A 72,089-nucleotide genomic window follows, 5' to 3' on the forward strand; every position below is an offset into this window, starting at 1 on the left:
GTGGGATGGGGCCAGTTCCTGACACAGTTGGGTATGGGGTCTGGGGTGTCCTGAAGCTTGCATCAGAGTGCTAGTGGGTAGAGCAAGGGCCCAGGTGGTCCTAGGGTAGAGTACGGCCCGCTGAGGGTAGGCTGGATCTGCAGGCCGTGGGATCATAGTTGCCTTGCCTCTAGTGTTTGCGCCCTGGTCTGGAGGTCAGTGCAGCTTCCTGGAGGGATGGGCTGGTGCCTGCCCACTGCTGGGTGCGGCTGGGTCTTGGCCCTCTGGTGGGCACAGCCATGTCTAGGGGCATGTCTAGAGGTGACTATGGGCTCAGGAAGTCTTTAGGCAGCCTGTCTGTTTATGGGTGGGGCTGCACCCCTGCCCAGTTAGCTGTTTGGCCTGAGGCATCCCAGCACTGTTGCCTGCAGGCTGTTGTTGGGGTAATGAGCTAAGATGGCAGCCACCAGCAGCAGTGTTCAAGTGACTGAATGTTCCCAAACGTGTCTGCCACCAGTGTCTATGTCCCCAGGGTGAAGTGCAGCCACCCCCACCCCCTAGCCTCTCCAGGATACTCTCCAAGGCCAGCAGATAGGTCTGACCCAGGCGTCTCTCAAATTACTGCTTTTGTCTTTGGTCCCAGGGCACAGGAGATTTTGTATGCACCATTTAAGAGTGAAGTCTCTATTTCCCCCAGTCCTGTGGCACTCCTGAAATTAAGCTCCACTGGCCTTAAGCCAAGTGCTCTGGGGGCTCGTCTTCCCAGTTTCAGACCCCAGGGTGGGGAGCATGACGTGGGGCTCAGAACTCTCATTCCTGTGGGAGAAACTCCGCAATGTAATTTTTCTCCAGTGTGTGGGCCACCCACCTGGGGGGTGTGGGATCTGATTATGTCTTGAGTGTGCTCCCTCCTACCTGTCTCATGGTGGTTCCTTCTTTATGTCTTTAATTGTAGCTGGTCTTTTCTGGTAAATTGGTCTTTTCCACGGATGATTGTTGTATAGATAGTTGTGATTTTGTTGTGCTCATGAGAGGAGTTGAGCTCAAGGTTGTTTACTCCACCATCTTGGTCCGAGACCCCAGGTTGGGAATTTTGAAGAGAAGTTGGAGGAAGTGGACAGAATAGGGAAGGAGGACATGGAAGCACGATGACTGGGACTCAAAGGTGGCAACAGGTGTGGGGCATTAGAGGCATTGAAGATGTTAAGAGTGACAAGGGACAGGACCCAGGACACACCAAGCAGGTGGGTCTAAGAACAAAGGCAGTGTCCCACGGAGAGGCTGCAGGAAAACTGTTTTCAGGGAACACTGGGAGATGAGAGGGACTTCGGTGAGGATGGGGTCTGGGGGATTCGCTGCTAACTGTCTAGGCTGCATATGACAGTGCTCAGAGGAGAGAAAGACATGACTGGCTCATGGGCAGATGCCTTCCACGCCTCCCACATGTCATCTTCCTAACTATGAGCATTCCCAGTTTGCAGGTGTGGAAACTGAATCCGAAGATAAGCAATCCTTATGCAGGGAATGCAGGGCCAGGACTCAAGCCCAGGTCTGTTGGCAGCTTGCCCCTCTGTGTCCTGCTCCTGGCCAATCAGAGCCCTAACCGTTACCCTGCCTGCCCCAACCCCAAGCTGTTTCCAAGGAAGTGCGGAAGATAGTTTGTGCTCAGCCTGTGTGTGAAACAGGGCTGTTGCCATCATTGGCTGGTTGGGTCTGGAGAGGAGGAGGGGGCTGTGAGCAGTGGCAGGGTGCGGGGCAGGCTGCAGGCACCTGGAAAGGAGCAAGCGCTCTGAGGTTTCACTGCCACCTGGGAGGATAGACTGTCCTGATCACCACCTCCCAGATGAGGAGCCAGCATCACCAAAAGACAACATGACTTGCAGGCAGGGTCAGTGCCAGGACTGGGCTCAGCAAGCAGGCTCCAGAATCCATGATGATGACCACTGTCCCACGTAGCCTCTCTCTACAGCCTCCGCTGGGGTGGCCGCCTGCAAAGGGCTGGGATAGGACCGCCCCGTTTAAGAAACTGAAGTGTCGTTGATTTACAATGTTATGTTAGTTTCCGGTGTGCAACAGAGTGATTTGATATTTTACTGGTTACATTTCATTTACAGTTATTATAAAATATTGGTTTTATTTCCCGTGTTCTACAATACAGCATTGCATCTTATTTATTTTATACCTAGTAGTTTGTACGTCTTAACTCCCTTCCCCTATTTTGCCCCTCCCATCCCTCTTCCCACTGATAACCACTAGTTTGTTCTCTGATCTGTGATTCTTGTTTTTGTTTTATTATATGCATTGATTTGTTTTAATTTTTAGATTCCATGTACAACTGAAAACACATGGTATTTGTCTGATTTGCTTCAAAAGCATAATAACTTCCAGGTCCATCACATTGTTTTTTAATGGCTAAGTGGTATTCCATTGTGTGTATATATGTATGTGTGTGTGTGTGTGTGTGTGTGTGTGTGTATACTTTTTATCCATTCATCTGTAGATGTACACTTAGGCTATTTCCATATTTTGGCTAGTGTAAGTAACACTGCTAAGAACATTGGGGGTACACTGTTGGGTATATACTCAGGAGTGAAACTGTTGGATCATGTGGTAGTTCTATTTTTAACTTTTTGTGCTTTTTGCTTGGAGCATTAATTCATTGGCATTTAAAGTGACTGTTGATAGGTATGTGCCTCATGCCGTTTTGTTATGTGTTTCCAGGTGCTTTTTGTAGTTCTCCTCTGCTCTTTTCTTCTCCTTTTAGTCTCTTCCCTTGTGGTCTGATGATTTTCTTTAGTGTTATGTTTGTGTTCCTTTCTCTCCAGTTTCTGTGTATCTATGGAAGGGTTTTGATTTGTGGTGACCATGCAGCTCGTATATGTCAACCTGTAACTACTTCTGCTTGTTTTAAACTGACAGTCAAATTCAAACACATTCTAAAAGCTCTACCTTTTTTATTGTCTCCCCCCCAAATTTTGTGTGTTTGATGTCGTATTTTACATTGCCATTCTAGCCCTTAAATGTTGATTGTAGCTAGAGTTGATTTTTTTTTTTTTTTACAATTTTTGTCTTTTAACTTCAGTACTAGCTTATTTTAAAGGATGACCCATAGTGTTCACTATATATATTTGTTTTTTCTAGTGGGGTTTTTCCCTTCCTATAATTTCTTATTTCTTGTGGTAGCCTTTTTTTTTTTCACTTAAAAATACCTTTTAATACTTCTTATAGAGTCAGCTTAATATTGATGAGCTCTTTCAGATTTTGCTTGTCTGAGAAGCTCTTTATTGCTCCTTCAAATCTGACTGATAACTTTGCTGGGTAGAAGTATGCTAGGTTGTAGATTTTTCCCTTTCAGCCCTTCAGCCATGTCATGCCACTCCCTCGTGGCCTGCAAAATTTCTGCAGAAAAGTCTGCTGGTAGCCTTATGGGGGTTCCCTTTTATGTGACTCTGTTTTTCTCTTGGTGCCTTTAGAATTCTCTCTTTATTTTTAACTTTTGCTTTTTATGATACATATTCATGTGGGTCTCTTTGGGTTCATCTTATCTGGGGCTCTCTGTGCTTCCTGTACCTGGATATCTGTTTCCTTGTTCAGGTTCAGTAAGTTTTCAGCCATAATTTCATCAAATACATTTTCTGCCCCTTTCTCTCACTCTTTTCCTTCTGGGACCCCCATAATGCAAATGTTAGTATGTTTGATGCTGTTCCAGAGGTCCCTTAAACTATCCTCAATTTTTCAAATGTTATTCTTTTTGCTGTTCTGAATGGGTGATTTCCACTATTCTGTCTTCCAGATTGCTTCTGCATTCCTCTGTGTCACCTAGTCTGCTGCTAATTCCTTCTAGTGTATTTTTCATTTTACCTATTGTATTCTTCAGCTCTGACACTTTTAAAAAAAATATATTCTCTAGTGCTATATTAAAATTCTCACTGTGTTCATCTAACCTTTCCCCAGCTCAGTTAGCATGTCTGTTATTAATTGCTTTGAATTCTCTAACAGGTTAATTTTTCATCTGTTTCATTAGGATTTTTTTTCAGGATTTTTTTCTTGTTCTTTTGTTTGAAACATATTCCCCTGTCTTCTTATTTTGTTTAACTTTCTGTGTCTCTATGAAATTAGGTGAAGCAGTTACCTTCCTGGTTTTGATGGCATGTCCCTGCACGTGCCCTGTGGCTTTGGTGGGGGAGCTGGATCTGAAGTGAGCTTTGGCTGCCTCTTCCCCTGGGCTGGGCTTGGCTGGCAGCTGCCACCTTGGAGGGAGGTAGCACTGGAGTTGCAGGGGCTAGAGCCAGGCCAGGGGGGAGCCAGGGCATCTCCCGTGCTCAGTGGCTGTCGCTGCCCTCTCAGGGGTGGGGTCAGCGGTTGAGAAGCTGGAGTAGGAGCCCTGAGGAAGCTGAGCTTCCCCTGATGGCAGTTTCCACCTTGGTTTGTGATGTGGCTGGGGCCTGAGGGCTTGGGCCTGCACTTCTTTGTTGGTTTCGTACCTCTGCCCTGGTCAGAGGCAGCAGCAGGGTCAGAGCCAGATATGATCCCTCCAAACGTGCACAGTCTTGTTGGCAATAGCAGCCTCTGCCCTAGTTGGGGGGCAATGCTGGAACAAGAGGGGCTGGAGCAGTACCCCAGAGCCAGCTAGAGGCTGCCCTAGGGTGGGCAGAGCCCCAGGCAATTTTCAATCTGCTGCTTTTGCACTGTGACTGGGAGTAAGCAAGTCTGTGTGTGCTCTCTTGAAAAGCAGAGTCTTGTCTTCTTACAGCCTCCGGTGCGCCCCACGGGCTCTCAAGCCAGCTAACACCTTCCAGGTGTTGCAGCCCACGCTGAGGTGCCTAATGTGGGCTCGAGCTTCTCACTCCTCAGGTAGGGTCCCTGAGCCTGTGACATCCCCTTCCTGGTCTGTGCTGTGTCCACCACCAGGGGAGCAGGTCCTGACCAGATCACATCTTCCTTCCTACCAGACTCCACGCGGCTCTTCGTTTACAGCCTTGGTTGGAGAAGAGCTGTCCCATTATCCCCAGTTCCTTTTCAGTTAGGGTGGTTCTGTAGGTAGTTGCCATTCTGATGTGTTTTTGAGGGGAGGTGAGCCCAGTGTCCTTTCACTCTGCCATCTTGATGGCCTCTCTCCTCCCTTTTTGCATTTTTGTGCCAGGTTGGGTTTTTCTTTTTTCTTTCTTCCAGGAATGTGTTACTCTCTGCCTTGCCATGAGGTGGCAGCATTAAACTGTTTGACATTGCCTTAACCAGCTTGTGTGCCCAGACCTAGGACCTAAAATCGTGGTGTTCATACTCTTGGGTACCTGGTACCTACTCTTTCCACCATAGCTAGCCATGGCCCCCCAGCTCCCTTCCATCTGCCCTATGCCAGACCTCCTAATGCCCCCTCCTTTATCTTCCCTTATCAAGTGGAAGCCTGCTTTCACATCTTTTCCCTTTGTCTAAATCCACTGGCCTTAAGGACAAGCCATTTTAACCCTCAGTCTGCGCTTATGTGACCTCTCTGCACGACAGGCGCTGCAGGTGCATCAGCGAGCAGGACTCAACTCTTGCCTCCGTGGAGCTGCTTCTGATAGCACAGTTAGATCTGAATCACGCAAGGAAACACTAAGGCAGTTGTGGTAAATCGTACAAAAGAAATAAGGAACAACACACGAGTATAAAGCCGAGAGCTGTGTTCCATTCTAGGCTTCAGGAGATGTATGTCAGGGGACCTCTTCCAACTTGGATACATTTTATATCTTTTTCCTGTCTGATTGCTGCGGCTAGGGCTTTGAATATATCATACATGGATGTTGAATTTTGTCAAATGCTTTTTCTGCACCTATTGAGATGATCATACAGTTTTTGTCTTTCCTTTTGTTACTGTGGTACATCACGCTGATCGATCTTCGAATGCTGAACTATCCTTGTGACCCTGGAAGGGATCCAACTTGATCATGATATATGGGCCTTTTTAGGTGTCGCTGGAGTCATTGCTAATATTTTGTTGAGGAGTTTTGGATCCATATTTATCAAAGACAGTCACGTGTAATTTTCCTTTTTTGTAGTGTCCTTGACTGGTTTTGGTACCAGGGTAATGGTGGCCTTGTAGAATGAATTTGGGAGTGTTCCCACCTCTTCAACTTTTGGAGGACAATTTGCGAAGAATAGGTATGAGCTCTTCTTTATATGTTTGGTAGAATTCCTCTGTGAAGTGTCCGGTCCTGGACTCTCGTTTGCTGGAAGTAGATTTTAGTGTCTTTTTAAAATTGAAGTATAGTTGATTTACAATGCTGTATCAGTTTCTGGTGCACAGCAAAGTGTTCTGGTATATAGACATATGTATTTATGTATTCATGTTCTTTTCCATTATAGTTTATTACAAGATACTGAATATAGTTTCCTATGCTATACAGTAGGACTTTGTTGTTTATCTATTTTATATATAGTGGTTTGTATCTACTAATCCCAAACTCTTGATTTAACCCTCCCCACTTCCCCCTTTGGTAACCATAAGTTTGTTTTTCTTTGTCTGTGAGTCTGTTTCTGTTTTGTAAATAAGTTCATTTGTATCATATTTTAGATTCCATATATAAGTGATATTGTATGATATTTCTCTATCTCTGTCTTATTTCACTTAGTATGATAATCTCTAGATCCATCCATGTTGCTGCAAATGGCATTATTTCATTCTTTTTTATGGCCAAACAATATTCCATTGTATATTTACACCACATCTTCTTTATCCAGTCATCTGTCGATGGACATTAATGGTGCTCCCGTGTCTTGACTACTGTAAATAGTGCTGCTACGAACATTGGGATGCATGTACTTTTGAATTAGAGTTCCCTGCAGATATATGCCCAGGAATGGGATTACTGGATCATATAGTAATTCTATTTTTAGTTTTTTAAGGAGCCTTCATATTGTTTTCTATAGTGGCTGCACCAAATTACATTCCCACCAACAGTGTAGGAGGGTTCCCTTTTCTCTACATCCTCTACTTGCAGGCAGTATTTTTAATTACAGATTCAATTTCATTCTAGTGATCAGTCTGTTCAAATTGTCTGTTTCTTTTGAACTCCGCCTTGGCAGGCTGTATGTTTCTAGAAATTTGTGCATTTTCCCTAGGTTATCAAACTTGTTGCCACGTAACTGTTCACAGTATTCTCTTATGAGTTTTTGTATCTCTGTAGTATCAGTGTTATTATTTCCCCTCTTTCATTTCTCATTTTATTTGGGTCCTCTCTCTTTTCTTTTTGGTGAGCCTCAATAAAGGTTTATCAATTTTGTTTATCTTTTCAAAAAACCAGCTCTTGGCTTCATCAATCTTTTCTGTTGTTTTATAAATCTCTAAATTCTTTACTTCCTCTCTGATCTTTATTATTTCCTTCCTTCTGCTGACTTTGGGCTTTGTTTGTTCTTCTCTTTCTAATTCTTCTAAGTGGTAGGTTTGGTTGTTTATTTGAGACTTTTCTTGTATTGTGAGGAAGTCCTGTGTCACTAAGAACTTCCTCTGCTTTTACTGCATCCCATAAATTTTGGAAAGTTTTGTTCTCAGTTTTATTTGTCTTCAAGATTTTCTGAATTCCACTTTGATTTCATCACTGACCCACTGGTTTTTTCAGTAGTATGCTATTTAGTCTTCACCTATTTTGTTCTTGTCCTGGTTTTCTTTCCATGGTTGATTTCTAGTTTTATATCATTGTGGAACAAATGCTTGATATAATTTCTATTATCTTAAACTTGTTGAGATTTATTTTTTGACCTGTTGTGTGATCTATCCTGATGCACATTCTAAGTGCACTTAAAAAGAATGTATATTCTACTTTTTTGGGGTATAATGTTCTGTAGATATCAATTAGGTCCAAGTTTTCTGTTGCATCATTTAAGACCTCTGTTGCCTTATTGATTTTCTGTCTGGATGATCTGTCCATTGATGTCACTGGGGTGTTAAGGTCTCCTACTATTATTGTATTACTGTCAGTTCCTCCCTTTATGTCTGTTAGTACTGCTTTATATTATCTAGGTGATCCTGTATTGGGTGTATATGTTGCTAACAAGTGTCATATACTCTTCTTTTATTTTTACAAATTTTACTTTATCATTTTACAATGTTCTTCTTTGTCTTTCATTTCAGCCTTTGTTTTAAAGTCTGTCTTGTCTGATACAAGTATTGCTACTCCAGCTTTCTTGTTTCCTTCTTGCATGAAATATTTTCCTCCATCTCCTCACTTTCAGTCTGTGTGTGTCTTTTTTCCTTAAGTTAGTCTCTTCTAGGCAGCATGTTGAAGGACCTTGTTTTTTTTTTTTTTTAATCCAATCAACCAAATTATATCTTTTGATTGAAATACTTACTTCATTGACATTTAAAGTAATTATTGATAGGTATGTACTTATTGCCATTTTGTTAATTGTTTTCTGGTTATTTTTGTAGTTCTTCTCTGTTCATTTCTTATTCTTTTTGTTTTTCCCATTGTGGCTTGATGATTTTCTTTTGTGGTATGCTTGTGTTTTTTCTTTTTGTTTTTAGTGTATCTGTTGTATGTTTTTGACTTTTTGTTACCATGGGGTTCACATATATTGACCCAGAATTATATCTACTTCTTTAAACTGGCAATCATTGAAGTCCAAACACATTATAAAAAGTTTGCATTTTTTAAAAGGTTTGCATTTTTAATCACCTCCCCTACATTTTGTGTTTTTGCTGTTATATTTTACATCCTTATGCTTATTCTTTTACTGTTTATTGTAGTTACAGTTGTTTTATAAATTTTTTTCAGCAGGTAAAACAATTTTGATTCATAGTTGCCTTTAAAACCACAAAGACCCTATGTTCTCCATATAAAAACATTGGTACAGATAGCTATACTTTCTAGAAAATGATTATATAGACCCTCTTAAAGACAAATGCACCCCATGGTATGGTTTCAGTAAAGTTGCTTGGAAAAAACTCACTTCTGGACTGATTCCTAAAACATACCTTTCCACCATTCTGCATCTTTTGGTTCAAAGCATAGATTATTGTCCTCTGTATGTATTCCTGCATTCTTACATGTTTGATAATCCACATATGGACTGGTCTGTCATTTAATGTTCCATTGGTTTGTCAGCCTTTTCTGCAGGTTCATCAGCAGGTTGAGCAGGCTGTGCCCTTCTCTGTGGTCTTTCTTCAAGACCTTCCAGGAATGGAGACACATCATCATCATCATAAATCGTAAACTCTAAGTCTTTACCAACAATTCCAATGGAAGCATTCTTTGTAGTTAGGTCCTGTTCTGCAGGAAGTGTCTCCCGTAAGGCACGCAGACCATGCTTAACCAGTTCATTCAAATTGCACTCCATAAACTCCAACACATGTCTCTCCAAGTAAGTACAAGCTGATTGAGAACGGGCTCCAATAGACATAGCTCTGCAGTCAAAATACTTAGCAGACGGACAGGTGTGGAAAGTGTGAGGGCCCATAGCATCATAACCAGCAACAAGCCGCCCAACACCATATGGTCTCTGGCCACATCATTGCGTTGGCATCTGGGTTTTGCTTCCAATTAGAGATACAAGATTAGACACAGGAAGAGGTCTGTTAAATATAAATCTGGAATCCAAACACTCCTGGCGCATAAAATTACATAACAGTCTAGAATCAGCAGTAAGTCCTGCAATTCAGACACCAATATGGTTATCAACATGGAGAATTTTTTTCTGATGAGCTGCAAGTTCTGACTGTGCTCTCTTCAATGCAACCAACATTGCATGGGTTTTTGATTTCAGACCAACTGTGCTGAACCTTGTTTGACATCTTCTATTGCATATTCAATTTGATGAATCCTGCCCTGAGGGCTCCAAACAGTAACATTATTGTCATACTGGTTGTGAAACTTGGTTCCAGCACGAGCCTGGCTGCAGCCTCCTGTGAACCTGCTGATCAAGGAGCGCTGTCCTTATAAATTTTTAAAAAATCTATGTACTGGCTTATTTAAGTGACTTTCGATCCTTACTACATATTTGCTTTTCTTATTGGGATTTCTATTTCCTATAGAATCTTACCTTTCTATTCCATTTATAGAAGACCCTTCAACATTTCTTTTAGGATATATTTAGTATTGCTAAATTTTTTAGTTTTTGCTTGTCTGAGAAGTTCTCTATCTCCAATTCTGAGTGATAAGCATGCTGGGTAGAGTACCCTAGGTTGTAGGTTTTTCCCTTTCAGCATTTTAACTACATCGTGCTGCTCATTCTGCCCTCCAAGTTTCTGCAGAAAAATTAGCTGATAGCCTTATGGGGGTTCCCTTGCATATGGCTCTTTGTTTTTCTCTTGATTCCTTTAGAATTCTTTCTTTATTTTTAACTTTTGCCATTTTCTTTATGATATGTCTTGGTATGGGTCTGTTGGGTTCATTTTGTTTGGTACTTTCTGTGCTTCCTGTACCTTGATATCTGTTCCTTTGTTCAGCTTTGCTAAATTTTCGATCATATGTTCATCAAATATGTTTTTCACCTCCTTCTCTCTCTCTTCTCCTTCTGGGACCCCTATAATGCTAATGTTAGCATGCTCGAGGTTATCCCAGAGGTCCCTTAAACTGATCTCATTGTTATAAATTTGTTTTCCTTTTGCTATTCTGAATGAGAAATGTCTATTATTCTATCCAGATCACTTACACATTCTTCTGTATCACCTAGTCTGCTGTTAAATCCATCTAGTGTGTTTTTCATTTCAGTTATTGTATTCTTCAACTCTGACTGATTTTTAAAATATATTCCTAGTTCCTTGGTTAAATTCTTATTGTGTTCATGTATTCTTTCCCCCTGTTCATTAGCATCCTTATTACTAATGCTTTAAACTCTTTACCTGGTAAATTATTTATCTCTGTTCATTAGGGTTTTTTTTTTTTTTCAGTTCTTCTCTTCTTTCATTTGAAACAAATTACTCTGTATTCTCATTTTGCTTAACTTTCTCTGTCTCTGTGAAATTAGGTGAAACAGGCACCTATCTCCGTCTTAGTCATGTCCTTATGTGGGAGCATCACTATGCAGTCTGCATGTGCCCAGTAGCTTTGGTGGGAGAGCTGGATCCGAAGTGAACATGAGCTGTGTCTCCCCCCTGGGTGTGCTGGCAGTTACCACCATGGTGGGAGGTGGGGCTGGACATGGAGGGTCTACAGCCACAATCAGGTGTGAACTGGGATATTCCTTATGCTTGTGACCATCACCGTCCTGTGGGAGTGGGGACATATCCCAAGGTGCTGGAGCAGAAGCCCTGATGGTTGGTCCACTCTGGTTCCATTTCCTCTAAATGTGCACTCCCTCCCCTCCCAGCAATGGCAACTTTGCCGCAGTGGAGAGCAGCACCAGAGCCAGAGAGCCTAGGGTCAGCACTGGTGTGGGCCAGGCACATGCTGAGACAGACCTGGCACACCCATCAGAGCTCCAGACACTTTCCAATCTGCTACCTATGTGTATGCCAGCAATGGTCACTGTCACCCCTTTTAGATGCAGTGCCTGGTCCGAGCCGGATCCATCCTTCCCAAGTGTACACTCTCCTTGGCAATGACAGTTTTTGCCATGGCTGGGAGCTGCACCAGAGCTACAGGGGCTAGGGCAAGTTCTTGGTGTGGGCTGGGGCAAGTCCTGGGAGGGGGGCAGTGGGATCAGAGCCCAGGTTGTTTCAATCTGCTTTCTACACCTGTCCCCAGAGGAAGCAAGTGTGTGCTCGCTCTTCAGAGTGGAGTCTAGGTGTTCTACAGCCCTCCTGTAAGCCCTACTGGTTTTCAAACCTGCCGAGGGGACTCATCTTCTTGGTATTGGACCCCAGGGCTGGGGTACCCAAAATGAGGTTTGAACCCCTCACTCGCCAGGGGGGATCTCCAAGCCTGTGATATCCCCTCCTCTTCTGTGTCCCCTCCCAGGGCACAGGTCCCAACCTGATCACTTCTTCTCCCTTCAAACCCAATTCTGTGTGCATCTTTCTTTGCAGGCTTGGTTCTAGAGGAGCCTTTCTGCCAATCTCCAGGTTGTTTGCAGAGAGCGTTACTCCACACTTAGATGTATTTTTGATGTGTTCATGGTGGGGAGGTTAGCTCAGTGTCTTCCTACTCTGCCATCTAGATCTCCTTTCTCACTAATCCTTTCTTATTAATTGCTTTCTGATTGTTTTGTATTTTTATTATTTCTTTCCTTCTGTTTCTAACTATATTTGTAAGTTGGTCATTTTCCCTGGTGGTACGCTATTTCTGCTTTCTTCATCTTTTGTGAATCTACTCTAGGTTTTTGCTTACTGTGAGGCTTACATAAGACATATCATAGTTAAAATAGTCCATTTTAAGCTGATAGTAACTTAATTTTGATCACCTATAAAAGCTTCACCTTTTTACTCCTCTTTTTATGTTTTTGATGTCATTATTTACTTCTTTTTATATTGAGTTCTAAATATCCAAATGTTTGACCTCATGGAGAAAAACACTGAGGAGGAACTGAATGCAGTTGCTGAAGATGTAGTTGTGTTCACTAAAAAATCTCCTGGCTCAAGACATGGAAGCAACCTAAATGTCCACCGATAGATGACTGGAAAAGAATTTGTGGTATATTTATACTCAGCCATTAAAAAGAGTAAAATAATGTCATTTGCAGCAACATAGAGATCATCATTCTAAGTGAAGTAAGCCAGAAAGAGAGAAAAATACAATGTGATATCACTCATATGTGGATCTAAAAAAAAAAAAAAAGAATAAAAGAAGGCACTAGTGAACTCATCTAGAGAACAGAAATAGACTCATAGACATAGTAAACAATCTTACAGTTACTGGAGGAAGAGGGTAGGATGGGATAAATTTGGGAGTTTGAGATTTGCAAATGTTAGCCGTTATATATAAAAATAGATAAAAACCGAATTTCTTTTGCATAGGACAGGGAACATATTCAATATCTTCTAATAACCTTTAATGAAAATGAATATATGTATGTATATGCATGACTGGGACATTGTGTTGTATACCAGAAATTGACACATTGTAATGGACTGTACTTCAATAATAATTTTAACCCCCCCCGGGTCCAATGAGTTATATGCCAGAAGGTGACATTTTAGGAGAGGCTACACTGTACACCCCCAGTTGAAGCACCAGGTTGCATCCTGTCTCAGTGTGCCTTTGCTCATGCCATCTGCCTGCCTACAGTACCCAACTTTGTATGGTGCTCTAACCCTGGGCTCCCCAGATCTTCCTAAAACTCCTCCAGGAAATTCCCTGACCCCTGCAGTCAACCTCCAAGGGTGCCCACAAGAATGATTTTTTACTCTGCCTCTTGGTGGTTAAGTTTGTCTTCAAAACTAGACAGCTCTTTGGAAGGCGCCATGCATCCTGAGACTGGGAGCAACTTCAGTGCAGTGATCACACTGGACTTTCTCTACAGCCCAGGGCTCAGTTCTGAGTGTGCCCACTCCAGGAACACGGCTGGGAGTCTGCAGGGAACAAAGTCCAGAAGCCACACGGATGGCAAGACCCCAACCTGGTAAGCAGGAGACCAACGTCATGGTAGACAGGAAGCCTGGCTACAGCAAGCAACCCCTAAGGTAGAACAACCTGCACAAGCCACCACCTGCTGACTCTCAGCACAGGACAAGACTCCCATCCATGGTTAGCAGAGGCCCAAGACTGTTTCCCTGGAAAATGTCCTCAGAGGTCACCAGAGATGGGAGAAAGAATGCTTTCCTGGGCTTGCTCCAGGGGCTGCGTCCTCAAAGAGCTCCTTGCTCGTCCCTGACAGCCAGTCCAGGACTGCCCCTATTACCAGAGCCCTGTGGGGCAGCAGATGGATGTAACCTGATCAAACAAAGATGGAGTGATCAGAGGGCCTCTGGGATTGTCCCAGAGTTTCCAAAGTTGAATGGGGTCAGAAGAAAAATTTAGTTGCTCTTACAGAGTCTATTGACCAGAGTTAAATAAATGGGCTATTTTTACTTTCAAGCCAGCACTGAGACTGAGAACAACAGAGTATTGACCTGAGGTGTCTTAAAATAGTCTGTGTCCTCCCACTTCTGGTGTCTCACATCCATCCTCAGAACATTAGAGCTGGTAGGGCGGTCAACCCTACATTGCAGAGATTGGAACGGGAGCCTAGAGACAGGTTGGTTTTGTGCAGGGCCAAGGCTCACTGTGCCTGAGACCCTGGTTGCCCACCCAACACACCCTCCTTACCTCCAGGTAGGGGCAGAAGGGATGAGGAACTCTGCCACTGCCCACTCTTCTGGGTGGGAGGGGGTTCATCCACTCGGGGAAAGTCACATAAGGACTCAGCAGGTGATGCCAGGTGGGGACCACAGGGAAAGCCCCAATCTCTTAGCCTCTGGGGTCTTGGTCCATTTTCCTAACTCCACAAGCAGCAGGATGCAGCCTATGTGTTGTCCATTTCTTCAGGAGATCCAGCTCATATGGGGAACACAGAGGTGGGGAAGGATGGAAAGTTCTCCAAGGGGAAAAAAGAGACACACTCAATAAAAATAGTAGATTTAACACTCATGTTTACTTCTGCCCTCTTCAAGGCCTCACAAAAATGCAGTAGTGGACTCAATAAAGGTATGAACTCACCTGGACAGAGAGAATGAGTGGGGACAACACAGACTAGAGATGTCAAGGATATGCTGGAAGATGGGAAGAAAGGCAGATGGGGAGAGAGAGGGGTAGGAGCTAACGCAGAAGGGCTGAACAGCCAGGTCCAAGCCTGCCTGAGAACAGAAGGCAGTGGGAGAATGTCAGGGAAGACTCCAGACCTGCCCACCAGAGGGAGGGGAGAGGCCTGAGCTGCAGTGAGACCCCAGTGAGACCCCAGACTTGACCCCTCCCCTGCGAGGCTCTGGACCCCAGGGTCGTAGGCTCAGCTGATAGCCGGGGTGAGACGCCGGGGTGTGACCCCAGGGTGAACAAAGAGGGCTGATCAGAATGTTTGCAAATGTTAAGACCTCAGACTAACAGATTAATTCAAGTTTGTTAGGAGTCTCAGGTAAGGCCATTTTCTGGGCATGGGGGCATCCTCAGTTCACGCCCAAGACAAGCCAGGAGTACCCACACCCATTGTCTGTATTGTAATTTATTTTTCAGGGGTTAATGATTTTATTATTTTAACACTTTAATTGTGGTATGGTTCCTGTACAGTAAACTACACAGATTTCAAATGTACAATTTGATGAAGTTTGATAGATGTACACACCAATGGAACCACTACCACAATCAAGATACCATCACTCCCCATCCTTCAAAGCTAAACATGTGGTCCAGCTCCTTGCCTTGGGTGCAGGTGACTCCAGACTCCCTACAGAGGCAAATGGCTTGATAGCACATCACAGCCTTTATCAGCCACCTCCAGGCCCCACTCACTACCAGTGCTTCCTGGGATTACATCCCAAACAAACTGTCAGCACTTACATCCTCAGGACCTATTTTGGAGGAAGCCAAATAGGACAGGGTATCATATAGAGATATCTTTCTTCCTTTACCTCTGGCTAGGCCCTGTGGAGAGCCTTCTTCCTATGAAAATCCTCCCTCCATCCCATGCCACATGGTCATGACCTGTGCATGACACAGGCTCCAGTGCATGGTGGCCAGGTGCATATGGGGCCAGCCCACGTCCTTGCACAGCAACCCCAAGAAGAGGGGACCTCTCAGTGATGTCTTCTGAGGGAAACAGTCATGTAGGAAAAGCGTGTGGCCAAGGACAGCAGGTGTCCGCTTAGCCACTAGGACAGTATTTGGGGAAGGGATCTGCTACTGCTTCCGTGGACCACAGGGTTCGAGGAGATAATGAACAGACTTCACAGCAGTGTGTTTTATTCATTCATGAGCCCCTGTGGAAAAGAAAGAAGAGCAAAGTCACTTGATGTAAAGTACAAACAGATAACTGTGATCATGACAATGATCACAGTAGTTATTTTGTAGGTAAAAATAAGCAGTAAAAAAAATCACAGGTAACAATATATATAGAAGGTAGCAGGGAAGTATTGGAAGGAAGCTAATGCGTGTGAAGGCTCTTGGCCTTTCATGAAGAAGAGGGGCAACTAACTTTAGATTTTTCTAAAAATACATAACGTTAAGTATGTTGTTTAAGAATTTAAAGGTAACTAGTAAAATAAAATGGAGAGCAAAAGGGTAGGTCTAGTTTTTGTGCAGCCTAAGAGTTACTCAATTTTATAAGACAAAATAACCAAAATGAGGTATGAAAGTGAATATTTATTTTGTAATGCAAAACCGATTTTTAAAAAATTTATTTTATTTTTTATTGAGGTAATGTAAGTTTATAACATTATGTAAGTTTTGTGTGTGCAACATTATATTTTTACTTCTGTATACACTGTAGTGTGCTCACCACCAAAAATTTAGTTTCCATTCATCACCACCCAGTTGATTTCTTTTACTCATTTCATCCTCCCCCTACTCCTTTCCCTTCTGATAACCACTACACTGTTCTCTGTATCTATGTGTTTGGTTTGGCTTGTTAATTAATTTTGGTTTGTTTGTTTATTTTTTTATACTCCACATATGAGTGAAATCAAAAGCTCAAAAAACATACAATGGAGAAAGGATAGTCTCTTCAATAAATGGTGCCGGGTAAACTGGACAGCCACCTGCAAAAAAATGATACTAGATCACTATCTCACACCTTACCAAAAATCAACCCAAAATTGATTAAAGACTTGAATGTAAGACTTGAAACCATAAAACTCCTAGAAGAAAACATAGGCAGTACACTCTTTGACATTGGTCTTAGCAATATCTTTCTGGATCTGTCTCCTCAGGCAAGGGATACAAAAGCAAAAGTAAACAAATGGACTACATCAAACTAAAAAGCGTCTGCACAGTGAAGGAAACTATCAACAAAATGAAAAGACCACCTACCAAATGGGAGAAGATATTTGCAAATCATATATCTGATAAGAATCCAATATCCAAAATATATAAAGAACTCATACAACTCAACAACAACAACAACACAACCTGATTTAAAAATGGATAGAGGAGTTGAATAGATATTTTTCCAAAAAAGACATACAGATGGCCAACAGACACATGAAAAGATGTTCAACAGCACTACTTATTAAGGGAAATGCATATCAAAACCACAATGAGATATCACCTCATGCCCATTAGAATGGCTATTATCAAAAAAGGCCAAAAATAACAAGCGTTGGAGAGGATGTGGAGAAACAGGAACACTCATACACTGTTGGATGGGAAAGTAAATTGGTGCCTTCATTATGGAAAATGGTATGGAGATTCCTCAAAAAATTTAAGAATAGTACTACCACATGATTCAGCTATTATACTTCTAGGTATTTATCCAAGGAATAGAAAACACTAATTCAAAAAGATAGATACATTTGTATCTTTTTTTTGATTCCCCATAGAAGTGATATCTTACGATATTTGTCTTTTCTGTCAGACTTATTCTCTTAGTATCATAATCTCTAGGTCTATCCATGTTGCTACAAATGGCATTATTTCATTCTTTTTTATGGCAGAGTAATATTCCATTGTATATACATACCACATCTTCCTTATCCATTCATCTGTCAATGGAGTAGCTTCCATGTCTTGGCTATTGTAAATAGTGCTGCTATGAATATAGTTACAAAACAGAAATAGACTCACTGACATGGAAAGCAAACTTATGGTTATTAAAGGGGAAAAAGGAGAGGGATAAATTAGGAGTTTGAGATTAAAAGATACACATTGCTATATATAAAATAGATAAACAACAAGGACTTACTGTATAGCACAGAGAACTAAATTCAATATCTTGTAATAACCTATAATGGAAAAGAATCTGAAAAAGAATATATATATATATTCACTTTTCTGCACTTGAAACACTGTAAATCAATTATACTTCAATTAAAAAATGATGTTGGTAATAATAGAGCAGATGCATCTGAACTAGTTAGAGAAAATTCCCCACCACACATAGCTCAGAAAATTATAGTTATTTTTTCCTCAAATGTTTCAAATTTTAAAGGCCAGTTTTAAAAAAAGGATATAAGCACCTCTATGTTCATTGCAACACCATTTACAATAGTCAAGGTATAAAAATAAGCTAAGTGCTCATCAATGAATGAATGAATAAAGAAGATATGGTGTATGTATACAATGGAATATTACTCAGCCATAAAAGATGAAACCTTGTCCTTTGAAGCAACATGGATAGGCCTTGAGGATATTATGCTAAATGAATATTTATTTATATGGGGCCCATCCAAATGAGGCATTCCAAAGCTTAAACTTCATTAGCTTCAAAATCAATCTCTCTATGTTAGGAAAATGGGTAACAGAAAAAAAAACTCAACAGACAGCAGGAAAGAAATCAGATAAAAAAGCATGGGGAATAACAAACATAACATGGTGGAAATATACTTAAAAATATCAATAGCCACTGTTAAAATTATTTATCTTAAATGTCTGCCAGATTTATATATACATATATATATACACATATGTTTGTGAATGTGTATAACCATGTGTGTATATGTGTGTGTGCATGTGTATAGGGTTTTTATGTCAGCTATGTTGATTTATAAGAACTTAGAAAAAATCGCATTCATTCATGATTTCACCACCCAATACAATCATAGCATCAGTATATATTCTTCAAGCCCTTTTGATGAATATATTTATTTTACAGAATTAAAATCAGATCATATGTACTTTATTGGACTGCTTTTTGTTGAGAAATATTTCATGAATATTTTACCAGGTTGAAAATATGGTGTCCAACATATTTTCAATGTCTGCATATTTCCTCATTATATGAATATGCCGAATTTATTTGACTATGATCAATTTGGAGGCCAAAAAAAAGCTGTTTTCAATTTTAGGCTGCATTATAAGAAATGACATGGTGAACAACCTTGTGTTTTGCCATGTGTTTGATGGTTTCCTAGCCCCTTTGCCCACGTGTTTTTCTTCACAGCACTTATAACCAATCAACTTACTATCTATTTGTTTATTTATTGTCTGTCCCCCCCAATCAGAATATAAACTCCAAGAAGGCAGAACTTTTTATCTGGTTTATTCCCAACACCAGGAACAGTGTCTGGGATGTAACAGTCACCAAATAAGTATTTGTTGAATGAGTGGATGGGTGGGTGGATGATGTGGCAGAAATTCTGGTGTAGAGAAGATAAAATCCTAGTCAAGGAGGCCAAAGGAGGCAAGTGTTTTCATGGAAGGAGGAGGGAGAGACAAGATGAAGTTTGACAAGGTCTCTTGATGATCAGGAAACAGTTTTGTGCATGTGGATGCTGAGTGTGGGGAATCTGTGCTCCTCGATCAGAGTTCCCACCAGAAGAAATTCCCACTTATTGGAAAAGATGACCCCTTGGTTTCAACCAGTCTCAGACATTATCATTTTGCTACACAGGTGATTTCTAAAAGCCAAATAAAATTTTGCCCCCCAAAATCAGTTTTCAATTTTTGTTTCCCAGTGTTTAATGGACTGGTTGTTAATAAGAGTGAGAATAAGAAATATAACTAATCTTGAGATCCCTGACATAAATTTTTTAAATATAAATGTTTTTATGCTTACAAACATAAACCATGACAAAGCTACAGCAATTAAAACAATGTTATACTGGCATAAAGACAGACATAGACCAATAGAACAGGATCGAAAACCCAGAGATAAACCCTCACATAGATGATCAAATGATTTTCAGCAGGAGTGCCAACACCATTCAATGGGGAAAGGACTGCCTTTTCAACAAAAGGTGCTGGGAAAACTGGATGTCTATATGCAAAAGAATGAAGTTAGACTCTTACTTTACACCATATAAAAAATTAACTCAAAATAGATTAAAGACATAAACATAAGAGCTAAAACTATAAAACTCTTAGAAGAAAACAGAAAGGAAAAGCTTCATAACATTGTATTGGGCAATGTTTCTTGACAGATATCTTCGATATGACACCAAACAATGGAAACAATGGAAAAATAGATAACTTGGTCTTTACCAAAATTTAAAACTTTTGTGTATCAAATGACACTATCAAGGAAGTTAAAAGGCAACTCAAAGAATGGGAGAATATATTTGCAAATCATATATCTGATAAGGGATCAATACCCTGATTATATAAAGAGCTCCTACAATTCAACAACAAAAAGACAAATGAAAGAAAAACGGTGGTATAAGAATTTCTAGTACCCATCTCCTTCCAGAAATATCAACTTGAACAACTAGCTGCACACAAAAATACTTTCATAAGAGCTATGGATTCCAGGTAAGGGATTACAGCACCTGAGTGAAATACAGAACATAAGACACACTGAGGAGGTAGGGAAGGTAGAATCACATTGGCCCCCCACCCTCCCAAGCCTGGACAGCTAGCTCAGCATTGAGAAAGACATCTTTCCTATGGGAGAAAAAGAGTAAAGTGAGCACCGCACTTCACCATGGACCCAGTTCTGACCTGCCTCTCACCAGATCAACTCCCATGGCCCTAGATGTCTTTTTAAGGGTCCTGCAACCCAAGCCACTGACCCACTGAATAGACCAATTATCACTCATTGGAAGAAGCTGAGCCCATACCATCCTCAAAAAGCAAAAAGTTTAAGAAATATAAAAAGTCCTTGGGAGACCACAATAGGAGAAGAATAATGTTTGTTAACTCTAACTGGTGAGGACTGTGGAGTCTGCGGGAGTCCTATCCTTGATTCTGGGTTATGTGGCGATGAGGCACAGATCCACCTTTGTTTCTACCTAATGGGGGAAAATTGATTCAGGGAACTCTGGGGGCCAGAAACTGCCAGGAAAGGTGAGGACTATACCATCAACACGGGGGATGCGGGGCGACTGGGGTCACTGTGAGTCAGTCACCAGGTAGAAAGACGGTTCAGCTGCAAGGCCGGCTCACCCAAAGGTGGTGGGTGGTCCTCGATAGAGGAGAGGCCTGCGGTGGTGCAGCTCTTGACTGAGGTGACTGGGGTGGGGCAATCTCAAGGTGACCGATGATAAAGAAGGCTGACGTGTTACTACAAAGCCAGTCCCAGACCAGGGAAAGACGTCTTGTGTCCAGGGCTTTTTTGGGAAATGGAAACAGGGAGGGACCCAACAGGTTCAAAGAAAGGAGTGGCTTTCGGCATCCGCTCTAGTCCTGACCTCCTTTGGACCTCAGCCCAAGCCTGGACTGGGAAACCCCTTCCTTCCTCCTCCCATTGCCCCCTGCCTGCTCTCACCTCTGCCTTGTGAGATCAGCCCCTTCACCACCCCTACCCCGCCCCACCAGCCTGTGCTCCGCCTCTCCCCCAGGCTCCTGGCATTTCTCCCTGAGCCATCCTGGAGTCGCTTAATCCTGTCCTGCAGACCCTCTGACCTCATCTCAGCGGGGACAGAGTCCCCACATTACTGCTCCTCCCCCAAGACTGCGGCAGGCCACAGCACCAGCAGACCCCACCCAGTGAGTACCTGTAAGGAAAGCGCTTCGTTCCTTCCCGTTAATATAATCGGACCCAAGAAAGGCACTCTGTAAAGAAGGTTCTGGAAGACTCTGCCCTGCATCCCGAAACTCGCCTGCCCCTTCTTCCACGCCCGCACCGAATCCTGGGTAGGACTCGTGACTAGCCCCTTCCGAGAGGGTTGGGGTTGAACGTGCCCCGGCGCCGCGGGCTGCGGGGTTAGGGGCACCCACACCTGTGAGCTCCAAGGAGTTGCGGCCGCGGCTCGGGGATGCGGCCGGGGGCGAGGGGAGATGACTGGGCGGCTGTCAGCCTGGGGAGCACGGGAGGCTGGGCCTGAGGGATGCAAAATCACAGCCCTGCGGGGAGGCAGGGACGCACGGAGACAGAAACGGGAATAAACACGAACAAAGCAAGACCGAGTGAGGTCCGAGGGGCGGCGGCGGCGGCGCACCGAGGCTGCAGCCCAGCCGGAGCGGCCCCCAGCCGAGCCCGCGCATCACCTCACCCACTGCTGTGCAGGGGCGCTTCCGCGGCCGACTGGCTCCCGGCCCGGCCCGGCCCCGCCCCCGCCCCGCCGCCCTCCGGCGGCTTAACCCTCGTCGGCCTGCCCCCAGCCACGGCTGCCCAGCCCCTCCGGCGGCGACGGGAGGGCGCGGGCCCTCGGCCTCCCCCTGCCCGGCGGGGGCGCGCGGCGCCGGGAGCTGACCGTGGTGCTGAGCGCAGGGCTCGAGCTTGGGCGCGGCTCCCGGCCCTGCCAAGGCCTGCGACACTCCGGGCCCGAGCGGTAAGTCGCCAAAGCCCTGAGGATGTGGATTTGGAGCGGGGGAAGGGGGTGATCAGGGAATTTTTGTGCGTTCTTTCGCTCAATGGGAGGGCTGAGTGGAGGAACCAGGGTCTGTACTCTATCCACTCGGTGGTGCCCTGCGCAGGTGGTGGTGGGTCTGGGGGCGATGACCCAGACCTAAAAGGTCTGGGCTAGGGAAGGGGTGGAGGAACCCTCTTCCCGCGGATACGGGGGCTGGGAAAGGACAGATAAGACTAGAGACCCATTTTCTCTCCACTGGGCAGGCCAGGAACTCCCAGAGACTCTCTTAGAGGAGATGGGCCAGGACCTTAGCTCCCCAAAGGTCCCTTTGTCTCCCCAATGTGGAGGTTGGATGAATTGGTGATGTTCTCACTGCAGCTTCTATTTCTGCTTCATTCCCCACCCCACACTCACCCCAGAACACAGAGGCTGTCCCTCCCCACAATGGCCTTCACTCTATCCATCCGGAAGATTTCGACTTAGACAAGGCAGCCTCTCACAGAGATAAACTACTGCCCCATACATAGCCTCTCCACCCCAATGTCCAGGATGTCCCTGGGCGGGGCTCCTCTCAGAGGCTGTCTTACCACCATTCACCCCTTTGTATTTCATGTTTGTGACTTTCCTGGATATTGGGGGTGGGGCAGGGGAAGGCCGGTTAAATACCAAAACTATTAGTCAAAATTTTTATATTTCCAAACTGTTTCTGTTGCATACGTGTAACTCCAGGGTTTTAATTTTGCTCCCTGAAATGCCCAGTCATTTTCATGTTCAAAAGGGAAAGAAAAGCACAGAATTACCTTCTTAAAGGGAAAAGAAAATTCTAGGCAGTTGAGCTAAAGTTAGTCATCAGGTAGAAAAACAGCAAGTGGAATTACTTCATTTGCTCAATTTGCAGTAAGTCCATATGCGTGTGCATGCTCTGTGTAAGACGCCTCCCACACACGTGGGAAGTCTCTTCCACCACTTTCTTTCTGCTGGACCCTCCTCTGGCTCCTCACCTGCCCTCTTGTGTACCCACACATGCTCCTATGTTACATTCTCACCCATCACTGGAGTGATCTGTTAACACGGAAATTTGGCCGTTGTCACTCATCCTTGATGACTGGCACATGGTGGGGGGATATCCCTCAGGTTTCATGGTGGGCTCCACTCAGGGGGTCTTTAGCCACAGGGTTACAAAGCAGAGTGTGCAGTTTTTTCGCTGAGAACCTGGACACATATGGCCACTGCCCTCAGGAAATGACAGCGCTAGCACCTGGCTGATCAGATAAATCCCACTGTGTCCCTGAGAATTGTCAGGGAAGGTGACTGCTCAGCCTGTCTCCAGTTGGGCAATAGGCACTCTGACCACTCAGGGAGTTCTCACTCATGTCACATGTAGACCCCACATTTCCAAAGAGTCAGGATCTGATCAAATATTTTAACATGGAAACTGACTGGGCTGGACACACTGGATTTCACCTGCTTGCTCCAGTATTTTGCACGTCTCTGGTTCATCGTTCTGGACCTTTGTACTTATTGTCCCAGCCACGGGTAAAGTGCCAAGTGAGCTCAGGAACCAGCTGACGATATTAGTGACACTGGGTCCAGCCATCTTTAGCAGTGACAACTGTCCAGGCTCAGAGTGTGATGAAATTCCCAATTGTTCATGATTTTAACTCAGTGAGCTGTTCCAAGAATTAAGAAACCAGTAGTTTTATTTATCGAGATCAATATCAAATAAACATCTTAGTTCCTGTTAAGAAACTGTAATAAAATTCCTGCAACAAAGTTCCTGTAGCAAAATTCTGCATGCAGTGAAATAGTCTTTATCATGCCTGCTTGAAGTTATTTTCCAGAGTATGGTAATAAAAAGATTTTTTCTAAAACAGAAAAGATTATGTGTAGTAGAGATCTCATAATGAATATCTCCACATTTTTTTGCCATGGAAATTCCATTCCCTTCAGTAACAATTTTTCTAAATTTGTGTGAGCTATTCTTTGGCTTTTAATCTTCATTTTCATTATGTTTTCCAAAATTTCTCCCCCAAACACACTGACTTTTGGATTTCTAGATTTCCCAAGGGGGGGGGGGTTGCCCGGTTGCTTCATGCATGTTCACGACACTTAGGAGCACAGGTTTAGTATCAGACAGGCTTGGATTCAAATCCTAGTTCTGTCACTTACCACCTCTGTGACCTTGGCCAATCCATTGGCTTTTCTGGACCTTAATTTCTCCTTCGTCAAATGAGAGTTAGAGTAGTAAACCCAGATAGTAACCGCTGTGCTATGTGCACCAAACTCATCAGGGCTGGGATGGGGGTGGGGCGGGAGGGGGGCTTATCCAGGCCACAGAGGATTGTGGGGAGTGAACATGGGGTCTACAGGTGCAGGGTGGGAAAGGCTTGGGCACACGCCACCTGGCAGGAGGCAGAAAAACAGCTTGAGGGACTGACCCACTGTCCAGGATACGGCCATCAACAGCTGAGCTGCGGTCAGAGCCAAGCCTGGGCTCTGCGGCTCCCCTGGCATGGTGCCTGCTCTTTCTCTGTCCTCCAGCCAAAAGTCCCAGGTGTCCCTCTGCAGGGGAGGAAGTGCTGCCCACGGGTAGAGTGGGGTGGAGGCTGGTGACACTTGGCCCCGTGAGCCTCTGCAGTGCTAACTTTTCCACCCCCTCTCTTTGGCTTTAATGTTGCCAGCTGTGCAGGGAGGCAGCCCCTCCTGCCTTGAGTCCTCCTGTTGAAGCATTTCTGAGACTCTCTGGAGGGAGGCCTCTTTGTGGGTGTGAAAGGCACACAGGTGGACAGAGCCACTTGCCTGCACAACTGCTCCATGCCTCCCCCACAGCATGTGAACTGAGGGAGAGTGAATTCCGGTGCTCCCCGTGGAGCACTCTGGATGGAGAGCCAAAGAAACCAACCCCAAACTCTCTTCTCTAATCCTTCCCTGGCCAGGCTGCCAGAGGGCAGACTGGAAGGTCCCTCACCACCAAGGAGAGATGGAGCAAGGGTGCTGGATGCCTTGAGGGCCACGCGCGAGGATGCGGGGGTTTTCAGTGGTGGTCTTCAGCACTGCCTGCTTTTCATATGGTTCTGTGGGTCTCCAGACTCACCCCAAAGGCAACACGTTTACAACTAGGCTCTTGCTCCTCTCCCCCAAATCAGCAGGCCCTTTCCTCCCCCTCGCTCATCTCTTGCCCCCCACCACTTCCTTGACTTTTCCCCCTTTTATTGACCCCCTTGTGGCATGACTTGAGGCCTTAGCATTTACAGCCTCTGGCCTGCTTCTCATTCTTTATTCAGTTGCTGAATCCCCGTGTTTCTTCCTTTGAAAGACCCTATGACTCTACCCCTCTTCTTCATGCTGATGCCTGCAGCCTCCACCTAGACCTTAGGTCCACATACTCAGCCCATTTTAGGTGCCTCTTGTGAGTCCTCTCTGCTCAGAGCTTCTCTCCTGATTTCTTCTGTCCACTCAGATGTCAGATGGTTGTAGACTACCGACTTCATTATGCCACCGCTCCCACCCACCCACTCAGAAGACTGTCACAGCTCTTCATTGATTCAGGTGTAAGGCCAAACCCATCAGCTGTGCCAGGGCGATCAAGTTGTTAACACTCTTGCCATCCTCTCCGCTCCCACCCCCCAGGGCAGACATCAGTAAGCAATTCCAGCACCCTTTCCCACTGAACTCACACTGAGCATCAGAAACCTCCAGATGGTGCGCCCAGTATCAGTGTCTGTCAGTTAGGCTGTGCCCAAAAGATGACACCCACCTGCTCTTCCAGCCCACGATGTGCTGTGCCAGCCAGTCCGCCTGCTCCCGGCCTCATGCTTGCCTCTGTTCTCTTGCCTTCCACCGCGATGCTCTCTCTTCTTCATGTCTAAGCTCGTGGGCAGCATTAGGTGCTTGGCTGTGCCTTGCCTGGTGGCCTCTGTGTAGACTGAGTCCTGGAGGGCCATGACTGTGTCTTCCCCTCCCACCGATGGCCGACTGCCCCCAGCCCAGGAAGCAGGCTTGAGTTCCCTCTCGCTTTGTCTCTTACATGAAGGAAGCAACTTACTTATTGAATCCATTGCTCCATCCACTCAGAAGGGCCATGATACTCCCCTGAGGATATGGTGCTATTGGTAGAGTGACCGGCCCTGGAAATGGGCATCTGATTTGGCCAGGTTCAGCTCTGAGAGGATGTTTGAGGGAGACACAAGGTCACAGCTGCAGGAGCAGCAGGCCCCAGTCTCTCTCATTTTGGCTCCTACTTTGTGCCCTTAGGCACGTGATGTAACTTCTCTGAGCATGAGTTGTCTACAAAGGCTGGAGCAGCAAGTGTGGGTGGAGCGGTCCCTGTCTCCCTCTCCCCTGCCTCCATGGAGGATCCAGTCTCAGATGTCAGAGCTCAGCGCCCACGCCCATGTGAGCAGGGGGTGCCGGTCTGCCAGAACCACCCACCTCTATCTTGGACACTGAGTGCCTCCCACTTTCTTCCACAGCAGAGGGCCACTGCAGCATGGAGCTGAAGAGAGGAAAGACCTTCATCAAATCCAGCCTGCAGATTTCCCACGAGAAGCCCCCAGACCCAGCAGCTACTGCCCCGGCCAGGGAGGAGGCAGGGCCCTGGTCAGTCTCACCAGGTGGGGCGCAGCGGCCCCACAGCGAGCAGGGCCCCCAGGTCAGCCCCAGCACCCAAGGATACGACAGATGCTCCGACAAGGGGACACAGCCAGATGCCGGTGCGGGGGCCACGGCTCTCTGTGGGGCCACCTTCAAACTGGTGCGGAAGAGCAAGACGCAGGAGAGTGTGCCCGGGGCTGGCAGGGCAGCCGCAGCTGCTGGGCAGCTGGTGGGCAGCGCGAGCTTCCCAGGGCCCGCCAGCAGCCAGCGCATGATTGACTACCGCCACTTTGTGCCCCAGATGCCCTTTGTGCCCGCCGTGGCCAAGAGCATCCCAAGAAAGAGGATTTCCCTGAAACGACCCAAGAAATGCTTTCGGAACCTATTCCACATTCGCAGAAACAAAACTGAGAACTTGGCCTCGCTGGCAACCAAGGGGAAGAGCCTGTCCTCCCCTGAGAGCCCATCAGAAGATGGAGGGCAGCGAGGCAAAGCCTCCTTCCCCTTGGGCGAGGGGCTGGGGCCGGACGGCCTGTGCCAGGACCTGTCTGACAGTGAGTTCCTGCCCGAGTCCTCCTTGGACCTCTGCAGGGCCCTGTGTGAGGACGTGGCCTCACTTAAGAGCTTTGACTCACTCACTGGGTGCGGGGAGATCTTTGCAGATGAGAGCTCAGTGCCATCCCTGGAGTTGAATGAGGGTCTAGGGAGCCCAGCCCGGGCACCGCAGGCCCCCGAGAGCAGGGCTCCCAGGGGCCCCTGCCAGGGCAGCGTGGAGCAGCTGGCGTCGCCGGCCCAGAACGAGATGGCCGACCTCGCCAGGTTCTGGGACCGCGTGAATCATTCGGTGCGGCAGCAGCAACGCGCCCTGCTAGGCCCCCGGGGGGCTCCCACAGACCAGCCCAGGCCCGATGCGGCCGGGCTCGCCGAGCTGCCCCTGCGCCCATGCAGGGACACCCTCAGCGACTCCAAAGCCAGCCCCGTAGACACAGGCACCCCCAGGAGCGAGCGGCCGGGATCAGCGTCCACGAGCGATGAGGGCTACTACGACTCCTTCTCAGCGGGCCTGGAGGAGGACAGGAAGGAGGCCCCCAGCCCGGGCGCGCCCGCCGCCGCCTTCCCCCGGGACAGCTGCAGCGGCGACGCCCTCTACGAGCTCTTCTACGACCCCGCCGCGGGCCCGGCGGGCCCGAGCCCGGATGACGACCTGTGCGTGTCCGAGAGTCTGTCGGGGCCGGCACTGGGAGCCCCCCTGTCCATGTGCAGCTTCCACGTGGGGGCGGAGGAGAATCTGGCCCTGGCCCCGGGCCCCGACCTGCTCAGCCAGAGCTTCTTGCAGAGCTCCTGGAGGGGCAAGGAGTGCTTGCTGAAGCTCTGCGACACCGAGCTGGCCATCACCATGGGCATCATCAACTGGCTCCGCCGGGGTCCGGAGCTCCGCGCCTCCCCTGCCTCGGCCCCCGGGGAGCCAGCGCAGACACCTGCAGCCGCCCCTGAGAAGGGGGGCCTAGGCCCAGTGAAGCTGGAGGGCAGAGGGCCCCGGGCCTTAGATGCAGGGAGGACCACCGTGAGCTCAGCCCCGAGCACGCGGGAGCTGTGGGCGTGTTCGGGTCCCGAGGGCCCGCTTGGAGTGAGCGAGGTCTTAGCGGGGGCCGAGCAGGGGCCCAGCTCTCCATCCAGGGACCCCTCTCTGGAGTGCGTGTGGATCTCTGGGGGAGAAGGGACACAAGGCTGCCCTGAAGGCTCATTCTCCTCGGTGGAGTCAGCAGCCTCCGTGACAACAAGCATCTCCAGCAGAAGCAAGGTCCCAGACCCCTCTGCCTGGCCCAGCTCCCAGGAGCCCAGGCCGCCTGGGAACCTGGGGTGTTTCCAAGGCCCCTGGAGGCCAGGTCCTGGGGGAAACTCTCTGGATTCAGAGCTCACCCTGACGGGCTATGTGGCCCAGATGGCAGCCCTGCAGATCCACCCAGACTGCCAACCCCCTGCTGCTCAGCCCCTGAGGCAGAACACAGGCAGCGGGCTCTGTGGGCAGACTCAGGCCAGCGGCCCTGACATTCTGCAACAGGAACATCCTAACAGCTTCCCCAGTGTGGCCGCCATCTGTGGCCTGCCCTCCGTGGCTGGCCCACTGGACCAGAGGTGCCCAGCCCGCATCCTGGACCTGAGCCAGCTCAAGGCGGAGCCTGCCAGGCTGGATGCCCAGGCCCGGGCCTCTGCGGAGGACCAGCCCCTGCAGGCTGCACACAGGGGCCAGCTGGACTCTTAGCCCCGCCTCGGCCCTGCTGCTGGCTGAGACTCTGGGATCACCTGTCAGGAGTTCTGGCCCTCACTTTCACAGCCAGCAGGAGGGGTCTCCCTCTGCAAGTGCCCCAGAAAGCCTCTGCAGCTTCCTGGCCCTGATGCCTGATGGCCTCCTCTGCAACCAACTGGAAGTGGGGGCCCCTGGGCCAGCACTGCTGAGCCCCACCTTTACAACAGGCTTGTGTCTTTGTGGCCACATTCAGGAGAGCCTAAGACCCAAATCTCCACCCTCTGCCCCTGATGTGAGGACTGTGCTAGGGGGAGGGCAGTGGCAGGACTGAGGCAAGCGGGGCAGGGCATTTTCATACGGAGGTATCCAGGCTTGAACGGTCCAGCTCAGCCAGCCTGAACAGATGCGGGGCAGCCCAAGGCCAAGGACAGCTGCCAAACTGCCAGTGCTCTCAAAAATGTGCCTCACTGACTTCCCCAGGGAAAAGTGAAGGCTCGAAACCCAGTGTGAAGTGGGCACACCTGGCTGCAACTCACACAGCATGTCAGAGAGGAGCTCAGGCTTGAAACTGAAGGAAATAGTACATAATTTGAAGATAAGTCTGCCCAGGGGTTGAAAGTAATCAATGTGAGTTGGGGGTTTGGGGCTCAGGGGTGGGAGCTTGAGTGCAGGATGTGGGGGTGGGGGTCTTGCAGATGAGCTCAGGAGTGCCTGCTGGTTCTGCCTTGGCCTGTTTCCCATCCCCAGGAAGAGCAGCCACAACCTCTGGGGCCCTGAAGGGCTTCTCTGAGGGAACCAGAAGCAAGACCAGCCATCTCGGCAGGAACCTTGAACCAGCAGACGCCACGCATTCCTGTGCAGCCCCGGCAGGGCTGGCCGGACACTGCAGACCCTGGCTGATGGGCGCTGGTGGACTCCCTGTCCCAAAGCGTCCCATACAACCAATAGCATTCCCCCTGAGCCGTGGGCTGGCAAGATGCTCCTGCAGAAGAAACCGACGGAGTCTCCACACTGCCGTTCTTGCCCTCCATGCTGCCAGTACCCACTGGCCTCCCACTTGGAGAAGGCTCGCCTTTGAATGAGCGCCTCCAAGGCCACAGCATGTCCACAGCACCAAACATTCAGAATCACGGAGCGAAAGGTGGCCCACACCTGAGGAAGGGCAGGGGTCCACTCTGGCCAGCCTCAGAGCAGCTGTCCAGCAGCCGGCTCCTCGCCAGCGTTCCCTCCTCTTACCCAGGTTCTTCACCATCAGATCCTGCCTCAGCCAGCTATGAGACTGTTGCTAGAGGAAGTGGGGGGGGGGTGCCCAGGTGATGGGGGAGGAATTCCAGGTGATGAGGGATGCATTCTGACAAGCTGTTCACAGGCTGGGGCCTCTCCTTATTGTCTGAGGCTTCGTTTTGGGCTAGAAAACGCTCTGTGGCCCTCATGAATGACTGCCTCTGGGGCCTTCTGTGCACAGCACATGGTAGGTTCCAAAGGGCCTGGTCAGACCCATTGAGACCCAGGACAGCGAGGTGTCCAGGGACTGCCACAGATAGTCCCGACAGTGCTGTTGAGACTTGACGTGGGCAGGTGACACACAGAAGAGCTTCCTGCATCCCTTCAGGAGATGGAATGCCCTCGCTCTCCTTGTCTCCTACATAGAAACTGAAGCCCACGGCACGCTCCACAGGCCTGGGGGCTGATGGTGTTGGCGTCCCATCCCAGCTCCTCGGGCCCTGCTCTCAGCAGGCTCCCACCAGGAACGCTCCTCTCAAAGCCTCCGCGCCTCCCTTCTTTCAGGACACAGATGTCTGGGGCCTCTGGGTGACAGCCGCGCATCTCCCTGTCATTTGTGCTGTGCCTCAGCAGAGCCGGGGCTGAGTAAATCCTGTTGTGAGAATGAAATATCACCAGGCTGTGTACGGCCTCCTGATTTCCTGTTGCCGGTGGGCCTCGTGTCTGGAGAGCAGCAGAGTTGGGTTTTCCTTGGCAGAAGTTCTGACGGACGTTTCCTTAATGTGACACGATGACTTTGCAGGTAGGACCACCAAGAGCTCAGCACACAGCAGGCGGGAGCTGTGGGTGCGTTCGGGCCCTGAGGGCCTGCTTGCTGGCGTTAGCAAGGTCTTAGCAGGGGACGGAGCTGGGGACCAGTTCTCCATCCAGGGACCCTTCTCTGGGAGAAAAGGGACACAAGGGTGCTGTGGGGTCTGCAACCTCTGTGACAACAAACATGTCCAGCAAAAACGAGGTCCCAAATCACTCTGCTCAGAGGCCATGGCCAGGCGGGTGGGCAGGGACCCAGCAGCGGGGAGCAGTGACAAGGAGGTGGGGCCGTGGCCACCTGGGAGGACCTGTCGCCCCGTGCTCTCAATCTGGGGAGCATCTTAGGCAATCCTGGCACCACAGAGATTCTCACTTAGCAGTCTGGGGAGGGGTCCCAAGTGTGGTCTGCTAAGCCCCTTGCTAGGAGAGCGAAGGGGGCCGTGCGATCTTCCTCTTTGTCCAGTGAGTCAGGGCTCCCTCGGCCCATCTCTCTCCACACCGCGCCCCTCAGGTTGCCCTCTCCAGCAAGAGAGGTCCAGGTGATGCCAGGCTGACTGGGCTCCACAGGCCTCAAGGGCATCCTCAAGGTGGCCCACTGGGAGGGACTTAGGGGGCCAGTTCCGGGGGTAGGTGCCCAGCCCAGGGATGGGTGTGGAAGAGGTCTGTGTGGGGCATTTTCAGAACTCTGGTCATGTCCAGCCTTCTCATTCAACATGGCTGGAGAGGTTACAGGAGCTTTTTCCCATGTAAAGTAAGGTCCTCAGTCTGGTTGTCCCCAGCTCACAGCTGTCCCAGGCTCACACGTGGTGGCGGGGCTGGGGTTCACCCTGGGGCCTGTATGCCATGCTTCCAGCCTTCCAACTTTCTGAGGTTGAGCCGGAAACTGGGAGATGCTGGAAGGGTGGCCTGGGGTGGACCAGGAGGGCAGGGAAGAGAGCAGGAGAAGGTGCTGGAAGGAGAAGGAATGAAGGCCGACACAGGCTGGGGAAGAGCCTGCGAACTACACAGTGGGGTCCTTCTTACCTTTCCTGGTTTCTCATTTTATCTGTTTGTTTGCTTATTTATTTAGTTTTACTGAACGGGGACAAACACACAGAATACAAAGCTCCATGGCACAGAAGGGAAGGCAATGGGAAGTAAGTGTCCTCCAGTTCCTCCCTTACCCTCTGTTATTCTGATTCAAAATTCACTCCCATTTACTACAACCAAGCCAAGCAGTGCCAAGTGTGGAGCCTCCTCTTCCCTGTCCTTGAACACTGGGTGTGTCCTCAGACCCTTTCTGTGGCCACGACCTAAACACACATGGACCTGAACCATTTTTACTGCACCCAGTGTCACCACATCGCAGACATCTTCCCTGGGCTTAGCATCACCAGGATCCCACGGGCTCTCCGTTCTCTTGAACAGCTGCTGCACAGCCATCTCCTGTAGGTAACAAGCAATTCAAGCACTCCCTTGTTGGTGGGGAGGGTGTAGCTCAAGTGGCAGAGTGCATGCTTAGCATGCACAGGGTCCTGGGAGCAATCCCCAGTGCCTCCTCTAAAAATAAATAAATGAATAAACCTAATTACCCCCCCTCAAAAAGGTAAAAAAAAAAAAACTCCTCTGTTGATGGATATTCAGTTACTTCCCATTTTTGTTGTTGCAAACAAGGCTGCACTCACTCCTTTTTCTCCTAAATGTTCTTTTAAAGTCCTCTTCAAAACTGCAAAAAGTGAAACTTACTTTAACCATGAAAAGGTGCATTTGTTTTTAAATGAGCAGTGCATCCAGCTTCCATGTCCCCACCCTAGTGCCCAGCTATCTTATGGCCCTGATGTTGGTGGTCTGGGCTCCATCTTCACACAAACACCCACGTCTTTGGGAGGGGAGAGGTGGTTCTTTTGTTATTATGTATAAGGCCTTGGAAGTTACCATTCTCATCCTTACAACAAGAAAAGGCTGGACAAACTGAAAATCAGTGACTTTTCTTGACCTATCAGAGAACTGAGGTCAGAGAGCAAAACAACTTCCCTGAAGCCTGGAGAGACAGGTGCCTGCAGAGAAATACAGCAACGGAGACCTGGAGCAGAAATGGCAAGATGCCAAAGAATTGGTGGCAACAGTTAAAGAGTAGTTTTGACAAATGGTTGTGGGCTGAGTAAGAAGCTGGGGGGCTGGGCAGTAAAAGGGGGGGCCACACTTCCTTAGCTTTCCTCCAAGAACCACACTGTGTTTTCAGGGTGAGGACAGACAAAGGTCCCCTTGTGGGCCTAGCAAAGGGAGAAGAGTAGCCATTGTGAAAGCTTCCAGATCTTTCTCCCTAACAAGCCTTGAAGGGAACTCCACACAACTCCAGTCACTCCAGCCTTCCTGTCTCACTTAAGGGAGAAAGAAAGAAAGAAAGGAAGAAAGGAAGGAAGGAAGGAAGGAAGGAAGGAAGGAAGAAAGAAAGAAAGAAAGAAAGAAAGAAAGAAAGAAAGAAAGAAAGAAAGAAAGAAAGAAAGAAAGAAGAAGGGAGGAAGAAAGGAGGGAAGGAAAGAGAAAGAAAGAAGAAAGGAAGGAAGGAGGCAAGGGAAGGGAAGGGGAAGGAAAAGAGGGAGGGAGGGAAGGAAGGAAAGAAGGAAAGAAAGAAATATGATAGATAGATAGATAGATAGATAGATAGATAGATAGATAGAAAGAAAGAAAAGGATGGTTAACCAGAAGAGGACTCTAAAATACAAACTGGAGCTGGAAGGCGGTAAAGGACTAGGGGTTCTGAAGGCTTGACCCTGCCCATGCAGCACTGGCCCACAAAAGACTGAGACCTAATTAGAAGCTTAGAAGACAAGGGAGCATCCACTCCCGACTAACCCTATTGGCACACTAATGAGCCTGCAGGAATGAGAACAGTGGTTGAAATACAAAAGAGCTACAAGACAAAGACTTTCTCTAAGGATCAGAACAAAGGGAAGCCATGAAAAAAGGAGAGGGAAAAGTAAGCCCACTAGAGTCATATGAAGCCTCTGGTGCCTATAAGAAATACTAAAATGGCCCAACTCTTAGCCAGATTAACATAAATCCTCACACGAAAAGCCTGTTTACCTCAGTACCTATTACCCTATACAACATGTCTGTCTTTCAGCAAAAAATTACAAAGCCTGCCAAAGGCAAGAGGAAGCAGCATCTGAGGGACAAAGCTGTTTGTCAGAACTGCAGTTACAGATGCTGGAATTATCACATAAAGATTATAAAATAAGATTGATTAATATGTTAAGGGCTCTGATGAAAGAAATTGACAACAATTCAAGAACGGATGACAATATAGCTGACAGGAAGAATTCCAAGAAAGAAATCAAAAGAAAATGCTAGAAATTAAATAGAAATACATTAAAATACAAAAACAGTTAAACTAAATGAAGAATTCCTTAGAAGGGCTCTTCAGTAGACTCAACATGGTTGAGTAAAGAATCAGGAAGCTTTATTAGAAAACACCTTGAGACAAATGAAAATGAAACACAACAGACCAAAACTATCGAAAGCAGAGAAAGCATTGCTAAGAAGGAAATTTATTGCTGCAATGCATACATTAAAAATGAAGAAAGATCTCAAATCAATAATCTAACTGTATACCTAAAGGAACTAGAAAAAGAAGAAAAAATTAAGCCAGAGCCAGGAGAAGGAAGGAAGTAATAAAGCTTAAGAGTGGAGAAGAATAAAATGGAGATTAGAAAAAAACAGAAAAAAAGTCAATAAAACCAAAAGTTGGTTCTTTGAAAAGATCAACTGAATTGACAAGCCTTTAGCTAGATTGATGAGAATCAAAGAGAGAAGACTCAAAGTACTGAAATCAGAAATAAAAGTGGTGATATTACTACCAATTTTATAAAAATAAAAAGGATAATAAGAGAATGCTATGAGCATTTACATATCAGCAAATTAGATAACCTAGATGAAAGGACAAATTCCTAGAAATAGATAACTATCAGACTATGTAGTAAGATTAAAAACACCTCACATGATCACCTCAACTTAGGCAGAAAAAGCATTTGACAAAATCTAGCATCTTTTCATGATAAAAAAATGCTCAATAAACTAGGAATAGAAGGAAATCTCCTCAACACAGTAAAGAAAATCTGTTAAAAACTCATAGCTGACATTATCCTCAGTGGTAAAAGACTGAAGGATTTCCCCTAAGATCAGAAATAAGACAAGGGTATCCACCTTCATTCCTTCAATTCAACATAGTATTGGAAGTTTTAGCCAGAGCAATTAGGCAAGAAAGAAAGAAAAGGAAAGACAGAAAAGAAAAGGAAGGAAGGAAGAGAAGGAAAGAAAGAAAGAAAGAGAAGGAAGAAAGGAACATCCAAATTGGAAAAGAAGTAGAATTATTTCTGTTTGCAGGTGACATGATTTTATATACAGAAAATTTTAAAGACCCACAGGAAAACTGTGAGAGCTAAGAAATTACTTCAGCCAAATTGAAGGATACAAAATAACAAATATCAGTTGAATTTCTATACACCGACAATGAACAAGCCAAACAGAAATTAATAAAACCATTCCATTTACAATAGAACAAAAAATAAAGTACTTAGGAATAAATTTAAACACCATATTGTAAATCAGCTAGACTTCAATTTAAAAAAGGAATTAATTTAACCAAGGAGGCAAATAATTATACAACAAAAACTACAAAACACTGCTGAAAAAATAAGTAGAAAGACAACTTGTGATCATGGATTGGAAGATTTAATATTGCTAACATAGTAATACTACTGAAAGCAATGTACAAATTCAGTGCAATTCCTATAAAAATCTCAATAGATTCTTTTTTTTGTAAGAATAGAAAAACCTATCTTGAAATTCACATGGAACCTCAAGGGAACCAAAATAGGCAAAAACAATCCTGAAAAAGAACAAAGCTGGAGAACTCATACTTCCTAATTTGAAAACTTACTATAAAGATACAGTAATCAAAACAAGGTGTGACTGGCATAAAGACAGACATTTAGAACAATGGAATGTAATAGACAGCTCAGAAACAAACCCTCACATATTTGGAACCCTTTGACAAGGATATCAAAACCATTCAATGGAGAAAGGACCATCTTTCTAGCCAATGATGCTGGGAAAACAGGATATCCACAAGCAAAAGTATGAAGCTGGATCCTTACCTATACTATATACAAAAATTGACTCAAAATGAATCAAAGACCTAAATGTAAGAACTAAAACCATAAACGTATTAGAAGAAAACATAGGGAAAAGTCTTTTTAGCATTAGATTTGGCCATGATTTCTTAGATATGACACCAAAAGCCCAGGAAACAATAGAAAAAATAGATAACTTGGATTTCATTGAAATTAGAAACTTTTGTGCATCAAAGGACACCACCAAGAAAGTGAAAAGACAACCTACAGGATGGGAGAAAATAGTGTCAAATCATATGCTTGATAAAGGATAAATATTCAGAATATATGAAGAACTCCTAAAACTCAACAGGACATTTCTCCAAAGAAAATATACAAATGACTGATAAGTACATGAAAAGATGCCCAACATCCTTAACCAGCAAGGCACTACAAGTCAAAACCACAATGAGACACCACTTCACACCCATTGGGGTGGCTATGATGTAAATTAAAAAGAGAAATAACAAATGTTGGCAAGGATATGGAGAAGTTGGAACTCTTGTATATTACTGGGATGTAAAATGATTTAGCCAGTGTGGAAAATAGTTTAACAGTTTTTCAAAAAACAACATATAGAATTACCATATGATCCAACAATCCCAATCCTAGGTACACACCCAAAGGAATTGAAAGCAGGGGCTCAGACAGACATTTGTACACTATTGTTCATAGAAACGTTATTCACAATAGTCAAAAGGTAGAAACAAAGTCTCATCAACACATGAATTGATTACCAAAATGTGATATAAACACACAATGGAATATTATTCAACCTTAAAAAGTAATACATGCTAGGTAAGGCAGGGATGATATATGCAACAATATGGATGAATTTTGAAAATATGCAAAGTGAAATAGAGCAGATACAAAAGAACAAATATTGTATGATTCCACTTATATGAGGTACAAAGAGCAGGCAACTTCACAGAGACAGAAAGTAGAATAGAGGTTACCATAGGCTAATGGGGAGGAGGGGAGGGCAGAATAGTGAGTTATTATTTAATGGGTACAGTTTCTGTTTGAAAAGATGAAAAAGTTCTGGAAGTGAAGTGTAATGGTTTGACAACCATTGTGAATGTACATGATGCTACTCACTTTTACACTTAAAAATGGCTAAACTGGTCAACTTTATGTTATGTATACTTTATCACAATAAAAAGAAAGCAAAAAAAGTCAGTGAGTTTGAAGATAAGTAATTAAAACTTCCCAATTTTAAACCACAAAAAGAAAATTAACTGGAACAAAACCCAGAATAGAACATCTAAGAACTGTGAGACATACCGAAGGGTGTAGCATACATGTAGTGGAATACCAGGAGGAGCAGAAAGAGAACAGGGCTTAAAAAGTGCTGAGCAAACAATGACTAGGAACTTTCCAAATTAATGATAGACGCTAAACCACAATACGAGAAGTTCAGAGAATACCAAACAGAACAAATACCAAACACACACACCCACACACACATCTGGACATAGTATATTCAAATTGGGGAAACCAAAGATAAAGAGAGAAATTTGAAGAAAACTGAGGTGATAGAAAGAGGACACCTTAACTTCAGAGGATCAAGAATAAGAATTACAATGAACTTTTCATTAGAAACCATGAAAAAATGTTAAAATAAGTCTGTTAGACAGAAGGAAATAAATATAGGTCAAACACTTAGATCTACATAAAGACAGAACATCAGAAAAGGAATAAATGAAGGTAAGATAAATCATATTATTTTTCTTATTCTTAATTGATCTAAAAGATTGACTTAAAGCAATAACAGTAACAATGCATTGGGTATTTATGACATATGAAGCAGTGATATGACTAACAGCAACGTCACAAGGCATGAGTGGGGAGAATGGAGAAAACTCTATTGTGAGAGAGCTGCAATCCACATGAAGCAGTGAATGTGATCTGAAGATAGGTTATTTTAAAATGTGTGTTATAAACCCTGAGGCAACCACTAGAAAAGTTTTTAAAATAAATATGAATGATATGTTAAGATGGAGATACAATGGAATCATATAGTATACTTAAAAACAAAGAAGGCAGAAAAAGTGGGAGATTGCTACAAAGAATAAATGCAATGAATATATATACTTAACAAAAATGGTAGATTTTACTCCAACTATATCAACAATTATTTTAAGTGTGAACACTAGATAAAAGAATGAGATCATGAGATTGGATAACAAAACAAAAAGACCCACAGACATGCTGCCTGTAAGAAACTCACTCTAAGTATAATGACATTCATACGTTAGAAGTGAAAGTATGGAGAATATACCATGCTAAACTAACACTAATGAAAAGATGGTGGAAGTAGCTTACTAATCTCAGGCAAGCTGATTTTAGAACAAGGGAGACTATCAGAGATAAAAGGACCACTATATACTGTCATCCTTTGGTATCCATGGGGGATTGGGTCCAGGACTACCACCCCCACCCCCAACTCCCGCCAACGTAGCAGGTACCAAAAGTCCATTATATACCATGGTGTACATTAGGCCCACCATATCCGTGGGTTCTGCATCCCCAGATTCAACCAACCAAGGATCAAATTTGATCTGCCGTTGGTTGAATCTGCAGATGTGAAACCCATAGATATGGAGGGCAGATTGTAATTATAAAAGAGAGCTCTCCAAGAGGACCCAACAATTCTAATGGTATGCACTTGACAGGAGAGCATCAAAATACATGACAGAACGAACATATTAGAGTTGGAGACTTCAACACTTCTTTGTCAGTAATTGATAGATCAAACAGGTAGAACACCAGCAAGGACACAGATGACTTGAAGGGCACTATCGATCAACTTGATCTAATCGACATTTATAGAACAGCCCATCCAAGAGCACAACACACTTTTTTCTCAAGCACACGTGGAACAGTCACAAAAACAGACCACACCTGGGCCATAAAACATGCCTTAACAAATTGAGATGTGTGAGCTGTGCTTAGGGACCTGCTTCTAGAGTCAAAGAATAAAAGAATAAAAAGTGGCTTTGTAGTGGATAAACCTGCAAATATTGGCTTAGCCAGGCAATGAGGAGAAGTCCTGTTGAGAGCACGCTCCCTTGATGAGAGGTGGTGAGAACACACTGTTCCTCTGTGATGGCCCTTCCAAAACCCACAGACACACTCTGACTACAAGAAAAACATCAGACCAACCCAAATTGAAGGATATTCTATAAAACACCTGTCAAGATCATCAAAAAAGGGAAAGTACGAGAAACTGCCATAGCCCTAGAGAAACTGAGGCCACATGACAGCTAAACAGATGTGGTATCTTGGGAGATCTTGGAACAGAAATGGACATTGAGGAAAATTTAAGGAAATCTGGTTGAAGTATGAAGTTAGTTATGATGTTTCAATATTGATTAATTAGTTGTGACAAATGTACCATAGTAATATAAGATGTTAACATTGGGAACCTGTGTGAAGCCTATGTGGAACCCTTCTGTATTATTTTTGGAAACTTTTTGGGCAATTTGTCTGTAAATCTGAAACTTTTCAAATAAAAAGCTTATTTAAATGTGTGTTTTTTAAAAAAGCCAGCACCATTGCCACCACCTCCTGCCCACACATGACAACAAAGAATAAATCTGCTGATACTGCTTGGCACATCTAATTATAAACACACACGTCCCAGTGTGGGCAGTGGGCATATTAAAAGAGATAACTTTCAGTCAGCAGTAAAGTATTTTTAATTAAGTTATGTACATTGTTTTTAGACATAATGCTATCGCATGTTTAATAGACTGCCATATAGTGTAAACATAATTTTTATATGCGCTAGGGAACCAGAAAATTTATGTGACTGTTTATTGAGATAGTGGTTTTATTGTGATAGAAGAGAGAACATTTTGATGGAGTAGGCAGACTGCTAGAACAGCATGGACAGCATCTCAGCGGCACTTGTTAGCACGCCCAGCGTAGAGACAGGCCGCCTCCGACATCGCCCATCTGTGCCGTTTAGGTCAGCCAAGAACAATCTATTTTTTCTACAATTGATGACAGTTCAAGATTTGGTACTCACACTTATTGCTAAGGGAGCTTCCTTTCCCCTCCCTCTTTCTTTCTTTCTTTCTTTCTTTCTTTCTCTCTCTCTCTCTCTTTCTTTCTTTCTTTCTTTCTTTCTTTCTTTCTTTCTTTCTTTCTTTCTTTCTTTCTTTCTTTCTTTCTTTCTTCCTTTCTTCCTTTCTTCCTTTCTTCCTTTCTTCCTTTCTTCCTTTCTTTCTTCCTTCCTTCCTTCCTTCCTTCCTTCCTTCCTTCCCTCCTTCCTCTCTTTCTCTCTTTCTTTCTTTCTTTCTTTTTCTTTCTTCCTCTCTTTCTCTCTCTCTTTCTCTCTTTCTTTCCTCTCTCTCTGTCTGTGTGCATAACTACACTTATCTCCTGAGAGAAATCGTTTACTTCCTGGGGCTTCATTCTGCTTCTTGGACAAACTCTGGGTGGCAGTCTTAGTCAGCCTGGGCTGCCATGACAAAATATCAAACTGAGTGGCTTAAACAACAAAAAATGTATTTTCTCTCAGTTCTGCAGCTGGAAGTCCAAGATCAAAGTGCAGCAGGTTTGGTTTCTCCTGAGGCCTCCCTCCCTGACTTGCAGATGGCCACCTTCTCACTGTGTCCTCACATGGCCCTTCCTCTGTGCACGTGCGTCCCTGATGTCCCACTGTGTGTCTTAATTTCTTCTTATAAGGGCACCAGTCAGATTGGATTAGGGCCCACCCAAACAGCCTCATTTAACTTAATCTCCTCTTTAAAAGCCCTATCTACAAATATCGTGACATTGGGAGGGGGTTAGAATTTCAGCATATGAATTTGAGGGGACATCGTTCAGCACTGGCAATTGGTGGGTGGGTCAATGGCTGTTGTTTGGAGCCTGCTTGTTGGTGGCCCTCATGTGTCCCCACAGTCAGACAGGTTGGGTACTGGCCGGGCTTTGGCAACCAATTGGCTCCTCATTTCTTACTGAAGAGTGAGCTTGGGCAGAAAATACTAAAGCCTGGTTCTCCTTTCACAATCTGTGGCCAACATACTACCTACCTCAGAGAGTCATTGGAAGGACTCAGGGCAACAGGACAGAAGGTCATCCACAAAGGTGGCTTTTCTTCTTAGTTTCCTGAGTCAGAGACCCAGGCGTGGGACAGTCATGAGGACTGAGCATCATGACTCGTGGACAATCCATCTTCAGAATTTGGCCTAATTATTTGAAAAATCTATATACCTTTCCCGAACATTTTAAAGTAGAGTCCTTCAATTTCTTTTATCTTAAGGATGTTTAAATAGCTTTAAAAGACATAATTCCCAGTGTATCCCCAAACTTGACATTTAGAAATAAAAAGTGTATTTCATGCTTTGGAATTTATTCACTAGAATCTAAGTACCATAGCACTTTAGTGACCATCATGTCCTTTTTTTTTTTAATGAGCAAGAACTTATTTAATTTACATTGTTTGTTTGTTCCTTGAAGTTATTCTTCCACACCACTTCTTTGACAGAACTTCCTTCTAGAGTATTTTTTTACTGCCCTCCCTATCACAGGCACTCTCAGGCAGATGAGTTTTAAAGTAGAAATGCATGGAAATTAAGAATCTGGGCTCACCGGGGTAAAGAGTGAGAACCTGGGTGTGTCTCACAATGATTTATACTGGATGGCATCCCTCAGGCGGCTGCAGGTCAAGGTGGCGAAGAAAGCAGGTGGGGGCTCCCTAGGTGGGATCCAAAAGGCAGAGAGGACAGAAGAAAAGTCAGATGGGGCTGATGTCATGCAGAAATAAGCCTGGGAGAAAGGTGGAGATGGAGACCATCATGAAGGTGCAGAACAGTATAGGCAGGTGAGCAGGGCCTTAAGCAGAGGGGGCCCAGATTGGAGCCATGCAGGACGTGGGGGTCACCATGGGAGGAGACAGGTGGCAGAAAGGAAGGAGAAGAGCCAGGAGTCTGGGGGCTTCGAGGACCCTGATGGAGAGTGGTCGGAAGGAAGGCTCAGTTCTAAAGCCGCACGTGTTTGTATTAGCATGTGTGTCTTCATGCATGATGGAGGATGGGCTGGGGTGTTGCATTTTCAGAATGAATTTGCTATAAACACCAATTTATTCTTATTTAAAAGAAGCAAAGGAAAAAAGCCTAGAAGCATTCTTTCCTACCAAGCAAGAGTATTCACACAATTTATATTCAGAGGGAGGAAATTATAACAAGAACAGTGAGGTGATAGTGGGTTAATTATGATAAGTTGGTGAGAAAACTCAATTTCCTGAGACAAACGTAGTTTGTAACTTGAAAGTGAGATGGTACAATTTCTATAGGAAACATTCTGAGAAATGCAGTTTTCTATAATAATCATATAGGGTCTCAAGGATACTAGTTAACAGGTAACAGGATGGTATAGCAACTTTGTGATGATGAGATGGAAGAAACATTGAAATTCACCTTAAATAGGTCCTTCACACTATGAATTAATATTAGTAAATTTCCTGAAACAGTGCCTGACTTATAATAAGTACTATATGAGTGTGTTAAATAAGATAAAATAATAAAATAAAATATTTAAAAGATGAACTTTTTATTGTTCGTGCCTATATAGTAACTAGTATTTCCCAACCTATTCTTATTCTATTTCAAAGGGTTGATGTCATGAGCTGAATTGTGTCCCCCAAAATTCGTATGTTGAATTTCTAACCCCAGGTGTGACTGTATTTGGATACAGGGCCTTTTAAAAGATAACTAAGATAAAATGAGGCTGTTAAGGTGAGCTCTCATGCAATCTGACTGGTGTCCTTATAAGACACCAGTCAGTGTGTGCACAGAGGAAAGGCCATGCGAGGACACAGCAAGAAGGTGACTGTCTGCAAGCCAAGAAGAGAGGCCTCATGAGAAACCAAATCTGCTGATGCCTTGATGTTAAGACTCTAGCCTCCAGAACTGTGAGAACATAAATTTTTGTTGTCCAAGCTGCCCAGTCTGTGGTGCTTTGTTACAGCACCTGAGCAGACTGAGACAGTTGGCATTTCCCAAAGCACTCAAGTTATTGATTTTTTCCCTTCACTCTCTCAGTTTTTCTCTTTAAATATTATTGTGATCTGTGGCTTTAACCATAGTTTTAACCAAGGCAGAATCACAGTATTTTAAGCTTATAATGTTCTATTTCTCCAGCTCTGTCAAGCTTTATCACTATCTTAGTTAACAAGACAGTTAAATTAGACTTGGTTCAATTTAGATGGAGCAGAATACACATTATATTCAAGTGCACATGGAACATTCTCCAGGATAGATCGCATATTAGGTCACAAAACAAATCTCAATAAATTTAAGAACACTGAAATCATGTTAAGCATCTTTTCTGAACACAAGGGTATGAAACTAGAAATCAATTAAAGGAAGAAAAATGGGAAAGTACAAACATAGTAAGACTAAACAACATGCTACTGGAAAGCTAATTGTTCAATGAAAAATATCAAAGAAAAAAATCAGAAAATATCTTGAGACAAATGAAAATAAAAACACAGCTTTCCAAAATCTATGATATGGCAAAAGCAGTTCTAAGAGGAAAGTTTATAGGGATAAAGGCTTGCCTTAAGAAACAAGAAAAATCTCAAATAAACAATCTAGCTTATCATATAAAGGAATTAGAAAAAGAAAAACAGATAAAGCATGAAGTCAGAAAAAGGAAGGAAATAAGATCAGAGAGAAATAAGATGGAGTGAAAAAAATGATAGAAAAGATCAATGAAATAAGATCTGTTTTTTTGAAAAGCTAAACAAAATTGATAAGCCATTAGCCAGACTCATTAAGAAAAAAAGAGAGAAAACCCAAATAAACAAAATGAGAAATGAAAGGGGAGAAATTACAAACAATATCACAGAAATATACACAATCACAAAAGAATACTATTATATGCCAACAAATTGGACAACCTAGAAGAAATGGATATATTCCTAGAAACACGTAAACTTCTAAGACTGAATCAGGAAAAAATGATCTGAAGAAACTGATTACTAGTGATGAAACTGAATCAGTAATCAAACTCATTACAGAAGTCGAGAACCAGATGACTTTACAGAAGAATTCTACCAAACACACAAAGAGTTAATACCTATCCTACTCAAACAATTCCAAAAATTGAAGAGGAGGGAGCACTCCCAAATTCATTCTATGAGGCCACAATTATTCTGATACCAAAACCAGACAAAGACACATAAAAAATAAAATTTTAGGCAAGTATCCTAATGAATATGATGCAAAAATCCTCAACAAAATAGTAGCAAATCAGATTCAACAATATAATAAAAAGATCATACACCATGAGAGAATGGGATATATTCTAAGGTCACAAGAATGTTTCAATATCCACAAATCAGTCAATGTGATGCAATACATTAATACAATGAAGGATAAAAATAATATGACCATCTCAATATATGCAGAAAAACCATTTGACAAAATTCAACACATATCCATGATAAAAATCCCAACTAAAGGCCACTTACGACAAACCCACAGCTAACATCATACTCAATGAGGAAAAGCTTTTAGTTTTCCTTCTAAAATCAAGAACAAGACAAGGATGCCCACTCTCATCATTTCTATTTAACATAGTATTAGAAGTCCTAGGCATAGCAATCAGACAAGAAAAATAAATAAAAGTTATCTAAATTAGAGGAGAAGAAGGAAAATTGTCACTATTTGCAGATTACATACTATATATAGAAAACCTTAAAGCCTTCACCAAAAAACTATTAGAACTAATCAATGAAGTCAGTAAAGGTGCAGGACATAAGATTGATATACAGACATCTGTTGCTTTTCTATACACTGTTAATGAGCTATCAGAAAGAGAAAGCAAGAAAACAGTCCCATTTACAATTACATCAAAAAGAATAAAATACCTAGGAGTAAACTTAACTAAGGAAGTGAAAGACCTATATTCTGCAAATAAGACATTAATGAAGGAAATTGAAGATGATACAAAGAAAATACATCCACATTAATAAACTGGAAGAACTACCATTGTTAAAAATCCATACTACCCCAAACAATCTACAGATTCAATGAAATTCCTATCAAAATCCCCATGACATTTTTCACAGAACTAGAACAAATAATCCTGACTTTGTATGGAACCACAAAAGAACCTGAATACTCACAGGAATCTTGAGAAAAAAGAATGAAGCTGACTTCAGAGTATACTACAAAGCTATGGTAACCAAAACAGTATGATACTGGCATTAAAAATAGACACATAGATTAATGGAAGGGAATAGAGAGCCCAGAAATAAACAAATGTGTCAGGTTAATCTATGACAAAGAAGGCAAGAATATATAATGGGGAAAAGACAGTTTCTTCAATAGGCAGTACTGGGGAAAATGGACAGCTATCTGTAAAGAATAAAATTTGAACATTTTCTCACACCATGTACAAAAGTAAACTCAAAATGGATTAAAGACCTAAATGGAAAACTGGAAACCATGGGACTCCTAGAAGAAAGCATAAGCAGAACACTCTTTGACATAAAACGTAGCAATATATTGTTTGGAGTTGTCTCCTCAAGCAAGGGAAAGAGAAGCAAAAATAAATGGGACCTAATTAAACTTAAAAAAAATTTCAAGCTAAGGAAACCATCCAAAAAATGAAAAGACCACCTACTAAATGGAGAAGATATTTGCAAATGATATGTCTGATAAGGGGTTAATACCCAAAATATATAAATAGTTCATGCAACTCAATATAAAACAAAAAAATAAGCAACCCAATTAAAAATAGGTAGAAACCAGAATAGACATTTGTTCAGAGAAGACATTCAATTGGCCAACAGGCACATGAAAGTTACTCTACATCACTAATCATCAGGGAAATTCAAATCAAAACCATGATGAGACATCACCTCACAACTTCAGAATGGCTATCATCAAAAATACCACAAATAATAACAAATGTTGGTGAGCAGGTAGAGAAAAGGGAACCGTAGTCCACTATTGGTGGAATGTAAAATGGTGCAGCCACTATGGAAAACAGTATGGAGGCTCCTCAAAAAATAAAAAATTGAACTACCATATGATCCAGCAACTCTACTTCTGTGTATATATCCAAAGAAAATGAAAACACTAATTGGAAAAGTTACACGCACCTCAATGTTCATAGCAGCATTATTTACAACAGCCAAGACACAGAAGCCACGTAGGTGTCTGTGAGCAGATGAATGGATAAAGAAGATGTGCGAGATATATATACATCCAATGAAATATTACTCAGCTACAAAACAGAATGACATTCACATTGAAACAACGTGAGTAAACCTGGAGGGTATTATGCTTAGTTAAGTCAGACAGAGAAAATACTTTATGTTTTCACTTATATGTGGACTCTAGAAAATAAAACAAATGAATGAATATAACAGGACAGAAACAGACACAGAGATACAGAGAACAAACTAGTGGTTACCAGCAGAGAGAGGGGTGGAGGAGGGACGAGACAGGGGAAAGGGATTAAGAAGTACAAACTATTATGAATAAAATAAATAAGACACAAGAATGTAATATACAGCATGGGGAAAACAACTAATATTTTATGATAACTTTACATGGAATGTAATCTACAAAAATATCATATACTATAGTGGCATACCCAAAGCTGATATAATATTGTAAATCAACTATACTTCAATTTAAAAAATAAGACTGTTGAACAAAAAGCAAAGAAGAATTGAATCTGCTAGAAGACGAGCCTCTAGCCATCTTCCAGGAGATACAAGACGGAACCAGTGGGCATGTAGCTGCCCTGTCCTGGCCAGGCACACAGTGGCCCCAGTTTAAGAATATCCCAAGTATGAATGAGTAGATTTATAATCCAATTGAATTAATAAGTACTTTTTTGTTAATCAGAAGGAGCTCACAAGTTCTGTCAACCCTCTTCCTTAGAGATAGCTCTTAGCTGCACCCCTCCAGCCCGAGCTCCTGTCACCTCCCACCTGGACAAGCACTACTAAGTGTTTGACTTCTCTCCTATGTACGCCATCCACAATGCAGTCTCCACACCAATGTAACCTTCCTTAAACTCTAAGTTCTCCATGTTGCTCTCCTAGAGCAAGGAATTTCAGTGGATCCCCGGAGTCAACCTCAAGTTTTCATCATAGCACTCAAGTCTTGCTCACAGGCACTCCATGTCCCACACATTCCAACCTGAGCTCAACATGTTCCCTTCAAACCTGCTCTTCCAACTGTTCCCATCTCCCCAGCCTCCCAAGTCATTCTAGATCTTCCCTGTTTGTCTAAGTTGTCACATCCAGACAAGGCCTATCAGTTCACCAGCTCCCCCTCTCAGACCTTTCTTTCCCACCGCACACCCCTGTCTGCGCTGATCCTCCCAGCATGGCTGCGCTTCAAGACTCTCGTGTTGTTCCTGGGCCCTGGGTGCAGCCCTTTGACAAGACATAGTGCCTCTGGTTCAGCCTTCTTTAGTGCACCCTCCATACTTCAGCTTGGGAGATTTTCTCAACAGTATCACACCCCTGAATAAAAACTTTCAACCATTCTTACCCACCACCAGAGTGGCGACTTTGAATGCTCAGATGTGGGTCAGCTGCACTAGGATCCTTGGGGAGCTGGTTAAGGGTCAATATGCCTCAGGCTCACCTGGACCGCCTGGTCAGAACCCTGAGCAGGAGGACCCAGACAGCTCTTGATTTAACAAACTGCTCAGGAAAGATGGTTTCTTAGGACACTTTTTGTCTGGCCCACAAGCTAAGAATGATTTTTTTCTTTTTTATTTGCCACTGGTAATTTTTTCAGCTTTATTGAGATACAACTGACATATAACAATTGTATACTTTTAAGAAGTAAAATGTGTTGATTTCATACACATATGTATTGCAAAATGACTACCACCGTAGTGTTAGCTAACACCTCCACCACATCACATAATTACCATTTATTTTTTATGGTGAAATCACTTAAGATCTAGTCTCTTAGCAACTCTGAAGTATATAGTACATTCTAATTAACTGTAATCACCATGCTGCACATTAGATCCTCAGAATTTATTTTATAACTTGAAATTCGTTTGACCTTTTGACCAGTGTCTCCCCATTTTCCCCAACCCCTAGACCCTAGTAACCACCATGCACTCTGTTTCTAGAAGTTCAACTTTTTTAGATTCCACATTTGAGTGATAACATACAGTGTCTTTCTGTGTCTGACTTATTTCACTTAGCATAGTGCCCTCAAGTTTCATCCACGTTATCCCAAAGGGCAAGATTTCCTTCTTTCTCATAACTGAATAATATTCCATTGTATATACATATCCACTCATCATTGACAGGCATAGGTTGTTGCTGAACCTTGGCTGTTGTGAACAATGCTGTGACATACACAGAGTGCAGCTATCTCTTCAAGATCCTGTTTTCATTTCCTTTGGATATATACACAGAAGTGGGATTTCTGGATCATAGGGTAGTTCTATTTTAACATTTTGAGGAAACTCCACGCTGTTTTCCATAGAGACTGTACAGATGTACACTCCCACTGACGTAGCATGAGGTCTCCCTTTTCTATTATGTTCCTGTCGACACTTGTTATTTCTTCTTTTTTAATTACAGCTCTTCTGATAGGTGTGAGGTGATACCTCGGTGTGATTGTAACTTGCATTTTCCCAATGACTAATGATGTTGAGCACTTTTTCACGTACCTGCTGGCTATTTAGATAACTTCTTTGGAAAAATACCTATTCAAGTTGTTTGCTCCTTTGTAAGTGTTTTTCCCCCCTATTGAGCTGTATGGGTCTTCACAGATTTTGAATATAAACTCCTTAACAGATATATGATTTACAAATATTTTCTCTCATTCAATAGGTTTCCTTCATTTTGTTGGTTGTTTCTTTTGCTGTGCAGAAGCTTTTTAATTTGATATAGTCCCACTTATTAGTTTTTGCTTTTGCTGCTGGTGCTTGTGGTGTCAAATCCAAAAAAAAAAAAAATCATTGCCAAGAGCAATATCAAGAAGATTTCTCCCTTTTTCAAAGAGTTTTATGATTTCAGGATTTAATCCATCGTTTTTCATTTTTGTGAGTGTTGAATAACCTAGAAGAAATGGACACTTAATGCCATTCATTGAAGGGATTAAACTTTTCTCACTCAGTGTTCTTGGCTTCCTTGTCAAATATTAGTTGCCTACATGTGCAAAGATTTATTTCTAAGCTCTTGATTCTGTTCCAATGCTCTATGTGGCTATTTTTATGCCAACACTACATTGTTTTGTTTATTACAGCTTGGTAGTATAGTTTGAAATCTGGAAGTGTGATGCCTTCAGCTTTGTTCTTCTTTCTCAGGATTGTTTTGGCTATTTCGGGTTCTCTTGCAGTTCCATATAAATTTTAGAGTTCTTTATCTTTTCCTACTTGAAATGCCATTAGAATCTTGATAGGAATTGCATTGAATCTATAGATGCTTTGTGTAGTATGGGCATTTTAACAATATTAAATCTTCTGATTTATAAACACGGGATATCTTTCCATTTGTTTGTGTCTTCAATTTCTTTCATTGATGTCTTATAATTTTCAGAGTATAGATCTTTCATCTCCTAAGTTAAATTTATTTCTAGTTATTTTATTGTTTTGATGCTATTGTGAATAGAATTATTTCTTTTTCAGAAGTTTTATTATTAGTGTATAGAAATGAAACTTTTTTTGTATGTTGATTTTATATCCTGCAACTTTACTGAATTCTTTGGTTAGTTCTAATAGCATTTTGGTGGAATCTTAGGATTTATTATGTATGAGATCAGATCATCTGCAAACATAGACAGTTTTCTCATATGGGTGCCTTTATTTCTTTTCCTTGTCTGATTGCTCTTGGCAAGAGTTGCAGTACTATGTTGAGTAAAAATGGTGAAAGTAGGCATGTTCGTCTTGCTCCTAATCTTAGAGGAAAATCTTTCAACTTTTAACTGTCAAGTATTATGTTAGCTATGTGCTTTTATACCCAATTTGTTCAGCATTTTTATCATGACAGGATGTCTACTTTTGTCAAAGGCTTTTCCTGCATCTATTGAGGTGATCATATGATTTTTATCTTTCATTTTATTGATGTGGTGTATCACATTTATTGATTCATGTATCTTGAACCATCCTTGCATCCCAGAGATAAATCCCACTGGATCGTGGTGTTTGATCCTTTTAATGTGCTATTGAATTCAGTTTTCTAATATTTTGTTGAGAATTTTTGCATCTTCATTCATCAGGGATATTGGTCTGTGGTTTTCTTTTCTTGTAGTGCCCTTATCTGGCTTTGGTATCAGTTTAATGCTGGCTCTGTAAAGTGAGTTTGGAAATATTTCCTCTTCTTCAGTATTTTGGAAGAGTTTGAGAAGGAATATTCTTCTTTAAGTATTTGGTAGAATTCACCAGTGAAACCATTTTGTCCTGGGCTTGTCTTGGTTGGAAAGGTTTGGATTACAGATTCAATTCCCTTACTTATTGTGGTCTGGACAAATTTTCTATTTCTGCATGATTCAGTTTTGGTTGGTTGTATGTTCCTAAGAATTTGTCCATTTCTTCTAGATTATTCAATTTGTTGGCATATTATTGTTCATACTAGTCTCTTATGATATTTTGTAATTCTTTAGTGTCAGTTGTAATGTCTCTTCTTTCATTTCTGATTTCATCCATTTGAGTTTTCTCTTTTTTTTAAGTCTAGCTAAAGATTTGTCAATTTTGTTTATCTTGAATTTTTTTATGTTTTAAAAATCAGCTTTTAGTTTTATTAATCTTTTCTATTGATTTTCTGGTCTCTATTTCATTCATTTCTGCTCTGATCTTTGTTATTTCCTTCCTTTGCTAATTTTGGGTTTAGTTTGTTCTTCCTCTAGTTCCTTGAGGCATAAAGTTATTTATTTGAGATCTTTCTTTTTGCTTAATTTAGGCATTTTTCACTATAAACTTCCCTCTTAGAACTGATTTTGAATAGAGTTACCATAAATCCCACTCCTGGGCATATATCCAGTGAAAACTCTAACTCAAGCATCCCAATGCTCATAGCAGCACTAATTTACAATAGCCAAGACATGGAAGCAACCTAAATGTCCATTGACAGATGACTGGATAAAGAAGTTGTAGTATATATATACAATGGAATACTACTCAGCCATAAAAAAGAATGAAATAATGCCATTTGCAGCAACATGGGTGGACCTAGAGATTAGAGATTATTCTATTAAGTAAAGAATGTCAGACAAAGATAAATATCTATGATGTCACTTATATTTGGAATCTAAAAACAAAGATACAAATGAACTTATTTACAAACCAGAAATAGGCTCACAGACATAGAAAACAAACTATGGTTAACAAAGGGGAGGGAGAAGGATAAATTAGGAGTTTGAGATTAACATATATGCACTACCAAATTTAAAACAAACAACAGGACCTACTGTATAGCACAGGGAATTATATTCAATATCTTGTAATAACATATAAAGAAAAAAATCTGAAAAAGAATGTATACATATATAGAGAACTGAATCACTTTGTTGTACAACTGAAACTAATACATTGTAAATCAACTATACTTCAATAAAAATTGCAACATTTATTTCCTCTCCCACTGGTTTTTGTTGTTGTTGTTGTTATGTAAGGAAAATAAACCTTATTTCTTTTCAAAAAACCAATTTTGTATCATAGATTTTGATATATTTTCATTTTCTTTTGTTTCAAAATGTTTTTGGTTTCTCTTTTGACTTTTTCTTTGACCCATTGATTTTTTAGGAGTGTGTTATTAATTTACACACACTTGTGAATTTTCCCATTTTTTTCCTATTATTCATTTCTAATTTCTTGTCATTTTCATTGGAAAAGATACTTGGTATGATTTCAATCTTAAGTTTGCTAAGATTTGTTTTCTGTCCTATCAGTATGATTTATCCTGGAAAATGTTCTGTGTTTGAGAAGTATGTGTATTCTGCTGCTGTTGGATGGAATATTCTGAATATGTCTGTTAGGTTCTTTTGGTCTAAAGTTGGTTCAAATTCAATGTTTTCTTTTTGATTTTCTGTCAAAATAATCTTCCATTTATGAAAGTAGGGTATTCAACTCCCCTACTATTATTATTGTATTGTTGTCTATTTCTCCCTTCGGAGTGCTGGTATTTGCTTTATATATTTAGGTGCTCTGATGTTAGGTGCATATATATTTATGACTGATATATCTTCTTAATGACATGATCCGTTTATCATTATATAATGACCTTCTTTGTCTCTTGTTACCATTTTTGGCATGAAATCTACTCTGTCTGATATAAATGTAGTTATTCTTGCTCTCTCTGGCTTTCACTGGCATAGAGTATCTTTTCCTATCCCTTCACTTTGAGCTTATGTGTATCCTTAAAGCTGAAGTGAATTTCTTATAGGTAGCATATAACTGGGTTTTTTTTTTTTAACCATTCAACAACTTTGTGCCTTTTGATTGGAGAAGTCAATCCATTTACATTTAGAGTAATTACTGACAGGTAAGGACTTTTAAGACCATCTTATTAATTGTTTTCTGGCTGTTTTTTTCCTTTCTTGCTGTCTTCCTTTGTAAATTGTTGATTTTTTGTAGTGATATGCTATGATTCTCTCCTCTTTATCTTTTGGGAATCTACTGAAGGTTTTGTTTTGTGGTTACCATGAGGCTTGCAGAAACATCTTTTAGCTATAATAGTCTACTTTATGATAACACTTTAACTTCTATTACACACAAAAACTCTACTCTTTTATTCCCTCTTTTATGTTTTTGATATTAAAATTTACATCATTTTAATGTTGTGTGTCTATAACAAATTATTGTAGATCTAGCTGTTTTTAGTGCTTTTGTCTAACCTTTATACTAAAGTAGCTAACATGCTACCATATTACAGTATTAGAATATTCTGAATCTATGCTTACCTTTACCAATTTGTTGCATATTTTCATATGTTTTCATGCTATTAATTAGTACCTTTTTGTTTCAGCTTGAAGAAGCCAGTTTAGCATTTATTGTAAGATGGGTCTAGTGGTGGTAGATCTTCTCCACTTCTGTTTGTTAGGGAAAGTCTTTATCTCACCTTCATTTCTGAAAACAACTATTCTGGGTTATGTATTCTTAGTTGGCAGTTTCTTTCTTTCTGATTTTTGGATCTATCATTGCATTATCTTCTGGCCTGCAAGGTCTCTGCTGAGGAATCCACTAGCAGCCTTGTGGGGTTCTTTTGTATGAGAGATTTTTTTCTTTTGCTGCTTTTAAAATTCTGTCATCCATTTTAGGCAGTTCATTACAATGTGTCTTGGAGAAGATTGTTTTGGATTGAAATTCAAGGTTGACCTATATATATATAATGGAATATTACTTAGCAATAAAAAAGAATGAAATCTTGCCATTTGCAACAACATGGATGTACCTAGAGGATATTATGCTAAGTGAAATAAGTCAAACAGAGAAAGACAAATACCATATAATTTCACATATAAAATCAAAAATATTAAATCACTATGTTGTACACCTGAAACTAATATAATATTGTAAGTAAATTATATTTTGATAAAAAAAATCAGTTGACCGTACATTATGGTTTATTTCTGGCATCAGTTTGACTCTACTTATGTCTCTTTCCTTATACCAGTACCATGCTGTCTTGATTACCATAGGAGAGTAAGCTGACCTTCTTCTATAACAATGTTATCAGTAATGCTTTCAACACTATGTATTTGAAGCCAAGTCTGTTTCTTGTTTTCAATTTTCTCTCTAGAAACTGCAAAGGGGTGGTCTTAAAAGAAATACATTATTTTAAATGGTACAAATTCTATTTACAAACCAAAACCAGACTCACAGACTTAGAAAACAAACAATGACGACCAAAGGGGAAAGGGCAGGAGAGGAATAAATTAGGAGTGTGGGATTAACAGACACACATGACTATATATAAAATAGATAAACAAGGACCTACTGCAGAGCACAGGGAACTGTATTCAATTTCTTGTAATAACATATAATGGAAAAGATTCTGAAAAGAAAATATATTTGTATGTATGTGTATGTATAATTGAATTGCTTTGCTGTACACCTGAAACTAACATTGAAAAATCAACTACACTTCAATAAAAATTTTTAAAAATTTAATTAAAAAATAAATAAGCAAAACAAACCAGGATTTGGGTCCCAGCTTGGGCCCCCCGTGAATGATGCTGGACATTTTCCCTGGAGGGTCCTTATTGTCTTTAGGCAGATCTTCAATGAATGCCACCCTCTGTGAGCAGGCCTGGTGGAGGAGGGAGGGCAGGGGTGGGGGCCAAGCCTGAAACCCTGAGGGAGGAGAGAGAGGGCAGCACTGCCTCTGACAGCTGTGGGGTCATGGAGGCCTGGCTTTCTCCTGGCTGTGTCCTCAGCTGGTGTGGAGGCAGCAGGGGCTCACGCCCCCTCCCCGGACCTCCGCTGTCCCCTATCCTGTAACTAAAAGCCCCAAGTTGCAGGCACAGTGGAAGTCCAGAGCCCCCACTGAGTGCACAGGGCGTGGGGAGCTGGGAAGTCCTTGCCATCTGGGTGCTCCTCAGATGCGGACCACCTCAGAGGGTCAAATCCTCCTCCTTGAAACCGCTTCTCCATGGACTGCACTTCTGAGCCCCACGCCCCTAGGCTGGACAGAGGAAGGACCTTTGTGCAGGCATCTGTCCCACAAAACGGTGACCTGTCTCTGTCACAGCTCTCGGGGACACAGGGAGGGTTCCCACTGCTCCCGCCCCTGGGTCGCTACGCAGGTGTGGGGAGTGGGACTGCTGGCACTGGGCAGCTGTCCTCCTGGGGGCAGACTTCCACTGACTCCGACCGAGGTGCCCAAAGGGGACATGGACCTCCAGCAGAGGGGTGGCTTCCCTCCAGGCCACAGCTGCCTGCGGAGTCTGACCCAGGCCCTGCCACTGCGCCAGCTCCCTCCACCTCACGGGGCTGTGGGAACCAGCTTGCTGAGGGGTCTGGCTGGAGTGGGCACCTTGGGGCAGTAGGCATTGCAGCGGAAGGAGCCAGGCCATGGGGCAGAGCTTGGCCTGGGGCGGGGACTTCCCACACCCCAGGCACCCAGGAAGCTGCAGCGCCTCCCACAACTGCGGGCTGTGGTTTAGACTTGGTTGAAGGGACAGATCTCTGGACACAGGCTCAGCCAGCACCCCTTCTCCCTGAGGTGGCCTCCCCTGGGGCAGCCTTCCTCACACTCAGCTGGAGGGCTGACTCAGTAGTCCAAGAAGTGCTACCGAGTCCAAACTTGTTCTGCTCACTACATGAAAGGCCAGTAAATCTGGAGACGGGCTCTGGGGCAAGGAATAACAACTTTATTCCAAAAGTCAGCAGACCAAGAAGATGGCAGACTCATGTCCTGGAGGACCATCTTCTCCAACTCAAAATTCAGGCTCCTTTTATACTAAAAAGGGGAGGAAGTGTGGTTGGTTGTTGCAAACTTCTTGGTGTGGGAATCCTTTGTCCTTGCAGCTGTCCACATGGGTCAGGTCATGGTGTTCCTGTAAACCTCCAACAAGACAAAGGTTATTTTCTATTCTGCAACTTTTTATCTCCATATAAATGAGAAATTGTTATACCCTTTAAGATCAGAGCCTTGAGAATGGGCTGTCCTGTCTATTTCAGGCTCCAGGCAACATCCTTTTATAAAAGGTGCAGAAGCAGCGTGACTGAGCTCAGGAGACAGAGCACAGGGTTAGAGCTAAGGGAATAGATCTCATGTGGGGTCAGATGCGTTCTTCCCTGTTACAGGGACTGGTGAACCTGCACCCCCAACAGGTTCCCAGTCTGGCTGAAAGCGTTGCTTTCATGGCGCTCATCAAGGGCTGTTCAGGGGCCCCAGGTGGACCTGCCATCCAAACCTGGTTACCAGAGCCACTAGGCCCTGGGCTTTGCTTTCCAGACGGGCTTCCTTATCCACAGCAGTCGCAGCTTTGAAGACAGCAGGGAGAGGGGATCTCTGAGGGTCTGCTGGGGTCCTCTGCCCTGCCCAGGGGCAGCCCGGGTGGATTCAGAGCGCGGGAGGGAGGCAGCCGTCCATCCCCACCAGACTTGAGCTGAGCCCCTTTCTCAAATGAGTGCAATGCCTCCCTACAATTCCGGAGGGAAGGGAATCTGATCCGGTTTCACGAGTAAGGAAATTGAAGACCCAAGGTAATGACGCTGAAAACCGGCAGAGCAAAGATTAAAACGGAGCACTTCCTCAAACCCCTCTGCCTTGCGCAGCAGGCTCCTCCTCACCCTGGCAGTGCGCTCCCTCCCCACTCCCTGCCCCACGTTCCCAAGCTCTGCAGTCCTGTGCCCTCTGTACAGGGGAGTCACAGGTGGGGAAGGAGTGACTGGCCCAACCAGGACCCTGAGAGCAGTGGAGTTGAATCTGCTAACCAGCCTGCCGGGGACCCCGGCTAACTTAATTCACTGCTCTGTGTCACAGACCTGCTTCCTTTAAAGGCTCTTCATGGGACTCGTGAAGATCTGGCCATGAGACTGTGGAAGCCCAGATTTTCTGCTGAGCCCTCCCTGGGCCACATGAAGCAGGAGGGGCCGATGGAGGTGGGTCCCTTGGACCTCTCAGCCTGGCACGGGGCTAGGCCAGGCACTACTGGTAGCCAGGGAACCCGCACCCCACCTGTCATGGGCACGAGGCCTCTGTAACTTGGGGAGGGCCGTGCTGGGTTGGAAATGTGGAGCCTCAGACTTTGCTGGTTAGAGATTCATGACGCTCTGTGGTGTTCTGGAGATGAACTCCGAACTCATCGTTGTGTGAGACCACGAGCCCAGGAGCTGCTCCCTCCCCTGCTCTGTGCATAACGGGGAGGGCACGTCTTCCACCAGAGACCCACCTCCATTAGTTAGTATTTGCACATCTCAAATTCCCAATTTATCCCTTCCCATCGCCTTTCCCTCCGGTAACCTTAAGTTTATTTACTATGTCTGAGCCTGTTTCTGTTTTGTAGATAAATTCATTAGTGTCTTTCTTTTTCTTGTCTTTTTCTTTTTTTTTTTTCAGCTTCCACATATGAGTGATATCATATGATATTTTCCTTTCTCTTTCTGGCTTATTTCACTTACAATGATGATGTCCAGGCCTATCCATGTTGCTGCAAATGGCATTATTTTATTCTTTTTTATGGCTGAGTAGTATTCCATTGCACATATATACCACATCTTCTTTATCCAGTCATCTGTCAATGGACATTTAGGTTGTTTCCATGTCTTGGCTATTGTATATGGTGCTGCTGTGAATACTGTGGTGCATATATCTTTTCAAATTTGAGTTCCCTCTGGATATACGTCCTATGGGCTTTTGATCTTGCTGAAGACTGGAATTTGCCTTCCCAACAGTGGAGAGTGTGGGGCCAAGTGGGCTGGACACACCTGACGGCCTGAATCTGCTCAGTGGTCGGGTTCCTTGAGCCCCCTGGTGGGCCTGCGGGTAACGTAGCGTTGTTTACTCAGCCGTTACTGATGTGACATAGGGGCATTCCGAGGTGGCTCGAGTGCCTTCAGTCTGGCAGACAATAAGCACAGACTATAAGCCCAGCTGGGCTGCCTTCCCAGACATGCCCCACGCAATCTGCTCTCTGGGGTCACCCCTGGCTGGAGAATCACGGAAATAGCCAGCCAAGGCTATGGGAGACAATGTGCTATTCCTCTTAGAGCCGCAAGAGGGAGATGTGGGCCAAGAGAAGTGAGAGGGGACTCATACCATTAGATTGAGTAGAGGGAGGGATATTGGGGAGGCCAGAGGAGGCCCTCCTCACTGCCCCTGGGATGTTGCCTCCCCTTCCAGTCTGCCCTGGGTGATGGGGATGGCTTTGCTAGATAGAACAGAAATTTATGTTCATTCTGGAAGCTGCGTGGCTTGCAAAAGTCCCCTCTGGGAGTAAGTCAGCCAGGCTGACAGTCATACCACCTAGAACCCAGCAATTCTGGAATCCACATGCAAGAACTTAAGACCACCCCTCACCCTCCAAATGTGTGTTTGCATGGTCATGAGAGCGGGAACGTTGGTGCGGGCAGGAAGGGTCATCTGGTTGGGGTGTCACTAAGAAACAGAGCTTTCCATGTAGACCAACTGGGTACAGAGCAGGACTGGGGCAGTGGTTGGTCAGACTGTTAATTTTTTAATAATGGCTCCCCTACAACACAGACAGAACATAGGGAAGGGGCATTTTGCTGTACCCAAGGTCCCCCTCAGGCTAATCCAGCTGATTAAGCTACAACTTCGAGTGTCCCCAGAAGGATGTGTCGGAGCCAAATGGACCCTGCCCACTAGCTCCAGCACACTTGTCCTGGAAGTGCTGACATACTTGCTTCCTCCTCAGGGACCTTATTGGGACAGAGATCATGCCACTGCCCTCCCACCCACGCTGGCTTCTGTGACGACGTCACAGGCATGGGGAGCCTGGAGACAGCCGCTCTCTCACTCTGCACCTGCCAAGGACTGCACATCTCCTACTTTAAAAAAAGGATGTGTTGGGTGTCACTTCTCTATCTCCAGAATGGTATGACAACACGGAATGGGTCTTTGCCTGAATTTTGGCTGAGAACATCCCCATTTCAAAGAAAGATGCTAACCACACAACCCCTGGTTTCCTGCCATCAGCCCCTATGCCCATCTCCGGATCTGCCCACCAGCACAACCCTGGAGGGGGACCTGGCAGTAGCTGACAGTCTCCCAGGAGTAGGAAGCGGCCTCCTGAGCTCCTGCACCCACAGGCCCATTACTGCTGCAAGAACAGACCCACAGCATTCCTGAGAGAGATGGATAGCATCCCAGATCTGAGAGATGTGGGTGGGCCTCCCTGGAGAAGCCAGGAAGAGCGGGAAGAAGGACTGGTGGCTGGCAGTGCTGGGCAGAGGAGAAGCTGTATGTGCAGAATGTGGAGGGACAAAGATGTGTGAGTTTTCCTAAAGCCAAGTGGCACTGACCTGACCCCCACGGTATCAGGTGTGAGTGGCCCCAAAAGGACCCTGCCTAAGAGGGTAGCCTGCCAGATGAAGTGTCCCGGAGCTCACAGCAAGGCTAGGAGCTGTAGAGAAGAAGGAAGTCAGCCAGAAAATGTGGGATCCAGCTTAGGGAAGGTGCAGAGGCAGTCCCTCAACATCGCCCTCAAGGAAGACCACAGATCCCTCTGCCTTACCCCCACTTACTACCTCACAGCCATGTCACCATGAGAAATGACATGGGCAGTGAAGAGAGAAGCATCGCCAGCATCTGCTAAACAGAAGGGCCTAGGCTTTTCCCCACCCCCACTCTGGTCCCTACCTGTGCCTCCTCCCTCCCCTGCACTAGCCTGGCTGGATCAACTCTTGAAGGGCACGAGGGCACAGCTCCATGCTCCCTTCCCAGACTGGCCTGTGCTGGTGAGGGCAGGTGCTTTGGCTGGACAATAGGACACACATTTGTATTTCCATTTAAACTAGACTTTGTTTCCTTGTATGCTTGGTTTTCCCAACTTTTATGATAATAGTTTCAAATATGCAGAAAAGCTGAAATAATAGTACAATAAGAGTAGGATACCCTCCTCTTTTAAGGAGGTGAAAGACTTGTACACTAAAACTTACAAAATATTGCTGAAAGAAATTATAAAATATCTAAATAAATGGAAAGACATCCCATGCTCATGGGTTGGAAGGCATAGAACTATTAAGATGACACTGATACCAAAGTGATCAACAGAGTCAATGCAATCACTATCAAAATTCCAACAACTTCTTTTGCAGAAACAGAAAAGTAGATCTTCAAATTCATATGGAATTTCAAGGGCCCCAAACAGTCGAAATAACTTGAAAAGGAAAAATAAAGTTGAATAACTTACATCTCCCAATTTCAGAACTTACAGCAAAGTTACAGTAATCAAAAGAGTGTGGTACTGGCATAATGATAAACATATAGATCAATGGAATAGAATTGAGAGTCCAGAAATAAACCTACATATATACAGCCAACTGCTTTTCAACGAGGCTGCCAGGTCCACTCAATGGGGAAAGAATAGTGTCCTCAAAAAATGGTGCTGGGACAACTAGACATACACATGCAAAAGTTTGAAGTTGGACCCCTACCTCATACCATATACAAAAATTAACTCAAAATAGATCAATGATGTAAATATAAGGGATAAAATCATAAAACACTTAGAAGAAAATATTTAAATTTCCATGACCTTGGGATTGGCAATGGATTCTTAGATATGACATCAAAAGCATGAACAACAAAAGAAAAAAATAAATAAGTTGATCTTTATCAAAATTAAAAACTTGTGCAATGAAGGACATTATTAAGGAAGGAAAAAGGAAACTGTCAGAATAGAAGAAATATTTACAAATCATATATCTGATAAAGAGCTCAATATACAGAATATATAAAGAATTCTTACAACTCAGTGACAGAAAGACAAACAATCCAATTTAAAAATGGACAAAAGACTTGAATAGGCATTTCTGTGAAGAAGATATACAAATGGCCAGCAAGCATATAAAAACATGCCCAACATCATTAGTCTTTAGGGAAATACAAATTAAAACCACAATGAGATATCATTTCATACCTACTAGGATAGCCATATTGTTTTTTAAAAGAAAAATAAAACTTGTGAGGACCTGGAGAAATTGGAACCCTTATACGCTGCTAGTGGGAATGCAAAATGGTGCAACTGCTGTGGAGAACAGTTTGATGATGCCTCAAAAAAGTTAGACATCGAATGACCATATCAATCAGCAATTCCTTTCCTAAGTGCAGTCAGCCCTCAATGTCTGGGGTTCCACATCCACAGATTCAACCAATGGTGGCTTGAAAATACTTGGGAAAAAAATTCCGGAAAGTTCTAAAAAGCAAAGCTTGGATTCACCACATGCCAGCAACTATTCACACAGCATTTTCATGGTGTTAAGTATTACAGGTCATCTAGAGATGATTTAAAGTATACAAGAGTTCATGTAGAGGTTATATGCAAATAGTACACCATTCTATATAAGGGACCTGAGCATCCAAGGATTTTGGTATCCATGGAGGTCCTGGAACGAGTTCCCCATGGATACTGAGGAACGACTGTATACACCCAAAAGAATTTAAAACAGAGACTCAAATAGATGCTCGTACACCAGGTGCATTGCAGCACAATTCACAATAGTCAAAAGGTGGAAACAAACAGGTAGCCACTAACACATGAAATGATAAACAAATGTGGTAAATACACACAGTGGAATATTATTTGGCAGTTAAAAAGAAATTCTGAAACATGGTTGAACCTTGAATGCATTATGTTAGGATAAAATAAGCCAGTTACAAAAGAACAATTATTGTAGGGGTCCACTTACATAAAACATCTAGAATAAGCAAATCATAGGTGCAGTAAGTAAATCAGAGGTTACCAGGGGCTCTGCGGAGAGGGAGGTGAGTTACTGCTTAATGGGCACAAAGTTTCTGTTTTTGAGGGGGATGAAAAGTTTTAGAAATAGATAGTAGGAATGGTTGCACAACATTGTGAATGTAATTAATACCATGGAATTGTACGCTTAAAATGGTTAAACTGGCAAGTTTGATGTTATACGTATTTTACCACAATAAAAAAATATTACAGATGATCGGTGGTCTCCAGGTGTGAAAAGGAGAGAAGGATGACGAAGACTAGAAACCCATGAGGGTCGGAGCTGGCAGAGGGGGGCCCGCCGCACACCAGGGTCCAGCTGTTCCCACACAGGAGCGTCCTTGCCGCATGGATCTGGAGTGGGTGGGGAGGTGCGGCCACAGAGGTGCCTTTGTGCAGAGGTGACAAGGCACAGCCCCACCACGCTGCCTCCTCCTTCCACTCTGGGAACCTTGTTCCCAGCTGTCTCCAGCCTTGTTCCCAAGTCATGCTGGGGAAGCGATGAGCTTGTGTTTGGGAGCTGCCTCCAAGCTAGGCTATGGCTGGGTACTCCGTGAAGAGGTTGACTTATGGTATCATGATCTGCCTGTAAATAATATAAATCTTCTCATTCCCCCTTCCTCGCCTACCAACTTAACCCCAGGGACAAAGCAAGTTAGGTTTTGATACATTTCAGAGAGACAGACGAATGTTGGGGATGGGGGTGGGGGGGCTCTGGAAGCCCAAGCCTGGGAGGCTGAGGGTTTTCATCAAGGTGACCACCAAGGGATTCAGGATGGCATGAGCAAGAACAGGAGGGGGAAGGCTGTGCCCCAAGGGGAGTCAGAGAGCAGCCCCCAGCACAGGGTCTGGGAGGGAGGCCTCCACGTGGGGCACGACATGCAGCCCTGTGGTGCAGGCACAGAGAAGAGTGAAGCTTCCAGAACACCTGTCCATGCGGGCCGCACAGGCCAGGAACTGCACAGCACAGCACATTCTCACAGTATGGCCTGCGAGAGCCTCGTGGTCCTAGGACAGCCTAGGGAGAGCGAGGAGGCCAGGAAAATGACAGTCATCCGTGGCTGAGCCCCTGGTGAGCAAGTCCCCGTGTTGCCTTCTCTACGCAGACCTTGCGCCTGCATCTCCCACAGCAGCTCTCACCTGTCACAGCTGCGGTCACCTGGGAATAAAACTCACAGAGTAAAGGAATTTTGTTCCCGTTTGCCATTTTTATAAAGCAAATTCATATATTCAATATCTTATAGTAACCTACAATGAAAAAGAATATGAAAAGGAATATATGTATGTGTATATATGACTGAACTATTATGCTATACATCAGAAATTGACACATTGTAAACTGACTATACTCAATTAAAAAATGCAAATTCATAACCTTTCAAATACTTAGTCAAGCAAGTTAAAGTATCAAAAAGGACGTATGCACTGGACTCGGAGTCACCACCACCACCACCACCACCACCACCACCACCACCTCCCAGCATTTACACAGCACTGCTGGGAAGCAGCCACTGACCTTCACTTTACATGCTTAATGTCATTTGGTCCTCATGACAGTCCTTCAAGAACATTGTGTTAATTCCATTTTACAGCTGCAGAGATCAATTTTCAGACAGCTAACTTACATGCTTAAGATCACAGGTCTGTTAAAAGTTGACTTTGAACCCAGGTCTCTCTGGCTCCAAAAGAAGTGTATGAGTTTTAGGTCTAGCCTCCTGTGGGAAGTTACTTACTCTCCCTGAGCTGCAGTTTCTAAACTTGTGCCTTCTGATTTAGTCATTCCAATGCAAGGAAAGCACGCTAAGGCAGTAATCCAAATGATAGATAAAGCTTTGTACAGGGAGATGTATGTACCAGGGTCATTCATGTGACAGGAAAAACAATTTGTTACTTGAAATTTCTCTTCTTACTTTAACCCCCAAGGAAGCTGGAGCTACAGAAAGTCATTTGTTTTGCTTGGGTGGGTAATAGGTTGGCATGCCAGCTGGAAAATCTGAAAGGGATAAATTGTTCTACAGTTAAAAAAAAGAGAGAGAGAGGGAAAAGAAAAGAAAAAAGGAGGGGGACTTCCAGAATAACAGTGTGAAAAGCTCAGGAAATCTCTCCCCCAGAAAGAAAGACAATTATTTAAGCTACTCAGAATTAGCCAAGACAGTCATTCAAAGTCTTTGGAGACTGAGCAAAGGGCTTACAAAAATTGAGGAAAATTTATTAACAAATCTACAGAAACTACAATGACAACAGTGAGAGGGTATGGCATTTGAGCTAGCGACTGCATCCCTGCCTCCCCAACTCTACCCTGTTTCATGGGCTCAACAGTCGAGTACCAGTCTTCATCTCAACCAGCTCCCTGGGTGGAGGAGCCAACCAATTAGATAATTTTAATAAAGTGAACAAGCTCCTAGAAAGATACAAACTCCTGAAACTGACTAACTAAAGAATGAATAGAAATTTTAAACAGGCCTATAATCAGTAAAAATATTGTATTAATAATTTTTAAACTTAACACAAAGAAAAAAGTCCAGGCTCAGGTGGCTTCACTGATGAATTCCACCAAATATTTAAAGAATTAATACCAATCTTTCACAAATTCTTCCAAAAAGAAGAGGGGATCAGAATAGCCAAAATGATCTTGAAAAATAATAAAGTTGAGGGATTCACGTGTCCTGATTTCAAAACTTAATACAAAACTACGGTAATAAGGACAGTATGGCAGTATCCTATTGTCATGAGGATAGACAAATATATTCAGGAAATTGAATAGAAAGTCTAGAATAAACCCTTACATTTATGGTCAATTAATCCACAAGAGTATCAGGGCAATTCAATGGGGAAAGAATAGCCATTTCAACAGATGATGCTGAGACAATTGGATATACAGACTCAAAAGAATAAAGTTAAACCTGTCCCTACACCTTATACAAAAATTAAATCCAAATGAATCATAACCCAATTAAATGTAAGGAATAAAACTATAACAATCTAAGATTAAGTCTTTGTGACCTTGGGTTAGGCAATGGATTCTTAGATATGATACCAAAAGCAAAACTGAACCCCCAAAAAGATGAATCAGACTTAATCAAAATTAAAAGCTTTTATGCTTCAAAAGATATCCTGAGGAAATTGAAAAGGAAACAAAGAATGAGAGGAAATATTTACATGGCACAGTGTGATCCAGTAAATGAAAGACAAATTAAGACTTTCTTGATAAACAAAAGCTGAGGGAATTCATCACCATTAGATCTACCCTACAAGAAATGCTGATAGGAGTCCTTCAAGTCGAAATGACTCCGTTCAAGTTCAAGTAGAACCCTGTAGTATTGTAATGTTGGTGTGTGAATCACTTTTAATTCTGGTACAGAATTTGAGAGAAAAAAAGCATAAAATTAATCATAAATCTAAGTGAATGGGTACATAATATTAAAAATGTAATTTGTGTGTGCTATTGAGATTTACAATAAGAAATACACTTGAACTTAGCCAAAAGTCCAAGAAACAATAGAATAAGAAATACATATTTGATTTTAGTCACCAGTCCAGGCACAGAGCTCCTAAAACCCTTGGAATTTACTGTGATGACAGAGATAAAATTGTCTCTTGTTATGTTGATGAGGTGACTTTTGGGTCACACCTAAGTAAGCCTGGGAGTTGGTTGCCAAGAGAAGCAACTAAGGGATTAGAGGGTTGGAACTTTCAGCCCCAAACCCCTGACCTCTGGGAGGGGAGAGGGGAGAGGGGAGAGGGGTTGGAGTTGAATCAGCCAATAGCCAATAATTTAATCAATTGTACCTATGTAATGAGGCCTCCATAAAAACCCAAAAGGATGGGGTTTAGAGAGCTTCCATGTTGGTGAACACATGGAGATCTGGGGACATTGGCACCTGGAGAGGGCATTGAAGCTCCATGTCCTTTCCCCACATCTTGCCCTATGCGTCATTTTCATCTGGCTGTTCCTGAATTATATCCTTCTGCAATAAACTGATAATCCAGTAAGTAAAATGCTTTTCCGAGTTCTGTGAGCCACTCTATACATTAATCAAACCTAAGGAGAGGGAACCTCCAATCTCTAGCCAGTGGGTCAGAAGCACAGATAGTGTGTTCCAGGTAGATAGTGTCAGAATTGAGTTGAAGTGTAGGATACCCAGCAGGTGTCCGAGAATTGCTGCCCACCCGTGTCACACCACCCCTGCACCCACACACACATTGTACTTGGTTGCAAAATGAAGAATTGCTTGGTGGTGGTGTGAAGAAACCTCCCCCACCATATTGGAATTGGTGACCAGAAAACACTTTATTGTGATATTAATAGCATATAGGAGGGTGGGGCAGAGATGTAAAGGAACAGAGATTTTGTAAGTGATTGAAGTTAAGTTGTTGTCAGCTTAAAATAGATTGTTATAACTTCAACACATTTTATGTAATCTCCATGGTGACCACAAGGAAAATATCTGTAGATGATACAAAGGAAATGAGAAATGAGTCAAAGCACATCACTGCAAACAAACAAACAAACAAACAAAAATTAATGAAAGACGAAGGAAGGCAGCAGGAGAGGAAATGAGATACCAAATAGACATATGGAAAACAATTAACAAAATGGCAATAGTGAATCCTTCCTTATCACTAGTTAATTGAAATCCAAAGGAATTAAACTCCCCAATAAAAAGGTATAACTGGCAAAACAGATTAAAAAGAAAAAAAAATTCAGCTCTGTGCTGTCTAAAAGAGACTCACTTTAGATCTAAGGGCATACCTGGGCTAAAAGGGAACAGATCGAAAAAGATATTCCATGCAAACGATAAAGGAGAGCAGAAGAGTCCACACTTATATTACACAAAATGGATTTTAGGTCAAAAACTGTCACAAGAGACAAAGAAGGACATTATATAATGATAAAAGGATCAGTTCTCCAGGAAGACAGGACAATTGTAACTATATATGCACTAAACATCAGAGCTCCCAAATATGTGAAACAAATATGGACAGAAGTGAAGAGAGAAATAGACAGCAACACAATGATAGTAAAAGGATTCAATACTCTGCTTTCAATAATGGATAGAAAAACCAGATGGAGGATCAATAAGGAAAAGAGGACTTGAGCAGCGCTGTAGAGCAATGGATCTCACAGACCTGCACAGAGCTCTCCACCCAACAGCAGCAGAATGCACGTTCTTCTCAAGCACCTGTGGAGCTTTATCCAAGACAGCCCCATGGTAGGCCGGGAAACAAGTCTAAATTTAAGAAGACTGAAATCACACCAAGTATCTTTTCTGATCACAGTGCAATGAAACTAGAAATCAATAGCAGAAGGAAAACTGGAAAATGTACAAATACATAGAAATTAAACAACACATTCTTAAGCAACCAGTGAGTCAAAAAAAAAAAAAAAAAACAAAAAACCAAACCCCACAAGAAAAATTAGAAAATATCTTGAGACAAATAAAAACAAAAAGATAACATACCAAAACGTGATGAAACACAATGAGGGTAATACTAAGAGGGGAGTCTATAGTGGTAAACACTTAGATTAAAAAGAAAGATCTCAAGTTCACAACCTAACTTGACACCTCAAAGGGCTGGGGGCAAAACTAAACCCAAAGATAGTAGGAGGAAGGAAATAATAAAGATTGGAGCAGAAATAAATGAAATAGAGAAAAAAACAATAGAAAAATCAACAAAACTCCAACAGTTCGTTTTTTTTTTAAAGATCAACAAAATTGGCAAAACCTTAGCTAAATTAACCAAAGATAAAAGAAAGAAGTCTCAAATTACTAAAATCAGAAATGGAAGAGGGAACATTAAGGTGATAGTAAAGAAATAAAAAGGAATATAAGAGACTACTATGGACAGTTATACACCAAAAAATGGATAATTTAGAAGAAATTAATGAATTCCTAGAAACATACAACCAATCAAGACTGAATCAGAAAGGAATAGAAAATGTGAACAGACCTGTAACTAGTAAGGAGATTGAGTCCATAATCAAAAATCTCCCAAAGAAGAAAAGCCCAGGACCGATGATTTCACTGGAAAATTCTACAAAACATTTAAAGAAAAATTAACATCACTCCTCCTCAAACTCTTTCAGAAAATTAAAGAAAAGGGGATACTTCCAAACTTATTCTGTGAGGTCAACATTCCCTGATATCAAAGTCAGACAAAATACAACAAGGAAAAAACAAAACAAAACAAACCAATTTCCCCTATGATCATGAATGCAAAACTTGTTAACAAAATACTAGCAAACTCAATTCAACAGCACGTTAAAAGGATTATGCAACATGACCAATTAAAATTTATTCCTGGGTGCAAGGATGGTGCAATATACGAAAATCAATCAACCAATGTAATACACCATATAAACATAATGAAAGACAAAAAAATACGGTCATTTCAATAGAAGCAGAAGAAGCATTTGGCAAATTTTAACATTGTTGTTTTTGATACAAAGACTCAACAAGCTGGGAAGAGAAGGAAACTACCTCAACATAATAAAGGCCACATCTGAAAAATCTCACAGCTAAAATCATGCTCAACAGTGAAAAACTGAAAGCTTTTCCTCTAAGATCAGGAATAAAGCAAGGATGCCCACTTTTACCATTTCTATTAACACTGGAAATCCTGGTGAAAGGAAGAGAGAGAGCAGTTAGACAAGAAAAAGAAGTAAAAGGCATCCAATTTGGAAAGGAAGAAGTCAAAATACCTCTATTTGCAGATGACATATTCTTCTATGTAGAAAACCCTGATGATTACATACACACACACATGCACGCACACACACACACACACACACTAATAAAACTAATAAATAAATTCAGCAAAGTTGCAGCGTACAAAATCAATACCCCTCAAATCAGTTGCATTTCTGCACAGTAACAAGGAATAATCCAAAAAGAAAATTAATAAAACAACCTCATCTACAAAAACATCCAAAAAAAGTAAAATAATAAGGAATAAACTTAACCAAGAAGGTGAAAGATTCATACATTAAAAACTATAAAACACAGACAAAATAAATAAAAGAAGACACAAATTAGTGGAAAGAATTATTTGTTCATAATTGGAAGAATTAATATTGTTTAATGGTCTGTACTACCCAAAGGGATCTACAGATACAATGTAATGCCTCTCAAAATCCCAATGGCATTTTTGCAGATATAGAAAAAAATCCTAAAATTCATATGGAACCTCAAGGGGCCCCCAACTGCCAAAACCATCTTAAAAGAGAAGAAGAAATCTGAAGGCCTTACACTTTCTGATTTCAAGCCTGTTATAAAGCTAATCAAACCAGTGTGGTACTGGACTAAAGACAGACTTATAGACCAATGGAACAGAACAGAGAGCCCAGAAATAAATCCTGTATGTCGTATCAAGTGACATTGACAGGGATACAAGGACGCCAAGACCACCCACTAGGGAAAGTGTCCTCAACAAGTGGTGACAGGACAACTGGATATCCACAAGCAAAAGAATACAGGTGGACCCTAACGCCACTACATACAAAAATTAACTCAAAATGGAGGTAATCAAATGCCTAACATAAGACCTAAAGCTGTAAAACTCCAGAATAGGGAGAAACTTTCATGACGTTAGATTTGGTCATTATTTCTTAGATATGATGCCAAAAGCCTGTGCCAAAAAAAAAAAAAAAAAAAAAAAGACACATGGGAGCACATTAAACTTACAAACTTCTTTGCATGAAAGGAAACAATCAACAGAGTGAAAGGGCAACCTGCAAATGGGAGAAGATATTTGCAAGTCGTGTATCAGCTATATGTGTACATACATAGCGATCTGATATATGTACATACAACTGATAAATAGCAAAGACAAACAAACGATCTGATTAAAAAATGGATAGAGGAGGAATTGAATAGACATTTTTCCAAATAAGATATACAGATGGCCAATGGGTACACGAGAAAGTGGTTGACATCACTAACCATCAGGGAAACACAAACTGAAACCACACTGTCATCTCACACCCATGGCTACTATTAAAAAAAAAAAAGATTACTGCTAAGGATATGGAGAAATTGGAACCCTTGTACACTGTTGATGGGAATGTAAAATGGTACAGTCGCTGTAGAAAGCAGTCTGGAAGTTCCACAAAAAATTAAATTATCAAATGATTCTGTTATATATATATAACATATATAACATGTTATATATATATATATATAAAACAAAAATATTATTCAGGCTTAAAAATGAAGGAAATCTCATCACATTCAGCCAACATGGATGATCTTTGAGGACATTATGCTTGGTGGAATAAACCAGTCATAAAAGATAAGTACTGTATGAATCTTCTTATATGAGGACCTGAGGGTCTTCAGATTCATGGAGAGTTGAATGGTGGTGACCAGGAGCTGGGAGGAGGGGGAACCAGGGAGTTGCTGTTCAACGGGGATAGGAATTTAATTTTGCAAGATGAAAAAAGTTCTAGAAATCTGTTGCACAATATGAATGCAGTTAACACTAACTGCAGTTTTAAATGATTGAAATGGTAATTTTATGGGTTTTTTTTGTTAACCACAACTTAAATTTTTCTTTAAAGACCACATATTGTATGATTCCATTCACATGAAATATCCAAAATAGGCAAATCCATAGAGACAGAAAGCAGACTGGTGGTTTCCTAGAACTGATGGGGAAGACATTTGGAGTGACTGCTAAGGAATATGGAGTTTTTTTTTTTTCCTGCGGGGCTAGGGGGCAGAAAATGTTGTAAAATTAGATGATGGTGATGCATGCACAATTCCATGAATATACTAAAAATCATTGACTAGTACACTTTGAAAGGTGAATTGTGTGGTATGTTAATTATATCTCAATAAAGCTGTTTTACAGGTGGGGGGCATAAATAATGAGACCCAGAAAACAGAAGCCATTGGAATTTGGGGAGCAGGGCTATAAAGAGAAAGAGGAGCTGGGGGCAGTATGGCAAGTGCCAGAGAGAGAGAGTGGAGTTTATTTAATGTGATGTTTACAAATGTTGCTTTTCATGAGCGGTATAATCTATTCTTCTGTATCCTTAAAAAAAAAAAAAACCTGCAGTAAAATCCATATTTGCAAATGCTTTAGGAGTTGTGTCTGCATGTGTGTTTTGGATGTAACTTCTGTTGAATGTGACCCGAAGGAGATCCAGTGATCCACTGGACCCCACACTTCGTGCAGCATCTGACCCGTTGTAGGTTCTCAGTACAGTTGATGATTTTGAAGAATGGATAAGTGAATGAACAAACAAACCTACTGAAGTCTCTCAAATTCTCTCTGTCCTCCAGAGTCTATTTGGAGGAGAGCAAGCTTCCTTGAACAAAATCAGAATAGAGAGATTTGCAAACCCCCTCCTTGCCTGCTTTGCCCACATCATGTTCTGCTAATTTTCTGCCAGGACTGACATCACCTTTCTCGAGCCCCCCTCCCCCCGACCGAATTCTAATGGGCTAATGGGAAGGGAGTCCCTATCCATCAAGCTAACCTGTGCTAAACACCTTGCAAGGTGCTTCACCAATTTCTCTCACTGACTACTCACAGCAATAAACCGTGTAAGGTGGAAACTAGCATGACCTCATTTTATACTTTAAGAGGGCGTAACTGACTTGCCCAGGGCCACACGGTGAGTAAGTGGGCTATCCAGACATAAACCCAGATCTCTCCACTCCAGAGCTTTCCACACCCCTTTAATTTCTTAAAGGCCTTGAAGTCCTTAATCGTGGGGTTCCGGGCCCTAGTGAGTGACGGTGTAGGGAGAGTCTTTGGGGTAGTTGGTCTCCTCTATGAACCACGTCTCATCAGGAGCTTCACAGAGAAGACCAGCAGAAGTGCCGAGAGCATTGTCTGAGTCTGCAAAATGGGTAGAAGAAAAGATCTGACCTCCAAAGAGGACAGGTCTAGTCAGGCTCTGGGGAAAGCAGCCCAGAGGCGGAGCATGCAGCCAGGCCTTGGCTACACCCAGGCACACCCAACCTCAGCCAGCACAGGCTCCCCGCCAAGGAGGGGCTGCGACTGATGGTGGCAGAGGCTGGCCCACGCCAGGGCAGGGCCGGTGATGAGGGAGCCTCATGGGCACAGCTCCCTGGCCCTGGAACCCAGGATCGGGGCTGCTCTGGGTGGTGCACAGGAAGTCCCCTTTCCCCCTCGCCTCGAAGCCCCCAGGCTCACTCCCACACCTCAGCAAACCCCCACTGACACACACACACACACACACACACGAGCCATGCTAAGAGCACATGCTGTCACACCCACACTTGTGCATGGAACAAACTTGCACGCATCTGCCCACGTGTCTGCTCACACGCATGCACACACATGCAGACGGATGGATGGCTGCCAATAATACAAATCAACTCAAACTGTTACCCCAAAAGGGGAAGGGAAAAAGACCCCCATTCTTGTCTTACCTGAAAGATAAGAATTCAGATGGGAGACGAAGTGTTGTATACTGAAACGTTTCAAAGGATTTATTAGCAAAGGGAAAGTACTCCTCCAAG

The 72,089-nt window shown here is 43.1% G+C and overlaps 1 protein-coding gene, 1 long non-coding RNA gene and 1 pseudogene across 2 annotated transcripts; 1 reads left to right on the top strand and 2 right to left on the bottom strand.

Moving 5' to 3' along the window:
• Positions 1-8,726: 8,726 nt before the first annotated feature.
• On the bottom strand, positions 8,727-13,477 carry LOC116152903 (proteasome subunit alpha type-1-like; annotated as a pseudogene).
• A 930-nt stretch (positions 13,478-14,407) lies between these two features.
• Positions 14,408-21,448, bottom strand: LOC135321117 (uncharacterized). Its single transcript, XR_010380527.1, has 3 exons — positions 21,392-21,448; positions 16,507-16,561; positions 14,408-15,784 (listed from the first exon to the last, which is right to left on the bottom strand). It is a non-coding gene; the product is annotated as an uncharacterized LOC135321117 (long non-coding RNA).
• Positions 21,449-21,979: 531 nt separating this feature from the next.
• On the top strand, positions 21,980-32,635 carry AMER3 (APC membrane recruitment protein 3). The gene is made up of 2 exons (XM_031451174.2): positions 21,980-22,168; positions 26,662-32,635. The coding sequence occupies exon 2, from the start codon at positions 26,679-26,681 to the stop codon at positions 29,043-29,045; it is 2,367 nt and encodes a 788-aa protein (XP_031307034.2). The 5' UTR covers positions 21,980-22,168; positions 26,662-26,678; the 3' UTR covers positions 29,046-32,635.
• The last annotated feature ends 39,454 nt before the right edge of the window (positions 32,636-72,089 follow it).

This window comes from Camelus dromedarius, chromosome 4 (genome assembly GCF_036321535.1).
Source record: "Camelus dromedarius isolate mCamDro1 chromosome 4, mCamDro1.pat, whole genome shotgun sequence".
NCBI lineage: Eukaryota > Metazoa > Chordata > Mammalia > Artiodactyla > Camelidae > Camelus > Camelus dromedarius.

Coding starts and splice junctions, on each gene's coding strand:
- AMER3 (XM_031451174.2), top strand. CDS start 26,679: ATGGAGCTGAAGAGAGGAAAGACCTTCATCAAATCCAGCCTGCAGATT.